This window comes from Nothobranchius furzeri, chromosome 14, assembly GCF_043380555.1.
Source record: "Nothobranchius furzeri strain GRZ-AD chromosome 14, NfurGRZ-RIMD1, whole genome shotgun sequence".
In the NCBI taxonomy this organism is placed as follows: Eukaryota; Metazoa; Chordata; class Actinopteri; order Cyprinodontiformes; family Nothobranchiidae; genus Nothobranchius; species Nothobranchius furzeri.
Genome location: NC_091754.1, coordinates 58,558,200 through 58,630,288, shown reverse-complemented (window position 1 = coordinate 58,630,288; position 72,089 = coordinate 58,558,200). Strand labels below are relative to the sequence as shown.

General features: G+C 42.3%; 3 protein-coding genes across 7 annotated transcripts in view; 1 reads left to right on the top strand and 2 right to left on the bottom strand.

Moving 5' to 3' along the window:
* LOC107372915 (cysteine/serine-rich nuclear protein 3) overlaps positions 1–16,445 on the bottom strand; it is a 16,482-nt gene extending 37 nt beyond the window's left edge. Inside the window, exons 1-6 of one of the 3 annotated variants that reach the window (XM_070543878.1) lie at positions 16,075–16,445; positions 15,303–15,376; positions 12,112–12,285; positions 5,722–5,978; positions 5,319–5,630; positions 1–1,118 (exon numbers count right to left, since the gene is read on the bottom strand). The exon at positions 1–1,118 is cut by the window's left edge and continues 37 nt beyond it. In XM_070543878.1, the coding sequence (XP_070399979.1) occupies positions 162–1,118; positions 5,319–5,630; positions 5,722–5,978; positions 12,112–12,262 (1,677 nt within the window). In that variant the 5' untranslated portion in view covers positions 12,263–12,285; positions 15,303–15,376; positions 16,075–16,445 and the 3' untranslated portion in view covers positions 1–161. The remainder of the gene's footprint in view (positions 1,119–5,318; positions 5,631–5,721; positions 5,979–12,111; positions 12,286–15,302; positions 15,377–16,074) is intronic. The other 2 variants (XM_015941109.3, XM_015941110.3) reach the window with 2 other exon arrangements.
* A 14,895-nt stretch (positions 16,446–31,340) lies between these two features.
* Positions 31,341–44,195, bottom strand: LOC139061479 (gastrula zinc finger protein XlCGF26.1-like). 2 transcript variants are annotated; one of them, XM_054735156.2, is made up of 3 exons: positions 43,238–44,195; positions 36,941–37,053; positions 31,341–35,911 (listed from the first exon to the last, which is right to left on the bottom strand). In XM_054735156.2, exons 2-3 carry the CDS (start codon positions 36,948–36,950, stop codon positions 34,584–34,586), a joined length of 1,338 nt encoding a protein of 445 aa, XP_054591131.2. In that variant the 5' UTR covers positions 36,951–37,053; positions 43,238–44,195; the 3' UTR covers positions 31,341–34,583. The 2 variants fall into 2 exon arrangements, with proteins under 2 accessions (XP_054591131.2, XP_054591129.2); XM_054735154.2 differs by having other exon boundaries at positions 44,040–44,195.
* Positions 44,196–44,429: 234 nt separating this feature from the next.
* Positions 44,430–69,497, top strand: LOC107396893 (gastrula zinc finger protein XlCGF57.1). Of its 2 annotated transcripts, XM_070544250.1 has the most exons (4): positions 44,430–44,524; positions 47,524–47,647; positions 50,393–51,660; positions 66,036–69,497. In XM_070544250.1, exons 2-4 carry the CDS (start codon positions 47,623–47,625, stop codon positions 66,816–66,818), a joined length of 2,076 nt encoding a protein of 691 aa, XP_070400351.1. In that variant the 5' UTR covers positions 44,430–44,524; positions 47,524–47,622; the 3' UTR covers positions 66,819–69,497. The 2 variants fall into 2 exon arrangements, with proteins under 2 accessions (XP_070400351.1, XP_054591128.1); XM_054735153.2 differs by lacking the exons at positions 44,430–44,524; positions 47,524–47,647; positions 50,393–51,660 and adding exons at positions 58,676–58,785; positions 59,088–59,207 and having other exon boundaries at positions 65,488–69,497.
* Positions 69,498–72,089: the final 2,592 nt, after the last annotated feature.

The following is a 72,089-nucleotide window of genomic DNA, read 5'->3' as shown; positions in this document are numbered from 1 at the left end:
TTACACCAGGACTTAAATCTTAGTTTCTAGTTTTGAAATGTTTTGTCCCAAACGACAATCCCACCGCAGTTCGGTAAACTCTCTCTTATTTCCAAGTGCACTTTAACAGTTGTTTTCTGGACTAAAGACTTCTAGGTATCAACTACTCTGTTTTTCGACCATCAGACGCTTCCCGTCGATGTCGTTGGATTAGTATCTTCCTGTTGCCCTTCTCTCGTCTTTTCCCTCTGTGTGTCGTTTTGGTTTGGGAACTTGTCGGAAACACCATCAGGGGCGGTGTTAAACTCACGAGCGCCGACGTGTGAGCGGAGTGGCGTGGACTCAGAGAAGTGGCTTGGAACAGTCTGGAGCTGGAGTTCTTTACTGATTTCAGACTCCAGAGCGGACTCTACTGAGGGGAGCATGGGGGTGAGGTTAGGGGTGAGGTTTGGGTTTTCACTGAGGAAGGCGGGGGTGTCGCCCACAGGGCCTTCTGTCTGATAGTGCTGCATGGGGGGGTTGTTGTGGAAGGAGCCGCTGAGGCTCACCAGTGTGCTGTTAGAGTAACTCATGACAGACGGGAGTGGGACTGGGTAAGGCGGCGGACTCTGCCCGTGCAGTGAACAGTCCCAATCTTCCTCTTCTTCATCATCTTCCTCATCCTCCTCCTCATCCTCTTCCTCGTCTTCTTCCTCCTCCTCTGGGTTGAGGGTTTCCAGGCTGTGTGTGCTACAGTCCGACAGCCCGCTGCAAATGCTGCTGCCATCTTCGTCATAAGCTTCGTCCTCCTCATCCTCTTCTTCTTCTTCATCGTCTTCCTCATCCTCTTCCTCCTCTTCCTTCATTTCCATGTCATTCTGGAGGTGCATGGTGGGTTCTTGCAGCAGGGTTTGAGGGTTCAGCGGCTGCTGCTGTTGGAGGAAGGTGGAGTTGCTATGGTAACCGTTGCCGTTGGTAACGAGCTGCTGCTGCTCGGTCTGCTGATGCTGAAACTGCTCCTCACGGCCCTTCTCCAGCTCCAGCTTCATGATGGTGTGCAGGAAGTGGGTGCGCACTCGGACCGGATTGAACTCCAGCCTCCCTGAGCCGTTGCTGCAGCCTTCCTTGGTGCAGCCGCAGGGGAAGGACATGCGGTCCACCTGAGACATCAGGTACACACACAAGTTCAGAACAGGAGTCAAATATGAAAAAAAGCTGTTCTGCCAACTAAAGCTGGCTATGTGTGATAAAAACCTGCAGAATCATCTGTAGGTAGTAATAATGTATTAATTAGCTAACAACCACAGGTAGCCTAATGCAGGGGCGGATTTAGCAATTTGGGGGCCCAAGGCGAACACAGACATGGGCCCCCTACACTAAATTTTCGACAATCTTACCTTTAACTGGATTTGCGAAACTCTCCCCTCTTCTGACATGAGTTATTTTCCCTTTTTATTAGTCCTCCTCTTTTTTCCTGTACTTCCCTCCCTTTGAGTGCCTTCAACATTTGCTCTGCTTTCTTCTTGTCAGCGCTCCTGTGCTTTAGCCTTAGTTTTTTTTTTTTCTATTTTCCATTTTGGTCTAGGTTTTCCTCCCTTTAAACATTTTCCATTGTCTTTCCTCTTCTGCTTCCTTTTGATGTTTACATTGAAAAACGACGTCACTTTCAGAAGTGAAAATAAAAGCTTTTATGAAGCATGCTGCTTCTTTCTCTTATTGGAGCCACTAGGATAACTCCATTTCATGCTTAATGGTTTGACAATCGCTTTGCGTTTGTTACGAACGCTCCCGCCTCTCTTCTTATTCTTATTTGTGGTCTTATGGCACTTGGCAAACAACAATTTGGTGCATTACCGCCACCAACTGGATTGGAGTGGAATGACTACCAATCACTTCCTGTTTGTGCATCGCCGTCTTAATAACCCTCTTATGACCATAATTATAACAGGGCCGCCTGGTATTTTTTTAATCTTATGGCTGTAAAATTGTAATAAAAAGTGCAAAGTGTGTGTAACTCTTCTCCTTTTTTCAGAACAACCTCATCTTTCAGTGTATGGTTTGTATTTCCAAACCACTTCAACATTTCACGAAAAGAAACTCCTCCAGCTTCACTGGCTGCCAGTCAACTTCAGGGTTCATTTCTTAATCCTGGTTCTGGTCTATAGGGCCTTACATGGACAAGCACCATCTTACATTGGTGATCTTCTCAGTCCCTACACCCCCAGTAGGTCCCTGAGGTCCAGTGATCAAAGCCTACTGGTTGTGCAGCACCAGGCTAAAGACCAAAGGTGACAGATCATCTGCTGCTGTGGCCCCCAGACTCTGGAACTCTCTCCCCCTGAGCCTGAGATCAGTGGACTCAGTGGTCTCCTTTAAAAAGCAGCTGAAGACTCACTTGTTCAAGCTGGCTTTTGTATGACCTTCTTCACCCCTCTCTCTTTATTCTGCTCTCCCACCTATTCCACCTTCCTCAGGATCCACTGATTTCCCTCCTTCCTGTTCACTCGCTCTCTTTTTTAACATTTTTTCTTTTAAATCACAATTGCCTATTTTTTGCTCATTTTAAATATATTTTTAAACATTTTCTAAATGCTTTTTTAAATACATTTTTTTGTTTATGTGAAGCACCTCGTGATTTTTATCTTGAGGCGCTATAGAAATGATAGTTTCTTCTTCTATTTAGAATTTATTTCTATTACAGCCTTTAAAAAATCAGCTTAAAAGTGAAAAAAGCAAAAAACGGATTTGAATTTTTTACATTTATTACTGAACAGGAACTTCAAAATGATTGGGCAAACAATTTAAACTTTGAACTGAAATGCATCTATTCTTAAAAAAGTTTGAACCGGTATCTTTTTTAGCTGTTTTTAAGACCATTTAGTTTTGTAAACTTTCAGACGTTTTTATTTGACGGTAGACCTTGAAGCAGCTTCTCTCCAGCTGCAGGCAGAGCGCGCCTCACACTGCCATGGGGTGCTTCTCTGGCACACCATGCACTGCTATACCAAAAACTTTTGTTTTAGCAAAAATAATTATTTATAGTAAAAAGATAAATAATACTGGAATGAAGCTGAATCTTACAATTAGCAAATAGTTGAGGGTTGTTCAGATTAAAAAAAAATAAAAAATAAAGACTGAACAAACATTCATATCCTGGTTCACCGGAGATCTGTCTTTCTTCATGGTCACTGTCTTCAGATATAAGCCTTCTGGGACGCCTAACAGATCGTGTTTATTTTCTTTGAGACATTTCCATAATTTCATGCTGGTTTTTATGCTAATTAGCTTCCCTGTTCTGTTATCCGCTTTCACCGCAGCGCTGCGCTCCGTTTCAATCAGGCTGTACAGCAGAATTTCCCCTATTAGCGATATTTTCCCTAACTGATTGCTTCATGCTATAGATCGTTGGAAAGCTGCTTTTATGTACTTTTAGGAACCGTTGGAATTTCTTGGATTAGATCAGCCATTCAAAAGTTATAAACGTGAGCATTTTGGATGACTAACTCAGCACGTCTCTGAATCTGTGTTGTGATTCGTTGCGCTCAAGACAGGGAATCCCGGTGGCTACTGTAATGTATTGTATATGCACGAAAAGCCCCATTTTTAATCTTTTCAGCACTTTTGGAATTTTAATGATATCTTTAACGGTTCAGGAATTATGGTAATGAGAAGTGCGCATGTCCAATCCCGTCTGCTTCCACAGGTTGGTAATAATGTGGTGGCATTAACAGAGGGGTGCCGGTGGTCAGGGCTAGGGGGCCCCCCAACACATGGGGGCCCCAGGCGGCCGCCTACCTATGCCTAATGGTAAAACCGCCTCTGGCCTAATGACTAATAGCACACACAACATGTTTATAGACACAAAAATAAAACTGTTTGGTCATTTTGGTTGGTAGATAGTCAAAATTACACAAAAATACATCTTAAAACTTTACTTTTCAGATGGATTTGTAAAACGAGAAGTGACACTTTCCACAAGACATTCTTAGGTGATGATGAGTCATAAAGTGATTTTCCAGCCTTTTTCTATGGCGCGGTATGGGGGCCAAAATTAAGACTACTGCCCAGCAGCAGGAGGCTGTATATATTTTGAAGCAAACTACTGATCTGATCAATGATAAGCTGGCGCCAGAAACTGAGAGGCTGTTGCTGCTTACTGAGGAATAGCACCTTTACCGGCGTTACTACTAGATACGCTAGGGACTAGCAGCCCTCGGCTGGTCATTGACTGGTTCAAACACTCCTTCTGCTGTCTTTTAGCATGGATAGGCTAGCGTTAGCCAGGACGGGTTGGTGTTAGCATTGGAGAGGCTAGCCATTAGCGTGCCTAGGCTGGCCACTAGCTGGATTTCCTACCTCCTCAACGGACCATTAGCATGGATAGGCTGGCATTAGCATCGGAGAGGCTAGCCATTAGCGTGCCTAGGCATGCCACTAGCTGGATTTCCTACCCCCTTGACGGACCTTAAGCATGGATAGGCTGGCATTAGCATCGGAGAGGCTAGCCATTAGCATGTCTCAGAGAGTCACTAGTCAGCTAGTGGCCAGCCTAGTCCTATTTCCTGATATTTGGACATTTCACCTCTTATTGGATAATAACACCTATCTACCACTGACTATGTTTGCTTTGCGATGTTGATGTTTTACCTCCATGAATATCATAAACCTGAAGGAGTTCTGCTGTGTGGTAGAGTTGCTAATGCTAATGGTTAGCTTCTACCTTCCGGGCGCTAAACCAACAACAGCTTTTCCCGTTGTGAGTCAAGATAGGGGAATCCATGACTATTAAGTGACAGAGTGATGTAGATCTGTCAGGCTTCTCTAATCCTAGAGTTGGGAGATCAGGGGTTCAATTCCTGGTCGGGTCATACCAAAGACTTAGAAAAAAATGGGACCCAATGCCTCCCTGCTTGACACTCAGCATTAAGGGGTTGGATTGGGGGGGTTAAACCACCAAATGGTTCCCGAGCGCGGCTGTGTCTGCAGCTCACCGCTCCCCCAGGGGATGGGTCAAATGCGGAGAACAAATTTTGCTCACACATCAGTGTGTGTGACAACTAATGGGACTTTAACTTTAATTTTAAAGCAAGAGATAGGGGTAGACTATTATTTTCATGTTCATCATGCTTGTTAAAATCAGACTGACTGGTCATTTAATAAATAATCAATAGAAATGCTTTCGTGGCGAACCTGCTCTTTAAAATAAAAACAGCTCCACTCCCTCACTGCACATGCACTACTCACCACCTCTGCTGTGACTACCTTTGTTTTGCTTTCTCAGAAGTGATGTGATGGTTGTTCTAACTTCTTATTTCTGCACAGACAGACATTAACACTTTAGTATTACAGATGGGCCTCACCACTGTTCCATTTACCTGGCACTTAATGCCGGCCAGGCTGCAAGCACAACTCTCTGGGTCACAAATCCCCCGGCAGCGACACCCACACTCCTCTCTAGACATCCTCAGGATGCGCAGCTCATGCTTCTCATCTACATCTATGCGACGGACCCCTGAGGCACGTAGAAGTGCGCGACGCCTCCTGGTTGTCAAAGGCTGGAGGAAGAAGTAATCGTCCACCTCTGTGTTGTCCACGTCCAGATCGTCTTCTGAGATGTCGTCAAGTGTGAGAGTGTCCGCCTCCAAGGACGACATGGTGCCATTTTTAGTCAACTGGAAGAAAATAGAAAACAGAGCATTAAAAAAATCAAATTGCACTAGGAAGCCTTGTAATGGTTGCGTTTCATATTTCCGTCCCACTGACTTTGAGTCTTATAGCATTGAGTTTCTCCTCTTTGAGATGATCCCGCAGCATGTTCCGATGGCTCAGTTTCTGCTCCATGGCGAACTCCCTCAGAGTGAAGCGCCTGACGCCACTGTGACGAGGTGACATCCCCAGGGTGCTGCCACCTTGTGTGGGCACCGTGGTGAAGCCCTGCCTCCGGGTGAAGTAGTACACTGTCACGCTCTCGAAGTGCACGTTACGGCCACGGAGTCGCTTTGATGGCTGCTGGGGAGAAGCTGGGATCAAGACAGAGGTGGGGAAATGTTATCATATTTGTTTAAATTTACATATGTTTGTTAGCATTAGCATGTAGCTCTAAGCTGTGAGGAGCAGAATTTTATCATTATATTCAATCCAGACTTTTTTTAGTTTGATGGTTTTAAAACGTACCCGTTTGCTACATTAGTGCTAGCGCAATGTTAGCTATCTCTAAATTTGTTTTTATTATTTTTCTCTTAACCCTTTCTAACAGATTAGAAAATGAGATCTTAAATTTAAATCATCCCCTAATTTTTATAGTCATAGTTCCAACAACTCATCACAAAGCAACCTAAGTTCAACAATAAAATTAAATAGTTTTTTCCAGCAAAAATGTGAAAATTATACACCACAGAAAACAGTGAGTGGTGAACAACATATAAAGGGGTCATTAGAATAACTATCTCCCCTGTAAGTTGCCCTAGGCCCCCCGTGGTAGACTACAATAATAAGCTTGTTACATGGAACTCATCATACAGAGTAATGTAATTACTGTGTAACTGAGTAAATAGATAAACACAACAACAAAAAATTGTGTTATTAATAATATCAATAATAACAACAATAATGTTAATAATAATGGTATTAATAATAATAATAATAATAATGTCGTATTAATAATAATATTGTCTTAATAATAATAATAACAATAATAATGTCTTAATAATAATAATAATTATTATTATTATTATTAAGACATTATTATTGTTATTATTAGTATAACAATAATAATAAACAAAGATGGTTGGAACATACAGTTCTGCTGCTGGCTCTACTGTAAAGTGTTTTCGCATGATTCCAACTCAATTTTTTTAAATATTGGGAAATCATTAACCATGGATCAATTGTCATGATAATCATAACATTTTAATTCTCATAGTCATATAATTAGAATTTTATTTAAAAAAGAATTTCATAGAAACATACTAAAAAAGAAACAAACAATTAAAAGATTTGATGAAAATGACAAAGAAATATTGATTCAAAAGTGTAAGGAAAGGCAGAGAGAAAATGAAGAAGTAGATAATCAGTGGATCCTGCTAAAGGCAGGGTTGGTAGATAGAGCAGAACAAGGACAGGGTGATGAAGGTCATACAAAACCAGCTTGAACAGGTGAGACTTCAGCTGCTTTTTAAAGGAGACCACTGAGTCCACTGATCTCAGGCTCAGGGGAGAGAGTTCCAGAGTCTGGGGGCCACAGCAGCAGATGATCTGTCACCTTTGGTCTTTAGCCTGGTGCTGCACAACCAGTAGGCTTTGAACACTGGACCTCAGGGACCTGCTGGTGGTGTAGGGACTGAGAAGATCACCAATGTAAGATGGTGCTTGTCCATGTAAGGCCCTATAGACCAGAACCAGGATCTTGAAATGAACCCTGAAGTTGACTGGCAGCCAGTGAAGCTGGAGGAGAAGCGGGGTGATGTGGGTGTGTTTGGAGGACTTGGTCAGAAGCCGAGCACAGGCCTTCTGAACCACCTGTAGACGGTTCAGGGAGGTTCTGCTCAGACACGTGAAAAGAGAGTTACAGTAGTCTAACGCCGGGGACACACTGGCCGCGGAAGCGCCGAGAAGCGAATCGCTCACGAAATTCGGCCGCTGCTCGCCGCTCCTCAGTTCAGATCAGACACGCCCCAGTCGAGGCGCGCCTCGGCTCAGCTGTAGTTTTTCTTTTAAACACTTGGTGTCCTCCATTTCCTCTCTGCCTTTTCTCAGCTCTTTTCCTCTACGCGCGTGTGTGTGTGTGTGTGTGTGTGTGTGTGTGTGTACGTATGGTATGAGTTGTTTCTGCCAGTTGAATCTCTTGGAACCCGCTCCAGTTCTGCAGCTGTATCCTAGCAGTTGCTTCCTAAATGGGTACGTAAATAAACATGTTTTTCGGGGGTCGTACAGCTCCTTGTGTTTCTCAACTTCCATAATTAATTTAAAGTCATCCATCCTAACTGCTTGCCTCAGACTTTCTGCCTCTCTGTCCTGTTTGCTCCGGTGAAAAGACACCCAAAACCACACCCCCCTTCACGTGGTCACACACGCACACAAGTTCGATGTGTGTGTATGTGTGTGTGTGTTCATGTGGTTTTTCTGCAGTGTCTGTTTGCGAACACATTTGACTATTGCGGAATTTTATTTTGAAATGCTTTATTTTGTTAACTTTACCGGCCTGCCTCTTATGTCTACGTTTGACTTCCTGCCAGAATTGACGCGATTCACCCGCGGCTCACGAAAAAAATAGAGCCAACGCCGAAATGATCGCTGCACGGCGCGGGCTGGAGCGCCGGCGCGAGGCGATTCGCGGCGCTTCGGCGGCCCATGTGGTCTATAGAATAGCTTAATAAGGGCGCCGAATGAAGGCGGTCCCATTTTCGCGGCGCTTCGCAGCGCTTCCGCGGCCAGTGTGTCCCCGGCGCGTAAGCGTGAGGAGATGAAGGTGTGGATAACTGTCTCAAGTTCAGAGCGGGACAGAATGGGACTCAGCTTGGCAACGTTCCTGAGATGGAAGAAGGAAGAGCGAACAAGAGAACTAACATGAGAGTCCAGGGTGAGAGCTGGGTCAAAGGTCACGCCAAGATTCCTGACAGGTTTGGTGTGAGAAGCAAGCTGAGCAAGAGAGTCTCTGACTTTGGGAACCAGCTTGTCTGGGGCACAGATGAAGATCTCATTCTTATCTTCATTCACACACACACACACACACACACACAGCAAATCAGGATTTTAAATCAGAGTCAGAAAGTCTCCAAAAGCAAGACTGCTGAGGCCGCTTTTGTTTCATAATGAAGACATCGCAAACTTCTTCGCACTCTGAACAAACACACCCAGGCTGGGAGGGCAGAGCAGAGGGTAGTAGAGTGGAGCCAATGCAAGTGTGTAAGTGGCATAAGCAGGTGTGTAACAGCTGCAGTTCAGACATCTCATGGGTCTTAAAGGAGATGTACAGTTGGATGTCATCTGCATAACGATGGTAGGAAATTCCTTTAAAGGAGTTTAGGATGTGCTGATGAGGAAGCAGATAAAGGAGGAAGAGTAGAGGCCCCAGCACAGAACAGCCTAAGAGAAGGAACGCTCATCCCGGTATCATACTGGAGGCACTGGCGGCGCAAAACGGCAGCGGAATGGTTTACTCGCGAACTTCAAAGCCATCCTTTTCACACCGGGAGAGTGTTGGCAGCAGCACGGGTTCCTCTTCGCTGGACTCGCGAGATCCCAAGATCACTCGACACTTCAGGTCAAGGTTAGTTTATGCAATCCACCATTAAAACAAAATAAAGGAAATCACGTTTGATATTGCTGTTTGATGTCATTTACAACATTTTTCCTCTCTGCCAGGATTATGGCCATATAAACACACCGCTGCACTTCTGAAACAATACTGCGAGTAAATGAGCCATGGGGTCACACGTAAGTAGGGCTGGGCGATATGACGATTTTAGACCGTTTTATGATCTACACATCTGACGGTCTGTCATTTTTGAGAGACCTTTTTATCACGATTCACAGCTCTGCTGTTGAAATTCTGCCTCTGAATGAAAAGGGAACTTACCCCAGGAGAATGACACACCTTTGTTTGACCCTTAACCAATCAGAGTGAGTCATAGTAATATATTAGTGCCCCGCTTGTTTTCACCTGTGTGTGAACAAACATGGCTTCAGCCGCGGCTGAGAGCGACAACGAGGTTTTCGTTCCGAAGAGGAACGCCTCGTCCGTTATATGGAACTGGTTCGGTTTTTCACCAGATGACAAAGAGCAGCGAAACGTAATTTGCAAGCAGAGCGTCAAGGCAAGTGATGGCAACACCACAAACTTGTTTAATCACTTAAAAAGAAGGCATCCCAAACAATACAATGAGAGCTAGCTGGCAGCTAAAGCTAAAAAGCCTGCGGCTACAGCGGCTAGTGCTTCTTCCAGGCAGCAAACGCTAACAGAAACACACAAAACTCACTCCCTACGACAGAGACAGCAGACGATGGAACAGCGTGACAGATGCAGTGACGTACCACTTGGTTAAAGATTTGTGTCCCGTGCGAACAGTAGGAGTGGGATTTAAGAAAATGATAAAAACATTGGATCCGCGCTACGAGTTTTCCAGCTGCAAGTATTTTTCGAACACCGCCATTCCACGCATGTACGCTGAATGCAAAGTGAGAGTTGCAGAAAATATTCAGAATGCGCAGTTATTTGCTACCACAAGCGATCTCTGGTCCAGCCGCACATCAGAGCCGTGTTTGAGCTTAACTATCCACTACATGAGCAACTGGGAGCTACATAGTATTTTGAACAAGTTAATGTTTGCACAATACGTTTGCAATTGACATGTTTGCACTTTAAATATGTTTACAATTTTAATTTATGTTAAGTTACTTGAAAAATGAGAAAAACTGATTTTTGTAATTGTTTCTCTCAGGGCTTTTATCACCTCTGGTGTGAGTTTAAAATATAAGTGCGTTAGCACTGTGTTGATTATCCCTAATATAAATAAATGTTTATTTATTCAATGTTTCTCTTCTTTAATATGCAATTGAAGTTATGCTATTCATGGATAAAAAATCGTGATAAAATTGAAATCGTGATAAAATATTGGAAAAATCGTGATATTCTATTTTTGCCATATCGCCCAGTCCTACACGTAAGCTTCATTTATATGAAGTTGCATCGCTGCAGTAATTTTATTTAGAAAATTACTGGGGATTTTACCCTGAAACAGTGTGATTTCCTGTCTAGCCCTATGTTAGCTGCAGAAATTGACACGTCCCAGAAGCGGCTCACGGCAAAAATAGAACCCAATCCTATCTTTAGCAGCGCGGCGCAGCACGGCGTGCCGCTTCTGGGACACGCCTGAAAATCGTGGCGTCACTGCTGGTTTGAAGCTGTCCATAGACTGCAACGGATTCCATCTGAAGCAGTGACGTTCTGCTGCTGTTCCGCACCGCTGATGCTTTCAGCGTGAAACCGGAGGCAGACAGATAAGAGGAGAACCACTCCAGAGCAGATCCTGATAGGCCTACCCAGTCTCTCAGCTTCTCCAGTAGCAGCTGATGGTCAACAGTGTCAAAGGCTGCAGTCAGGTCCAGCAGGACCAAAACAGAACAGTCCCCTATATCACTGTGGGTCAGAAGGTCACTAGAGACCCTAAGAAGAGAGGTTTCAGTAAGGAATGGGTACGTGACCAATCAAGCCTTGTGGAGGATTTCAGACTAAAATAAACACACCAATAGTGTCACGTTCAAAATCCAAAATGCAACATCACTAAAGAAGCCCATGTATCTTATATTACAAGTGGGTATGGCCCCCTTGAGGACACCGCTTAGCACTGCCCCTGGTCAGGACTAAAACCATTGAATACAGTTCAAATAAAGTTATGCCAACTACAACACTGCCTTTGAATGCTTTTTACACCGAAGAGCAAATGTTTATGAGACCTAAACTCTGAGAATAATGACTTCAATATAAACACATTTTAGAAACTCGGTGACCCCGTGTGGCAGGAAAATTATCCAGTGCAGAGAAAAGAGTCATTTTAAAGAATATGATGACATTAGTTGTGTCAGTAGGCCTTAGGCAACTAGTCAGTATTCAGCCACAGTAATCAGAGTAGTGCTAATATTATCATCTGTGAGACTGTTGGTTATTGACCGGCTGAGTAGCAAAAGCTGGCCCAGATCAGATTAGATGAGGGTTAAGTGATGCGTCTTAAAAGTAAATACTCCATTATCTGTGTCCTAAATGATTTTCTGTCAAGCCTGTGTTAAAAAGGGTGATAAGTGTCAAAACGCAGCTTCGGAAACTGTAATAGCTCATTATTCTAAACAAATGACCTTTAAGGAATCAAATGGAGACCAGTTTTATTGGTTAATTGTAAAATTGACTAGATTTAAAATCAAACATGCCAAAAGAAAAAGCTATTATTTTCTAATTATGATCTTTACGGTCCTGAAATCAAGCGTTCTTTAAAAACCTTTCACAATAAGAGTCCTAGGCCAAAACCTTTTATTAAATTTGAAGTTCATAATGCACAGCCTCCAACCGGCTTAGTGATGGCTGAATAATGTCTTGGTCTGCAGACTATAATCAAATCTTTAGGTGTGTTATAGAAGAGAGGCTGAGTCGTGAGATCTTACGCTCCAGAATTCCCGAGGGGGCGGAATGATTCAGACTGTCGCTGCTGTTGCCGCTATCGCTGCAGGAAACCTCATCATCATCCGACCCCTGCAGCGACAAGCAGGAGGAGGGGCCCTCTTCAAGTTTCCTCTTTAGAATTCCACTCATCATGTAGCTCCGCCCACTGGCCACACCTGTTCAGCACAGACCAATTAAAACTCACAGGTGACCACAGAATTCAGCTAACACTTAACTTGGCACACAGCAGCTCACAGATCAGATTTTGCATTTGTATCAGACAAAAAACAGCTAAACATGTTAAAATTTAAATACATCTAATTAAAACACACATTTTTATTTGAGATTGTAAAACAACATGTTAGCATTTCAATCCTCTCAAACTTCTTATTTTTATTTTAAACACACAACTGTAACTATTGAACAACAACGCTGATAATTTAATTCCTACTTTATTAAACCCTAAATTAGTGCAACAACTTCTGAATGCCAGGGTCGAGCAGCTAAATCCAAAAGCTTGTGCGCTAGCTTTTAACGCGCTACCTAGCTAAATTGAGGAACTGTTAAAATCAACGACTGAATTTTAACATAATAATGGCATAAACAATTATTTATAAAGTATAAATTTCAATCTAAATATGTATAATCAAAATTACATAAGTGATTTTCATCTAAATATAAATTTTATTCTGAGTGTTTGAAATCTAAATGGAGCATTTAAAGAGCAAGTCACCCCCAAATCAACATTTTTGTTCTGATAAACTATATAAATGTGTGTCTAATCGTGCTGCAGACACGTGTAGTCAATAGTTTTGCACTTTAGTGCATTTTAGTTAAAACTTTAATTTTCTGCCTGAAACTGTCAGTGTTGTGCCGTTGTCAGGTAAAAACTCTGCACTGCATTTGAATTTAAATCTGCCATCGCTATTGGCTAAGAGGTACCCTAGATGTCACAATGTCATTGTGAGCCTGTGTGTGTGTATTTGTTAGCGGCCCCGCCCTCTCGGTCTGCTAGGCAACAGCATTTGTTGCATTTTTCAAACAGGAAGTGGGAGTGGAGTAAGAATCTGGTAGGGGGTGACTTGCTCTTTAACCAGGGTGAGGAGATCTAAAGCCTCAAGAGTTCCTTTGGTCACATCATATGAGTCCTTTCACATTATTTTGAGTTGTGATTGAATGAACTCACACAACATTACAATTAAAAGCATGACGAGGCTTTATATGGGGGATTAGTTCGCCCCTGCTTTCACTTTGGTAGGCTACTTTTGTTTCCAGTAGTTAGAAGTTTTATTCGCAACTATGATGCTAGGCGTCAACAAAAAGTGATTTCCTGTTAGCCTAAAACAGGGATTCCCTAAGTGTGGTGCGCGCACTCCTGGAGGTGCGAGAGCTGCCGCTAGGGGGTGCGCGAGGTGAAAATTGTAATGGCTGCGGAGCTCAAAGAAGTCTATCATATGTCGCCATTAGCGTAGCCAGAAACTCATTTGTGGGTGGGCCTAAGAAAAAGTAAGTGGGCACAATAAATGTAATTGAAAACAAGTATATTGTGTGTGTGTGTGTGTGTGTGTGTGTGTGTGTGTGTGTGTGTGTGTGTGTGTGTGTGTGTGTGTGTGTGTGTGTGTGTGTGTGTGTGTGTGTGTCCTCCGCATGTGCCCATAGCTTCATAAGAATAATGCGCCGAGCTTCAGCGCTCTGGCCTGCGCACGCTGTCAATAGCAAGATATGTTCTGTATTTGATCATTTTTAACGATGTTGGAGAAATCTGAAGGTGGCGAGTCATTCTGGCAGATGTAACACCCTGTCTCATGCAGGTGTTCTGACATTGTAAACCTCACACACAGAACATTGTGGATGTAACTAAATAAATCAAGAAATGATTACCATCTGAGCATTTTAGCATTATTATATTATATTAGCACACTGACTGTGGAACAGCATTCTAAACGTGTCAGGCTATTAACAGCGCGCTGAAGATCTGAAGTTCAGAGTGCGTCTGTCAGAGGTCAGACGCGTTCCAGCGGATCCACGGTTCACGGGTGCACATGTGAGCACATCTGGGCTGGGCAGAAGTAATTTTACAACATTGGTTTAAATAGCGCCAATAACAAGATGCAGTGACTGGAGCGGCTAATGGAGCTATGCTGCACATACACACACACACACACACACACACACATACATACACACACAGATTCAATAAGGGCAAGCTGCGCAAACGCCGCGCCGTCAGACTGAAGACAGAAATGAGCGCTGCCTCCTCCGTGATAAAAAACTTTTAAGAGGTTTTATAACAACATTTTTTATTCAAAGTCAAATTAAGATATTAGCTTCTATTTTGGGATGACGTATTAAAATCGGGTCCGCTCCAGCCAGTGACTCCGAACCTGACCACAACTCCTGTTACTGCAGCATTTGTTATTCCAGTCCGCGTGGCAGCGGATCGCAGATTCAGCCACACCATGAAACAGCAATAAGTCGGTCTGAGGTAAAAGTGAACCTCATGGCTATAGCTTTTCCATCTTTTCCCCTATAGACATGTGATTACGCACAAGTAGGTTAGCAGCTCAGGTTTACGCAGAGCAGAAGGAAGGAGAGCGCTCTGGCCGCACAGGTTAAACGTTCCTACTTTAAGAAAACCGTTAAATTGCATTGTTTATGTGCTACCTGGGCACTCTAAATATTTATTTAAAATAAATCAAAGGAAATTGTAATGGTATTGAATGTTTTTTAATTACTATTTTAAAAATGAAAGTGATGGGAAAAAGGTCGATCATATTTTTAACCCTGTCTGACGAGTGACTGTTTAGCTTGACGTCTGATATATATATATATAGCCATGCCCTGATGTGGGGCTGGGGGGTGCGTCGACATGGTCGGGACATAGAAGGGGGTGCGCGGCTAAATAAGTTTGGGAACCGCTAGCCTAAAACTTCATTAAGCAGTTGCTTTCAGTTACAGCAGAAGCTGATATTAGCTCTGATTAAATGCGGGTTTTATTAGAAAGAGCCGTGCATAGTGGCAAGGTTGGTAGCGTTAATGAAAGAAGGCTGCATGTTTGAACCCCGGCTGCACACGTTCTGCGCAGAGTTAGCATGCTATTCCCTAGCATGCTTGGGTTTCAAAAGCATGCTAGGCTGATTGGAAACTATATAGGAGGGACTAGTTGTTTGTCCCTGTCGCTGTACAGTTTTACCTGTTGGGTTTGATTCTGTAGTTTTGTTACTGCTTTTCTTTGGAAGCACTCCGCGAGCCCATCGAAGACAAAACCTGGTAAATGATCAGATTTCTTTGGTGTCAGAATCAACAGCTCATCAAAATGCATTCATGTGTGAGTTCACAAGCTTTATGGGGTATTAGAAATTAAAATAAAATCATGATATATTATGCGATTCGCTATGAACGATATCTTTTATTAGCTGCTTGAAAACACTGGAGGAGCCTGTTCTGTCAGCCAGGATCTCATCTAATGAGGCGAATCTTTAGGAGAACAAACTTCAGTATTAAGTCAACTTTAGGAATGAGAGGAACGAGCCGACTAGTTGGAGTGGTTGAGGATTACATCACATGCAGCAGAACTGAATGCCAGGCCAAGGTTTCTCTATCTGCACAGCTTTGTCCCTTTTTCTGCTCTGCTTCCAACTCCAACATTTCTGGCATGTTTAAAAGAAAATCTCCCTTTAAATTCCTCAGAAATCCTATTTAGATCATTGCCTACCAGTAAAAGAAGACAGTGAAGCCACCAGGACTGTATGAATGTTCTAATCCATATCACTAAAGACTGGTGCCAGCTGAGGGGTCTTCACATACATACATGCACAACCTCCCACTCCTATATTCATGTCTACATCCCAAACCCTGACATAGGACTTCTTCCTGACAGATGGAAGTCGGCGCCACCGCGTGACGTAATTAGACCTCTGAGAGCCTGTGATGCTAAACGCCTGTGAGCCGGTCTCATCACTGACCTGTTTCCTCGGCTTGCTCTTGGTTCCCAGTTCTGGACTCTCCCCTCTGCATCACGCGGTGTTCAGCAGCAGCAGCAGTTAAACATCCCTGTGTGTCGTGACGATGCAGCGAGCTCTGACATGATGTCCTCTCCTCCCAGCAGCTTCTGGCACTATTGTGCAGCCCTGAACACCTCTGCCTGTTTGAATGTCTTATGCCTGCTCCCTCTGCACCCTTATGCTGTCAGCTCTCTCGCTGTCTGATTTTCTCCTCCTCTGCAACCCCTCCTTCCTCTGCTCGTCTCCCCCTCGCCTCACAAAGGCTTGTTAGCTTGGTGCTGCTGCCGGCTGTAAGCGCTGGAGCTTGACAGAGGTGAAGCAAGCCCTACGAGATCATAGGAGGATGGAGCATGTATGGTGTGGTACTGAGGCTGAAGGGGGGGGATAATAGAAAAAATATCTAGAACGCAAATGTATTTTTTTTTTCATTTGTGATCACCCACTTTTGTTTCTGTGAAGATCATTAGAATTTTAAATTGAGATCAGACAAACAGGACTAATTATAGTGCTGTGCCATACCGATTGTAGAAAATAATGAGTACCTCTCTGTCTCTCTCTCGCTCTCCCTATATATATATATATATATATATATATATATATATATATATATATATATACATATTAGGACTGTGACTTTAACGTGTTAATTGATTAATTAGAAGAAAAAGACGCATTAAAAAATTTGCGCATTTAATCACAGCTCGCATTTGGAGCAAGGCGGAACCTTTCTCATTGCACGATTTCCTCGTAGACCGAATATCACTGACACACACAACAATGCACAGTGCTAATGGCTACTAAAACGGAATAAAAACTGAAAGAAGTTGCCTTGCTTGGACTGATGCAGGATTTAGGAAACACGTCCACCTCTTTTCTTAACTATGAAAAAATAAACTTCCAGACAACAACGAAGTCCGTATCGCGGGCATTTTTCAGAGATCGTCTGTGCTGCAGCTGCCCGGTGGCACCGGAAACTTTACAAAAGTTGCAGTAACCTAAATTTTCAACATTTACGTAACATCTGTGCAGCGCTTAAAGCACCAGACAGAATAATTCTTTGCCCTAACAGTAGTTTATGAAAGTAGTCAGACAAACGAGAGGCAAATGGCTGCAGATGGGAAAATGCTCCGTGTCCTCACTACTCTGATTTTAGTTGATTTGGGTCTTGTTTCATATCACACAGTGACATTTGAATAATTAAAATGCATTTTTTAATTTAAAAGCTTTAGCTGACAGTAATAACCATGTCTAATGTTTGATTCTCTGTCTCATACTTTTAATTAAAAGTTTTGCTTTGAGAGCACATTTTTTGAACGATTAAAATGCGATTAATTTATATTAATTAATTACAAAGCCTCTAATTAATTAGATTAAGAATTTTAATCGAGTCTCGGCGCTAATACACACACACACACACACACACACACACATATATATATATATATATATATATATATATATATATATATATATATATATATATATATATATATATATATATATACACACATATATATACCGTAAATCCTCTAATACAGGCCCGGGCCTGTATTTGACTCAAGCTCAGCAAGCTCCAGGCCTTTATTGGAAGGAGGGCCAGTATTAGAGGCAGGCCTCTATTTCTATTTGAGCAAAATGAACTATGGTTCGCTGGAGTTTTTGACAATTAAAAGTGCGCCCACATTTTCAAAGTTAAACACATTTCTTTTAACAACGGTAGTTCCTGCTTCAGCCCTCTCCCCCCTCCCCCTGCGCAGCGGCGCAAACTCACTGATGCGCCTGCAGCCTCTCGGAGTTCCTGCTGCTCTAAACATTAAAATAATTATTTCATTTTCTGTTCCTCACTTCTGATGACCTTCAATGGTGTCTGTTTGTTGCAACAGCAGGTACAAAAACTAACTTGTTTTTATTTGACTATTTTTCTGTCCTGTCTGTTTATTATCTTCCTGCATCTCCTCTCAATCCTAAAGAAAAACTGCTACCTGGGTTCATATTCACCTCATGAGTTACCTTTGAACTGCAGTTCTAAAAGATCTACCGACCGCAAAAACAGCGGAGCGCTTGCTGTTTGGCGGTTGTATCAGTGATCAGTGCGTCGGAGGACAAGGTGATGCGCGCAGCGTCCCGCTCCACAGCATGCAGCGAAACACATCAGGCGCAAATAAAAGACAGAAAAAATTAAAGGAAATGAACTGACATGAACGATCGCGTGTTAAATTAGTTTTTGAGGTGGCGACACCTGATTGTTACTGTGGCCGTGCTCAGGAGGCAGATCTACCGACCGCGAAAACAGCTGAGCGCTCCCTGCTGTGATCTGTGCGTCGGAGGACAAGTTGATGCGCCCCGCTCCACAGCAGCGATACACATCAGGCGCAAATAAAAGACAGAAAACATTAAAAATTAACCGACATGAACGATCGCGTGTCAGTACCTACGGTCTGGCACTTGAGTTTTACCCCCAAAAAGAGAATGTGATCATACGATAATTCAATAGGGAGCGTGGTTTCACAGACGCGGAAGTGAGAGCGTCGGTGAAACGCCGGCTGATCTAGGAAACCCCCGAGCGTTCGAGCGTCAACGAAGTGACACGGAAATGCCGGGCTTTCCAGAAGTAAGTAAGATAACTTACTATGAGCTGATAGTTCGTTGGATTGATCGGTAGGTTGGAAACTCTGATCGTGAATCTGAAGAAACGATGACTGAGTGGTGAGCTGGAAAGGCAACTTCCGTTTATAGCCGCGGTTTGTGACGTAGGTGCAACGTGAAGGGAATCCCCGCGAGGGGCATGCTGGGAGTCCCTACTTCGCGGATTTTCACCTATCGCGGCCAGGTCTGGAACGCATCTACCGCGATAAACGAGGGATTACTGTAGTTCATACACACCCTACTGCTGCTCTCCAGAGTGTTCTGCAGCATAATCAGCACGTTCTCTTTGAACTTGATAGTGTAATGACCTGGCTGGGGTTGTAAGCCAGGTGCATTCTGGGTATTGTGTTATATGTGTTTCCTATCGTTCTGCTAGTTCCTATGTGCTGATTTGCGTGTTGTGTGAGTGTTATGTAAGCCACACGGAAGGTGATGTGTGTTCTGTGGAGTGGGTTGAATTAGCATGGTTAACTGACACCATGACTCTGTGTGGTAGGAGCGTGATAGAGGATCTGTCTGTAGCGTTACAAAGCGTTGAAGAAAAGGCCTAATAAAGGTCTGCGTGAACCTTTACTGCCTCCTGCTGGTTGATTTGGGAACTATAACCCTGCCGCTGGGACGCTCGTACTTGCTTGTTACCACATGCCATCCGGCCACAATAAGAGACCGGCCATTATTTACCTCCGCTGACTCTGACACCGGCCAAGATTGGAGGCCCGGCCTTTAATTGAATACCGGCCTGTATTAGAGGATTTACGGTATGTATGTATATATATATATATATATATATATATATATATATATATACACACATATATATATATATATATATATGTATACATATATACAGGTGCTGGCCAGTAAATTAGAATATCATCAAAAGGTTGAAAATATTTCAGTAATTCCATTCAAAACGTGAAACTTGTACATTATATTCATGCAATGCACACAGACCAATGTATTTCCGATGTTTATTACGTTTAATTTTGATATTTATAGGTGACAACCAATGAAAACATCAAATCTGGTATCTCAGAAAATTAGAATATTCTAAAGGCCAATGAAAAAATGTTTGTTTCTCTAATGTTGGCCAACTGAAAAGAATGAACATGAAAAGAATGTGCATGTATAGCACTCAATACTTAGTCGGGGCTCCTTTTGCCTCAATAACTGCAGTAATGCGGCGTGGCATGGACTCGATCAGTCTGTGGCACTGCTCAGGTGTTATGAGAGCCCAGGTTGCTCTGATAGTCGTCTTCAGCTCCTCTGCATTGTTGGGTCTAGTGTATTGCATCCTCCGCTTCACAATACCCCATAGATTTTCTATGGGGTTAAGGTCAGGCGAGTTTGCTGGCCAATCAAGGACAGGGATACCATGGTCCTTGAACCAGGTGCTGGTGGTTTTGGCACTGTGTGCAGGTGCCAAGTCCTGTTGAAAGGTGAAGTCTGCATCCCCATAAAGTTGGTCAGCAGCAGGAAGCATGAAGTGCTCTAAAACTTCCTGGTAGACGGCTGCATTGACCCTGGACCTCAGGAAACAGAGTGGGCCAACACCGGCAGATGACATGGCACCCCACACCATCACTGACGGTGGAAACTTTACACTGGACCTCATGCAACGTGGATTCTGTGCTTCTCCGCTCTTCCTCCAGACTCTGGGTCCTTGATTTCCAAAGGAAATGCAGAACTTGCTTTCATCAGAAAACATAACTTTGGACCACTCAGCATCAGTCCAGTCCTTTTTGTCCTTGGCCCAGGCGAGACACTTCTTGCGCTGTTTCTTGTTCAAGAGTGGCTTGACACACGGAATGCGACACCTGAATCCCATGTCTTTCATGAGTCTCCTCGTGGTGGTTCTTGAAGCGCTGACTCCAGCTGCAGTCCACTCTTTGTGGATCTCCCCCACATTTTTGAATGGGTTTGTCGTCACAATTCTCTGCAGGGTGCGGTTATCCCTAGAGCTTGTACACTTTTTTCTACCACATTTTTTCCGTCCCTTCGCCTGTCTGTTAATGTGCTTGGACACAGAGCTCTGCGAACAGCCAGCTTCTTTAGCAATCACCTTTTGTGTCTTGCCCTCCTTGTGCAAGGTGTCAATGATTGTCTTTTGGACAGCTGTTAAGTCAGAAGTCTTCCCCATGATTGTGGTGCCTTCAAAACAAGACTGAGGGACCTTTTAAAGGCCTTTGCAGGTGTTTTGAGTAAATCAGCTGATTAGAGTGGCAGCAGGTGTCTTCTATATTCAGCCTTTTCAGAATATTCTAATTTTTTGAGATACCAAATTTGGAGTTTTCATTAGTTGTCACTTATGAATATCAAATTTAAATGTAATGAACATTGGAAATACATTGGTCTGTGTGCATTGCATGAATATAATGTACAAGTTTCACGTTTTGAATGGAATTACTGAAATATTTTCAACCTTTTGATGATATTCTAATTTACTGGCCAGCACCTGTATATATATGTATACTATATATATATATATATATATATATATATATATATATATATATATATATATATATATATATATATATATATACATATACATATATACATATGTACATATATATATATATATATATATATATATATATATATATATATATATATGTATATATACATAGAAGAAGAAGTAAGTATCATTTCTATAGCGCCTCAAGATAAAAATCACGAGGCGCTTCACAAAAACAAAAAATGTAAAATTATAAAAAAGTATTTAGAAAATATTTAAAAATATATTTAAAATGAGCAAAAATAGACAATTGTGATTAAAAAAATTTTAAGAAAGAGAGAGAGTGAACAGGAAAGAGGGAAATCAGTGGATCCTGAGGAAGGTGGAATAGGTGGGGAGAGCAGAATAAAGAGAGAGAGGTGAAGAAGGTCATACAAAAGCCAGCTTGAACAAGTGAGTCTTCCGCTGCTTTTTAAAGGAGACCACTGAGTCCACTGATCTCAGGCTCAGGGGGAGAGAGTTACAGAGTCTGGGGGCCACAGCATCAGATGATCTGTCACCTTTGGTCTTTAGCCTGGTGCTGCACAACCAGTAGGCTTTGGTCACTGGACCTCAGGGACCTGCTGGGGGTGTAGGGACTAAGAAGATCACCAATGTAAGATGGTGCTTGTCCATGTAAGGCCCTATAGACCAGAACCAGGATCTTGAAATGAACCCTGAAGTTGACTGGCAGCCAGTGAAGCTGGAGGAGAAGCGGGGTGATGTGGGTGTGTTTGGAGGACTTGGTCAGAAGCCGAGCACAGGCGTTCTGAACCACCTGTAGACGGTTCAGGGAGGTTCTGCTCAGACACGTGAAAAGAGAGTTACCGCAGTCTAAGCGTGGGGAGATGAAGGTGTGGAGAACTGTCTCAAGTTCAGAGCGGGACAGAATGGGACTCATCTTAGCAATGTTCCTGAGATGGAAGAAGGAAGAGCGAACAAGAGAAGTGACATGAGAATCCAGGGTGAGAGCTGGGTCAAAGGTCATGCCAAGATTCCTGACAGAAGGTTTGGTGTGAGAAGCAAGCTGACCAAGAGAGTCTCTGACTTTGGGAACCAGCTTGTCTGGGGCACTGATGAGGATCTCAGTCTTATCTTCATTCAGCTGAAGAAAGCTCCCACCATCCAGGTTCTGATAGAGTCTAAGCAGGTGTGTAAAAGCTGCAACTTAGACATCTCATGGGGCTTAAAGGTGATGTACAGTTGGATGTCATCTGCATAAATATACACACATATATACATATGTATTTCTATGAAATTCAGCTACATGTGGAGCAGATGTGACACATCTGGTTTTAAAGTGTTCAGATTAATTCCCTACATTTTAACTTTCAGTATTTGTCTAACAAAGCGCCATCTATAGACTCAATCTTGCAGGTGTGTGAGGTAATCACTCATCTTCGTAAGTAAAACTGAAATGTTTTTCATTAAAGGGTTAATCATTGAGTCTGATCGTTAATCTCACAGAAAACAACACGCATTGAAAGTGTCCGTTTCCTGTCATAACAAGACTTAACGCTAAGAACAAAAAGCAAGAGCAAGTAAGTGTACTTTGTTACATTAGAATATTGATGTTTGGTTTATCGCATTTCCTGCTGAATCTAGTATTTAGTGAAATCATGACCGCGTTTCAGTTTTACTGAAGAAAACATGCATTTCCAGATAAAAGGTGTGTTTTCTCACAAACATTTCAATACGTCTAATATTTGGGGTGACTAACATAAAATCAGTGTTATTAACTAGTATGTGATTACCCACCCCACCCCCACCCACAGGTTCCCCTCTGTAGTTGCTATAGCGATGGCAGACCCTGAATGTTCGGTCCGCTCATTATAGTCATGCAGCCTTGAGTTTGTATGATGGGAACGCAGAGTGTGTGTTAAAGTCTGCATTTTGTTTGTGTGTGATGGTTCTTTGGATCTAATTCTGCTGCGAGGAAAGGAAAACCGTCATGGATTCACTTTTAGTGCTGCTTCGTTGTTCCAGCCTCCTGCCTAGAATAAATGAGTGGTGCATTAAAACAGTGTTAAGTTAGATGTAACACGCTGTAAGAACCTCGGTGCATGTTTGTGTTTGACCGTTACGGTCAGAGAATGAAGGGTGATTTTTTTTCCCGTCTGCTCCAGATTCAGGATGGTTTTGGGTTTTAGAATCGGAATTCTCTGGTTTTCCTTTGGCTCAGATGGAGCATCAATGTGCAGGGGAGACAGAGCGAGCCATCCAATCAGCTTCCATGGCAACGAGCCGGGGAGGGATGGAGAGTGAGGGGATGAGGAGGAGGAGGAGGGAGGCGGCTCGAGGGGCTGTGGGGGCTGGGATGTGGCTGAAGCCTCTGGTTTTTCATAGTGAGGAGATCCTGGAGCTCAGGAATGTGGAGTCAGAGCCACTCGGCTTTATAACATCCCAGTTCAACAAAACGAAGAGACACGATGGTGAAGTCGCTGATGAGATTTAATGTAAAGTTAAAAATAGAAGGACCTGCAATGTTTGAGATTGTTGTTTCCATAATGACTCATTTTAATGAGCTCCACGAACATCTGCTGTATCTGGATGTTCCACAATATTTCATCAGCTCGCCTTATCTCCTGGTTTTAGATCTTATCTGTGGGTTTAAAACTTCTTCTAACTGATGAATATGTGACATGTGACTGGGACAGCATCGATGCAGGTCAACATAGCTCCAATATGCTAAATGGAACGGGACCTGTACATAGGTTGGAGCTAATGCCCCGATTTAATAACAATCAAAAACTAAAACAAAAGGTTTTTTCACGATAAGACATAATTACAAATACCGTAAATTCTGGACTATAGAGCACACCTCAATATAAGCCGCACCAACAAAAAAAAGGTTTTCTGCACACACACGCCACACTCGAATACAAGCCGCGGCGCAGCAGCCACATGCAGGTCTCCGGCGCACAGCGCATGTACGGCCATAACATACGATAATTAGACAGAAAGACGCTGCACGGAGGTTTTTCGTTGTTGTTTTAATTCAACTAAACGAATTTTAAACACGGGTGAACGTGCCTGCAAGTTTAGAAAATAAAACAGCGCTGATAGCATTCATATTTCTGGATGGTTATAAAATAAAAACAGAACTGACACGTTATTACCGGTAATTTGCATGTTTAGAAGAAAAGAACAGCGCTGACACAGCATTAATAAGCCCTGGATGATTAGAAAATAAAACCTGCACACAAAACATGCCTGGTTAGTAAATAAAACACACTTGCCTACCAGAAGAAGTCATTCGCTCTCATCTTCCTCCTGCGCACTAAAGCCATTAAAGTCCTCTTCCTCAGTGTCGGAGTTGAACAGTCTCAGAAGAGCTTCGTCACATACCTTTTCTGTGGCGATGTCAGTGTCGCTGTCCGTGTTGCTGTCATCATCCCCGGGTGAAGCGGGCTTGAATGAGTTCTTCCCGCTGCCGTCTCCAGCGCCGAACCATGGATTCATTCATGCCAAGCTTACGTGCGGCAGCACTGTTTCCATCCTTTACTGCCAGATCGATGGCCTTCAGCTTAAATGCGGCATCATATGAACTCATACGTGTAGTTACCATGATGAGGGGGTATGGACTTGAAAAAAAGTCTTCGTGGTGCAGACTGCTTGCATGTGCTAAATTAAAATGAGCACTTTTTTTCGATTTCCACTTTTGACTTCCACCTGTTTCACTTTCTGCTACAGCGCCCCCTGCAGGTGGAGGAAAATCTTCAGTAAAGCCGCACCTCATTATAAGCCACATGGTTCAAAGCGTGGGGAAAAAGTAGCGGCTTATAGTCCAGAAAATACGGTAACAGTTCAATCGAAACAGTAATCCTCCTAAAATAAACTTAACCCATAATAATAAACAGTGAAAAATAAGTGATTAAATATTATAGAAAAAGAACAATTTGGTTTAAATTATCTGATCTATCATCATGCAACACATTTATCTAAAGGAGCTCCACCTTAAGGGAACTGTGTGTGGAATAAAAATGTGAGGTGTTAAAACGACGTGGTTCTCTTTCTATATTTAAAGAGCAAGTCACCCCCAAATCAACTATTTTTTCTGATAAACTATATAAATGAGTGTCTAATCGTGCTGCAGACACGTGTAGTCAATAATTTTGCATTTTAGTGCATTTTAGTTCAAATTTACATTTTCTGCCTAAAACTGTCAGTGCTGTGCCGTTGTCAGGTAAAAACTCTGCCCTGCATTTGAATTTAAATCTGCCACCGTTGTTGGCTAAGAGGTACCCTAGAACGTTAGCTGGTAGCTGTGGCGGCTCCAGAAATGTTTTTCTGCAGGTGCTATGAAGGAGCTGGTCTTTTTATTGAGGGTGCTATGAAGGAAGTGGTCATGCGTACCTATTGTTCTGTAAAACACCTTCAACACTAGCAGATACACATGCGTGCACAACACCTCACCAACACCTGAAACAATCATTAATATACATCATAAACATATGAACAATCGCTACCTTTTCCTTGAAATCATAAACACATACAGCCACACAGAAAACCATCTATAGTGTTGCAAGGTTAGCTAACGTTAGCGTTAGCATTTCCAGCAGCAAAACCCTCGACTGCTGCGGCGGTTGAGGGTTGACTCTCTTCATCCAGATCCGTAGGTTTTTGTGGGTCTGAGATCACTTCCAAAGATTCATTAGTTTCTGACTGAACCCGTGGAAATGTGGGCAACAAACACCGATCCATCTTACCACTAGCTCTACCTTTCACTCGTTCACAGGTGGAAAATGAGGTCAAAGGTCAACATCAATTTCCTGTTTTGGTTTAAGTTTTTACTATCTATGTGATAATTTACTGATTATTTTTGTTTTGTATGTTAAATATTATCACATCCACATGTTAAATTAAAATTAAAGTGTAAAAAAAAAATCTAATATTTACTTGGAGGTGCTATGACTAATCCAGGGGTAGCTATAGCGCCCCCCCTGGCACCGCCACTGGCTGGTACCATATGATGTCACAATGTCGTCGTGAGCCTGTGTGTGTGTGTGTGTGTGTGTGTGTGTGTGTGTGTGTGTGTGTGTGTGTGTGTGTGTGTGTGTGTGTGTATTTGTTAGTGGCTCCGCCCTCTCGGTCTGCTAGGCAACAGCATTTGTTGCATTTTTCAAACAGGAAGTGGGAGTGGAGTAATACTCTGGTAGGGGGTGACTTGCTCTTTAATAAAAATACAAAAATCGTTTCCGATATTCCTCGACAGCTCGTTAATTTTCCGGTAAGCCGGGTAGCCTCCAAGGCCAATGAGCAGGAAACCTGACACCAACACCACGAATATCCACACGTCTTCAGAGTCCTCCACAGACAGCTGAGATAAACAAATCAAGTTCCACTGTTTCCAGCAGTCCATGATGTGTCCGACTGGGTCTGTCGTTCTCATCGTTGAAAAATTTTTTATCAATCGCATTGAGAGACCAACTGACGAGATCCATTTAAGTGAGTTTCAGTTTCCAGAAAAAATGCAGAAGCAGCCGTGCACCCAGCACACACAGACAGACAAAGGCCTTGAGGATAAGATATGGAGGAGAGGAGGAAAAAAAGCGTCTGCACCCTACAAGAGCCGCCATCTGTTTGCACTTGTTTTTAGAACCTTTTATAACCTTAATTATAACAATTAAACCCATTTTAACTCCACTGTCGCATTTCTTATGTTACCCCCTCCTTCACATTTTAACATCTCCTGTCGGGGACGTAAAAAGCACTTTGGCCAGTGTGGGCTGTCTTAAAGTGCTTTATAAATGAAGTTGGCTTGGCTTGAATCCCTGCTGCTCACAATTAACATGTTCTCGTCATGCATGTATGGGTTTACTCTGGTTTCCTCCCAGGAACGTACAAGTTACGCTAATTAGTGACTCTAAATTGTCTCCAAGCGTGAGTGAGCGTGTGATTGGATGTTTGACTCTGTGTGTCCCTGTGATGGATGGGAGACCTGTCCAGAGTGTTCCCCCACCTCTCACCTGATAACTTCTGGAGATTAACACCAGCTCCCTAAACAACAATGGAGGAAAATGCTGGTACGATAATGAGTCCTGGGTTAATGTACTTCCTGTTTTATTTTGGAATTGTTTCGTTCAGTTAAGGTCGGTTAGTGTTAGAGTGCAGAGTGTCCCTTCCACGTTCTACTTTTACTTTAATAATCACAAACTCATTGTGCCTGCTTCGGTTCACACGTGGTTTCTGTCCACCTGCTCCTGCAGCTCAGATTTTCGTATATTTATTTCTCTGAATGACTTTTGTTCTGTTTCTGGCTGATTTCTGTGTTTGGCTCATGACTTTAAAATCATACTGAATTCAGATTTAGTTCTCTTTCATCAAAAGGCATTTTCCACAACAACCTGACTTAAATTGGGGTAGTTTGAAGTCAAAGCTAAATAAAATTAGTAAAATGCCAATTACCTCACTTTTAGCCTAAAATGCAGCGGTTTCACCAACACATTCTCACACCCGAAGCGGCTAAAGCTGACGAAAGGTGGCCAAGCGTTTGTTTCCTACGTGCTTCAGCCGCTTCGGCTGTGACAGTGTGTTGGTTTCACACTTTAACCTCCTTCCCAATTTAAAGCATGCCTCATGTTGCCAGAACATTGTCTACAAACAAATCAGTGAATCAGTCACAAACCAGAGCAGCCTGGTGGAAAGTGGCGTTCCAAATGATAACAAAAGCTGCTCTAGGCCATCCATATGATCTGGTGGAAGGAGATCTTGTGTTGTGTTGTAGGTTAGAATTCCTCCTGGAAGCCTCCCTGGAAAGGATTTTGTGTTCTGGTCGACCCTGGACACACTGAAGAGATTGCATTTCCAGTATTCCTACTGGCCTGGGAACGCCATAAGGTCCCACCAGGGATTAGACAATTTGGACCTCTCTGCAAGCTTTGCTGCCCCAACATTTTGGGTAAGTGGAGGAAGACAAAAACGAGGGATCAGAGAAGGTGTTGGGAAGTTCACACCTGACCTATCGTTTTAAGAAATAACATGAGACTTCAAGATAAAGGAATTCATTCTGGCATTCGTTTCAAATACTTATTACTTCATTAAGTTGAAGTAGAATCTTCATTTTAATTAATAATAATATTAACAATAATAGTAATAATAATAATAGTGATTGTTTCCATGACAAAGTCTTACCAAGATAGAGCGCAGAAAACAAAACCCGTGGTAGAACCTGCTTCAGTTACGTTACACAGATCTTCCTGCTGAAGTTGGCTTCTAGATTTCACAGCTGATAACAGTTGGGTGATAAAAACAAAGGCTCAGACTTCAGATGAAACAAAGTGATACAATCTTTGCGAGATCGCCCTCTGCTGGTCAAAGGCATCATGACAAGCCTTTGGATCACTTACTAGTTTTTCTTAAACTACCAGATCTGCTAAACTACAAGCACAACTGCTGCTTCACACTCAAACTGCAGTTTTAAAACCAACTTTTCTCAAAACACTACACACAATTCTTTGCATTTGGCACAATTGTAAAGAAGAAAATCTGTTGTTTTCACAAGAAACACAGTGTCATTCAAAAGTGTAAAGTCAGTTGCTCTAATTTGCATACTAGCTCATCACGGGTTAACAGCTGTCATACGTAATTACAATTGCGAGATCAGAGCTGCATAAAAGGGGAACAGGTGAGCTTTTTTGTTTTGGAACAGTGGATGCCAATGCTGGAAACGGGCAGAGCCAAAAGGGTTAGAGTAAGAGGAGGAAGAGGAGGAGGACGGGGAGAGCCTTGGGACGTAATCCCTGATGAGATCAAAACCACAGTGGTGCAGTGGCCTTGCAGCAAGAAGATTCTGGGTTCAAATTCCAGTGGTGTCTCTGCATGGAGTTTGCACGTTCTCCTTTGTGATTGGTGTGTGTGATGTTTTTTGCTTTGCGTGTTTCCCCGGAATGGACTGGCAACCTAACAGCTGAAATGTCTCCCAGCATCCCCAAGTGTCTACAGGAGTGATTCATCACTAAATTAAACACTTCAGCTTTGTTCATGATCTAAAACATGCAGGAAACGTGCTGAAGCTGACAGCAGAGTCAGGTACCTCAGCTCAATTTTTACTAAGTCCCAGCAACTGTGATGTTACAAGTGCAATATTCTGGCCACAGGGGGTGATAGGGGCTGGGTGGCCTTTCTTTAACCCTGTAAGGATCAGTTTTGCACATACTGGCTTAAGAAAATGATTTAAATGTATGAAAAAGTGGCATAAAGTTTTGGATTTCTATTTGATTTAAGTGTTTTATTTTAGTGTGCTTTTTTTCCTTCGTTTATTTCATTCAAAATAAAAACAAATAAAACATGAACAATAAGAAATACATAAAAAAATCAAATTTGAACGAACAGGAGCAGAATGAAGAAAAACGTCTTATAATTTCTGCCCCCTTTTCCAGAAGAAATAATTTATTTATATACAATTTCCATTTGTCACACACACATACAGATTCATTTAAAACTTTTTCTGTTCTAAATTCCAGTGCGATCATGTTCATTGATTTAATTTACATTTTTATAATTATTTAGTGGACTCAGTTTGGTACATTTTTTGAATATATTAAATGACAGTTTTTTAATTTCCCTTTTAAGGTTTTTCCATAATTTAACACCATTTACAGATATATTCTACTCCTTAATTTTAGTTCTAAATCTAGGTTTTGTAAACACATCAGTTTCTTTCAGCATGTAATTACTAGTTCTCTTTTCAAATATCCTCTGAATGTTTGTTGGCCAATTTGTACCTAAATTGGCTTCATACATGGTTTGTATGATTTTCCAGTCTTTTAAATCATGAAATTTCATTAATTTATATTTAATAAATAAGGGTTGTGTATAATTTTTGCATGTTGCTCCCCAGATTTCTACTAATATGGGATTTCTATGACAAGTCTTCATCAATAAGAACTCCGAGAAATTTAGTTTCTTTTACTCTTTGAATTTCAATCCCATCTATTTCCAATGACACATCACTGTTCTTTTTATCATTAAACAGTATAACATTTTTTTATTAAGATTTAGTGTTAATCTATTTATATCAAAACAGTTTTTAATTTTAATCAGTTCATCATTTATCACTTTAGCCACCTCCTCAATATTTGATCCTGAGTAAAACAGTGTTGTATCATCTGCAAATAGAATGGTACCGAGTGCCTTAGATACATTGACCAAGTCGTTAATAAACAAAATGAACAGTTTTGGTCCGAGGACCGACCCTTGTGGCACTCCACAATTAATATCGCATAGTTTTGATTTATGGTCTTTTATCTGAACAAACTGTTTCCTTTTTTCTAAATAAGTTTTAACCCATTGATGAGCCACACCTCTTATTCCATACTGACTTAATTTTCGAAGTAACCTTGAGTGATCAATGAAGTCAAAAGCTTTTTTCAAATCAATGAAAACACTAACAAAGTCATTTTAATTTCAACTGCTGTTGATATTTTATCCATTAATTCCATTATTGCCATTGCTGTGGAATGTTTAGTTCTAAACCCATATTGTTCATTGTTTAAAATATTATTTTTTTTGATGAATTTATCCAACCTTGATACAAATACTTTTTCCAATATTTTAGAAAACTGTGGAAGCAGTGACACCGGCCTGTAATTATTGAAACTACGTTTATCACCACTCTTGTACAAAGGAATGACTTTCGCTGTTTTCATTGCGTCAGGAAAATTTCCAGTAGAAAGTGATAGATTACAAATGTAAGTGAAAGGTTCAATGACAGATTCTATGAAGGTTTTAACATTTATCATGTCCAGGACCTGATAATCGGTTGATCATTTGTTTCCACAGTTTTTTACAATGTTTCGTATTTCTTCTTTATCTACTTTGTCGAGGACAATACTATTGACAGTACTAACATTGTGGTCAATTTATCTTCTATTATTGGTTTGTTCGCTATCAAACTCCTACCTACATTTACAAAAAAATCCGTAAACTCATCAGTGATTTCTTTATCATCATAAATATCTTTTTTGTATCTTTTAACTTTATACTGTATTCTATTTTATTCTGTTTTATGTTTTTATGTTCAGCACTTTGGTCAGTGAGGGCTGTTTTTAAAGTGCTTTATAAATAAAGTCAGCTTGGCTTGGCAAATTGTGCCTTTAATTCTTTGTAACACAGAACAGCATGAAAACTGAAAATAAAAACGTTGCTTTTAATTTCAAATTGTCACAGAAGAAGAATTAAAAAAGTAACTTTAACAAAAGAAACAGAAAATATTGAACCTTGTGAATTTCTGCAGTAAAATGATTTCTAAGTCATGAATATAAATCAATACACAAATCTAATTTAGCACTCATATTACACGTCAAGACATTATTCACTTAATAAATTTTACATTAAAAACAAGAAAAATTATAACATTTAACTTAAATCAGGTTTAAATATCTCAAATGAGGGAAGGAGTTTTCTCTGAAGGGTGTCAGGGCTCTCCCTTAGAGGTAGGATGATTTCATCCGGGAGGGGCTCATAGTAGATCCGCAGCTCCTCCACATTGAGAGGAGCTAGTTTAGGTGGCTCGGGTATCTAGTTATGATGCCTCCTGGACACCTCGCTGGTGAGGTTTTCTGGCACGTCTAACCAAGAGAACACCTAAAGGATGACCCAGGACATGCTGGAGAGACTATGTTTCTCGGCTGGCCAGGGAACACCTTGGGATTCCCCTGGAGGAGCTGGCCCAAGGCTGGGAAGAGGGAAGTCTGGGCCTCTCTGCTTAGGCTGCTGCCCCATAATCTGACCCCGGCTAGGCGGACCATGATGAATGGATGGATGGTTGGTAGGAAGATACGTAAGTAAACAGGCAGTAGAATACAAAAATACGGTCATCTGTCATTATCTTTAATCATCCCACCAATGTTGGCTCTAGGTAAAGACCTGAGGGTCACATGACCAATGTGACCTTATCTTCTTAAAATGCACAACTTCTCAGCAGAAAACTGTGTCCTAAAGTCTCAAAACATACAGACCCAACGACCCAAACATGAAAACCAACATAGATGAGAAGCATCCAATATTCCAAACATCTAATAGACTTAAGGAACACCCAACATTCTGAATATCTGATTTTCCGAACATCCACCAGACAATCCCAACATCCGATATTAAGAACATCCCACATTCCGAATGTCAGACATTCCAAGCATCCATCGAACATTTCAATAATCCAACATACCATACAGCGCTTCATTTGTAAATCCAACCCTCCCGGAACGCAAATACTGATGTCAAACCAAAGTTCACTAAAGGTAAAACAGATGCCGGAACACGCACGGGAAGGGGGGGTTGGGGTTGTCATTAAATTTGTCCCCACATTTTCTAAATTAAGGCATCTCTTTCAACATCGGTAGTTTTTGCATCTTTACTGTTCCCCTGCTTGGCCACCCCCTCCCCCTGCACAGCGGCCGCAAACTCACTGATGCGTCTGCAGCCTCTCAGAGTTCCTGCTGCTCTAAACATTAAAATAATTATTTCATTTTCTGTTCCTCACTTCTCATTACCTTCAATGGTGTCTGCTTGTTGCAACCAGCAGGTACAAAAACTAACTTGTTTTTATTTGACTATTTTTCTGTCCTGTCTGTTTATTATCTTCCTGCATCTCCTCTCAATCCTAAAGAGAAACTGCTTCCTGGGTTCATATATATTCACCTTATGAGTTACCTTTGAACTGCAGTTCTAAAAGATCTACCGACCGCATAAACAGTGGAGTGCTCGCCGGCCGCACCGGTGCGGTGAAGTCACCGGTGGACAAAACAGGTGATGTGCTCCGCTCCACAGCAGCGAAACGCATCAGGCACAAATAAAAGACAGAAAACATAAAAGAAAATGAGCCGACATGAATGATCGCGTGGTAATTTTGTTTTTGAGGAGGCGACACTTTGATAATGTTACTGTGGCCGTGCTCAGGATGCATCTGTCTGGAGCGCGTCAACAATCAGAGCTCTGCGCCTCTCAGCTCTAAATAATCCCTGGAGAGTCCACCTAGATAATGTAATATAAGTAGAACCAGGATCGTTTCAAGCTCCCCCTGGGTCTGATGAGGGCTTTTAGGAGCTCCCTTTAGCTCACCTGTAATTCAAATCCTGCGTATAGCACAAGTTGGTCGCGTGAGTTGCCGGATCCTAGCAGACAGTTGCCGGAAAGGTCCTTTCAAAATAAAATAGTTCCCGGATCTTGTTCCGGCAAGATTCGGCTCAAATTAAGCCCTGATTCCATACCTCTGACATTCCGAATATCCATTCAACATTCTGAACATAAGACCTTCTGAAAATCCAACATCCCAAACACCATTTGACATTCCTAACATCTATGTGACTTAAAGAACATCCAACATTCCAAACATCTGATTTTCTGAACATGCATCTGGCAATCCCACCATCCTTCCATACAATAATCCAGCTATCCATATATCCAACATTCCGAACATCCATCTGACATCCAAAGTATCCAACATTCCAACTATTCTGCATGTCTGATATTACAAACATCCAACATTCCACATATCTATCCAATATTCCAAACATCCAGTGACATTATGAATCTAAGACTTTCTGAATATCCAACAATCTGAATATCCAACATTTTGACCAACCTTCCATTTGATATCCCAATCATCCATCCATCCAACATTCTGGGCATTCATCCAACAGTCCGAACATCTGATATGCTTAACATCAGACAATCCAAACATTTATTCAACTTTCAGAAGATCCAACATTCTGAACATACGATTTTCTGAACATCCAATATTCCAACCAACATTCCAGATATCAGACATTCCAAATATCCATCCAGCATTCAGAAAATCTGACATTCCGAACATCCGTCCGACACGATTCTAATTGTCGTAGATTTAAAATGTTGGGATTTTCATAAATTGTAAGCCATATAACCGACAAGTTTGAAATATCTTGCTTTGCGTTTAATGAGTCTCACTCATATGATAGTTTCACCCTTTAACGACTGAATATGGAACACAAACACCACAGCAAAATCTAGTGTGTGAAGGTTGTAGTTACAACCATAGAACAAAGTTTCCCGCTTTTGGGATGTCAGATTCGCTGCTGATACGTGAAGTGACCAGCCAGCAAGCACCATGTCCAGTGACGAACCGTACAGGCTAAGGACTAATTTCCACTTATAAGTGGGGATGCTTGATATTGTCTAACTCCAAATTTCTGATAGCGATATAAACCAATACTGATATATGCGGTTCCCCCCACTTTAAAAAATAAATACAAAATAAAGTCATTTAGGTTGCTAAAAAACACATATCTCCTATATTTTTTACATCTAGGATGTAAAAATGGCAAGAGTCCCTTTGGTACTTGTGTAATTAAATTAGTCCTTTGTGTCCTGTGTGGACTCTTGCATGAAGGTTTAAACTTATCTTATGTCTGAATCTGCCCCCACAGAGCTCACAAGCAAAAGGCTTTTGTCCTGTGTGGATACTCATGTGTTTGATTAAATGTGTCTTCTGGCTGAATTTTTGTTTACAGAGCTCACAAGTGAAAGGTTTCTGTCCTGTGTGGACACTCATGTGTCTGTTTAAAGTTGTCTTTTGGCTAAACGTGTGTCCACAGAGCTCACAAGCAAAAGGTTTCTGTCCTGTGTGGATCCGCATGTGTCGATTTAAAGTTGTCAGCTGGCTAAATCTTTGTCCACAGTGCTCACAAGCAAAAGGCTTCTGACCTGTGTGGACTGTCATGTGCCTGTTTAAAGTTGACCTATGTCTAAATAATTGTCCACAGTGCTCACAAGCAAAAGGCTTCTGTCCTGTGTGGACTCGTGTGTGACTGTTTAAAATTTTCCTATGGCTAAATCTTTGTCCACAGAGCTCACAAGAAAATGGCTTTTCTCCTGTGTGGACTCTCATGTGACTGTTTAAAGTGGACTTTTGGCTAAAGCTTTGTCCACAGAGCTCACAAATAAAAGGTTTCTGTCCTGTGTGGACTCTCACGTGGTTGTTCAAAAAGGCTTTTCTCCTAAACATTTTTCCACAGTAATCACAGCCAAATGGTTTTTGCTCTTTCTGAACTTTCGGAGCACATTTCTTAACAAAACACCCTGAAGACCGTATTGCTGAATGGCATGCCACTCTCACATGTTTCTGGAGAGTCCACTCGTGGGGAAACTGTTCACCACACTCAGGGCAGCTAAATGATTTAACAGTCTTAACATCTGACTCAGAAGGCCAGGTCTCATTCCAGTTATTTTCTTCTTTTCCAGTTTCAGACCCAAAGTCTGATAGCTCGGAGTCTCTATTCACATCTTCTTCCTCTTCTTTACTAACTTCAGTCTCTGAAGAATCGCATGTCTGTTCATGAGGGTTCAGATCTGTGTTCATGCTTGTTTCTGCTCCTCCTCCAGTTTTAGCGGTCATCTGGTCAGCTGAGCTACTGGACAGAACATCTCTGTCTTTGACTTGCTGCTGATGAACTTCTGAGAACAGAGGATTCTCTTCATCATCCTCACTCTTAATAGAAACTACGGTGAATGGAAACCTGGCGGTGTCGGTTTCCTCCTTCAGATGGAGCTGCTCTTCCTCCAGACTAGTCCAGAGTTCCTCCTGTTCCTCCTTTAGGTGGAAGAGATTTGCGTCCTGCTGGTCCACACTAGCACTCTGTTCTTCAGGAGCTTCTTCTTTAACCACCAGTTGAATGTCTGTAGGAAATACAGAAACACATGGTGTGAATTATCAACTGCTACAGCTTTAAAATCACACTTATAACAGTTGTGTTATTGCTTTAAGTTGGTGAGATCTGAACTGACTCAGAAAACAGGAAATGCATGTGCATTTGCAAATTTAGAAAAAAAATTAGCTTGAATAATTTTTTATGCCCCTTAACTCGTTCACTGCCAATGACGACAAAAGTCGTCATTGCATTTTTTTACTGTGTGGGCGTCGGGCGAGCTCCCGCACCGTGAGAAAAAACATCTCAGCTGTAAAGCCGATCTTCATCCACGTATGTTACACGTCGCGTGATCAGGAAGCAGAACATCCATGTGTTAGGAGATCGTTTTGGGCCGCTGCTGTAAAAAAAAAAAGTGAGGCGCGAACTGAAAAAGCTTCTGCCGATCACAATTCAACAACGGATTATGAAAGAACGGATAACGCTCGAAACGCGCGGATTCTTCCTGATGTAAGAGGTGAGTCTCCGCTTTGTTTTGGCGTCAACATCATCCTAGCGCGCAACGTTCTGTCACTCTTAAAAAAAATCTGTAAAAACGGTGAGAAACGCTGGCAGCGAAGGGCTTTACCGATCAGGAAACGGCTGGCAGCGAATGAGTTAACTACCCTCTAACATTATATAGCGATAAATATACTATGAAAATAAATAAAGTAAAAAAAATTAGTAGTTCTCTTGCATTTGTCTAAAACCATCTGCCAATAACGTTTCAGACCGAAAGCAACCATTAGACCATCCGGTTGCCGGTCTCGCCGAACCGCTGCACTTCCCTGGATCTTCCATTCATTATGCAGGGAGCCAGCAGGTTGGATTGGGATGGGCTCGGGTTCGGAACGCGAAGGAATGTGTTAACTGGTTCAATCGTGACAGAAATAAGAGATGGAGTTGATTTAGGGTTCCAGGATCCAATGTTAATATTTTTTGTGTTTGTGCATCACTGAAGTCTGTCTGCAGACAATCTAGACACACACACACACACACACACACACACACACACACACACCTGTATCCATGCTGTCCAGATCCAGATGGTGAAGTAAACACGATGAATCAGTCCCAGCTGATGGATGATCCTGAAGTGGGAGCAGGTCTTCTTTAGCCGTGTTTAGCTAACAGCTGCAATAGAAACAAAGCAGGAGAGCTGATTAAGATGCTGCTTCAGAAAAATCTATGCATCCAACAGTTTAGTTCTAATCAGCTGAGGACATTTCCAGCGACTGCCATTATGAAATCATAAAATTAGACTTGCTTTGAAATGTGCCACAGATATTATTTGAGTATTTACAGGTTATCTAGGAATCGTTTTCACACTAAAAGACTCAACTACCTGAATAGGCTGGTGTGAGTTTTTCACATTGTTTTCATTTACTACTTTCATTAAACGAGATGCTTTTCCTTTCATAGAAAACAATTCATTTTTGAGTTTCAGGCATAATTTGACTTATTCTTTCCTTTTCTGCCATTCCCGGTTGTCACAACTGGGTGCAAGGAACTCCCAACACACAGATTTCTTTTTGTTTGGTGCACAGATTGTCAAGGAGACACTTCGAAACACCGATTTGGAGAACCCCTCTCTGCCTGCAGCATCTTGTGCCAGCAACGGCTACATGAAGCAGTTGTCTGTTCCTCCCATCGTCCAGAATGAGCTCCATCAGACTCATTACGTTTTCTGCCAGCCTCTCCCCCTCCTGTCGACTAGGGACCTTCCCCAAGTAAGAGGACACATTGCAGACGTTTTAGGTCTTTAAATCTGTCGTCATCCAGAACTTTACCCTAAAGTTGTCCAGTTTGGATACAATGTACTGAGTGAATGGACGACGGACCTTGGTCGGGAACAGCATATATGATGTTGTTCCTCTCCACTGCCAGGATTAAAGCTATTAAAAAGTCACCGCTGCACTTCTGGAAGAATAATGTGAGTAAATAAGCCGTTAAGTCACACCTAAGCTTTATGTTTATGCTTATTCACTTAGCAGACACTTTTATCCAAAGCGACTTACAATTTCTAACCTATAGGGCATGTTGTGATCTGTAGGGGAAACCAAAGTACCCGGAGGAAACCCACGCACGCATGGGGAGAACACGCACTTCCACGCAGAAAGGCCACAGCCGAGTTTCGAACCTGCAACCTTCGTGCTAACCACTGCGCCACCATGCAGCCCATATATATATTGACCTGTATCATTGCAATACTTTTTAATTACTGGGGATTTTACACTGAAACCGTGTGTGATTTCCTGTCTAGCCCTATGCTAACTGCGGTAATTGACACATTCCAGAAGCAGCTCGCAGAAAAAATTTAAACCGATCCTATCGTTAGCCGCGCCGCGTCTGGGACATGTCTGAAAATCGGCTGGTTTGTTATAGCCTGGCGAGCTGGGAACTGCCCTATTCAAATAACCCCACCCCCTGAGAATTCAAACCGAGCCAATCAGCTCACTGCTGCTCTTTCCTCTGTTCTAAATTACTTGGACTTGTCTTTAAAACCACAACAAGGAGAACCGCTAAAAGCCTTTCTTCTAAAGAACGATGTTTGCTCTGTCTCCAGACGCCATTTTTGACTATAGCTAAAAAACTGCAGCACCTTGCGGTTCGGTTGACATTTCCACCTTTTTCTGATTGGTTATGCTTGAGCCATCTAGTCCCCCCCCCCCCCCCATGGTGCTCTGTGTTTGTGAGTAACCTAGTGATGTGACGTTCACGAGCGAATCGAATCTTTTGAACGGGTTTTCAAAGTGAACGATGAGAGCCGAGTCCCTGTAGAGAGCCGTTCATCTCGTCTTCCGGTAACAAACCTCCCCGGAAGTCGGTAAAGCGCACCCGCTCAAACCCCACCCACCACTGTGACGGACATAGCAGGAACACTAACCAACCCCATGCACCCTCATGGACACCGCAGGAGCACGTTGCTCTTAATACCTACCGCCCCAACCGGGCTAGGTTTCTGAAACTCCATAGACCATTAATTATTTTTGCTTGGGGGGGGGGGGTCACCGGTTTCAGATGCTACTCGCACACCGGGATGAGACAAGATATCTCTGAACGGTGACGCTTGTGCTAAATAAATAACGTCATTACAACACATGTAATCATACATTGGAGCAATAATATTGTAAATATTTATCTCGCATTTCACTTCAGTGGATGGTACAGTGCGTCCTCCGTGGTGAAACATCCATCCATACATTAGGATTATCAGTAGTATAAACCCATCAGGTTTATCCCCGTCCCTGTCTTCCTCATGAAATATATGAACCTTAATCGTGCCCAGTGTTGTAGCAAAGTAGTTACCCCGGTAGAATTTGTTTCCCCTTCGTTGGGAGCGGGTGCCGGTGTTCTGTTGATTTCTGTTCTCCCCTTGAGATCTGTTTCACCTCCACCCAGCCACAAGTTGGAACCATCCACTCCAAAAAAATGCGTGTCCTAACCTTTACCCTAACCAAAACCCTATAACAAGTATAAAAATCGTACCACACAGTCATTTTATAAATTATATTTGTGCTAAAGCGTTAAGGTGAGGGTTATTGGGGCGACGGTGGCACAGGAGTTAAGTGCTCGCCCCGTAATCGGAAGGTTGCAGGTCCGAGCCCCGCTCAGTCTGTCGCTGTCGTTGTGTCCTTGGGCAAGACACTTAACCCACGTTGCCTGTTGGTGGTGGTCGGAGGGACCGGTGGCGCCAGTGCTCGGCAGCCTCGCCTCTGTCAGTGCGCCCCAGGGCAGCTGTGGCTACATCGTAGCTCATCCCCACCAGTGTGTGAATGGGTGAATGACTGATTGTGCTGTAAAGCGCCTTGGGGGGTTCCAGGACTCTAGAAGGCGCTATATCAAATACAGGCCATTTACCATTCACCATTTATTTTTTTTGTGAGAGGGGGAAGTGAAAACAACATAACACCAGCACCTGACGCAAGGGAAACAAATTGTAGCTACATTGCTACAACATCTGTTAAAACATGTTCGCTGCAAATGCTAAGATACTTTGAGGCCTGCTAGTCTCTTTGAATGATCGCTGCGATTCATCTCCGTCCTCAGTCTCCAACAAAGTTATTAAAAAAAATAAGCGAGTTGACTGTACATCCTTGTCTGTTAGTAAAAAAACAAGGTCTTCAGGAGTGCCGGGGAAACTCCTGAAGACCTTTTTGACTCTGTGGTGTCATCAGCCATCTTCTAGTGGTTCCCAGACCTTTTTCCTTGAGGACCCATGTTCAAGACAAGCCAGGACCCCCAAACCCAACTCCTACGTGCATACACACATTAAGTGTTATCATTTACAATCTTTATACAGCTTGGACAATTTTTGGGCATGTGGTAAATTTTTCTTCATTTGTCTTACAATAATAGAAAATGCTACACAGCTGTAATTTTTTGGAATCTAAATATCAGTAGTATTTTATTTCTTTTGATGCTGTAAAATGTCCCTTACTGAGCTGTTTCTCAACATTATTTTCCATATTTTCATTTTCTTCAGTTTTTTTTTACTTTGTGTGAATCTGTATGCTTTGACATTTTTGCAGGTGTGTAGGATAATGTCATAGCTATAAGACTTGTAAAGGTTTCCATGTCACACACAGGTTTGTCTCACACTGATTTGAGCTAGTCTGATGCAAATGTGGCAGAGTACCAAGGTGTGTGCTAACGCAACAAAAGCAGGAGTCTGATGTCCGTGAATTTTAAATACACATTTTGATACCAAGAATGTGCTTATTTTCAAACGGGGGAAACGCTATTTTAGGCTTTGTGTGAAAATCCAGGACTACAAAGACGCATCACAAAAGTGACGTCATCAAACCAGTAGTGATGGGAATTCCGGCTCTTTTTAGAGAGCCGGTTGTTTTGGCTCAGCTCACCAAAAAGAGCCGGCTCTTTCGGCTCCCAAGTGGCTCCTCAGATTTTCTGTTGCGTAGAGTACATTTATAACCAAAATAATGCAGAACTATATGTAAAATAATTTACTAATGTAAAAAAAGCAATATATCAAATATTTATCATTCTATGGATTTAATAACTGAACACTTTAAGAAATCTCCACTTTCCGACTGCTGGCGCTCATTTTCTCACCGTCTTCGTCGCGCTCTCCTCCCTCTCGCTCGCCTTTTTCCTCCTCCTGATTCCCTCTCGTCTCCCTCCACCCCCATGTGCTCTGCTGTGTGTCTGTCTGAGTATGATCCTCCCTCTTCCCTGCCCCTACTGCTCTGTGTGTGGACAGTCTGGTCACACAGTTAAACATGTTGACCAATCGCCTGTAGCTTTCACCAAGGCAGGGGGGGGGGGGGAGGGGACGGCTCCCAATGACGAGCCGGCTCCCGTCGTGCACTTCAAAGAGCCGGCTCTTAGAGCCGGTTCGTTCGCGACCGACACATCACTACAAACCAGACACGGAGAAAAACTGAAGGAAATGGCTGTAAATTCAGCAAACTTAAAATCATTCCTTCAGGAGGAAAAAAACCCACCTTAAATCTGGCCATTTAGTAAGTAGCAGCTACGCTAGAGGAGAACAGATTTGTGTGGTGACGTCATATATGCGACGTGCTGATGTCCAATTTGTCTCGTCTCGTCTCGTCTTCCTCCGCTTATCCGGGTCCGGGTCGCGGGGGCAGCATCCCAACTAGGGAGCTTCAGGCCGTCCTCTCCCCGGCCTTGTCCACCAGCTCCTCCGGCAGGACCCCAAGGCGTTCCCGGACCAGATTGGAGATGTAACCTCTCCAACGTGTCCTGGGTCGACCCGGGGGCCTTCTGCCGGCAGGACATGCCCGAAACACCTCCCCGGGGAGGCGTCCAGGAGGCATCCTGACCAGATGCCCAAACCACCTCAACTGGCTCCTTTCGATCCGGAGGAGCAGCGGTTCTACTCCGAGTCCCTCCCGAATGTCCGAGCTCCTCACCCTATCTCTAAAGCCCCATTCCCACCTGTACCGGGTCGGCCCGGGCCGGGTAGCGTAGGTTGTTTACATATCTGGGTGGCCTGGAATTTTCCCGGGCCAACCAAGGCTCATTCTCGGCCCTCTTCCCGAGGGGTACTGCTTCAGGCCGACCAGGGCCAACACGCCCACTGCTGACAGCAAATTCACACCTTCCATTAGAGCAAGCCTCTGATTGGTGGGTAGAATCAGCCCATTCACACCTTCCATTAGAGCAAGCCTCTGATTGGTGGGTAGAATCAGCCCACATGGGCTTAAGACAAGGATGTGTGGAATCAACCGGGCCAGGCTGGGGCCGACTGGGGCTACCCGGCCCGGGCCGACCCGGTACAGATGGGAATGGCCCATTAGGCTGAGCCCGGCCACCCTACGGAGGAAACTCATTTCGGCCGCTTGTATCCGCGATCTCGTTCTTTCGGTCATTACCCAAAGCTCATGACCATAGGTGAGGATTGGGACGTAGATCGACCGGTAAATCGAGAGCCTGGCTTTCTGGCTCAGCTCCCTCTTCCCCACGACAATTTGTAGTCATGCTAATTACAAACTTTTACAAGCTGATGAATCTCAAACTATGTGACTGGCGTGGTCGAAACACCCATCATTAGGAAATATTTAGCAAATAGGTATTTTAGCCCCGTCGACTCGTTCTTCCGGGGACCCATGAGCCGACCGGAAAGTGCTAAATTACGCAGGGTTAGAGTATTCATCATCGACATATAAATATTGGACAATGGGTTTCCATAGGCTCCAATAACAAGTTTTTGTGCTAAAATGGGAGGTGGCCACCACCGCCATTTTGACCGTGTCACAGGTTCCATCAAGCCCAGACAATTCAACAAAAGGGAAGAGAGGTGGAGCTGAGGGTGGGGCTGTAAGGCTGTGATCAACTGACGACACCCGGTCGAACTAGCTACAAGCTAACCTGAAGCTAACCCAAAGCTAACGCGGAGGTGGGAGCTAAGCTAACTTAGGTGGCAACCTAGCTACAACCGGAGTTAACTGTGCACAACACCAGAGCTTCTGAGTCAGAGATACGCCGGGCTGACCGCTGGGTAAAACCTGGTGGAACACAGAGGTCTCCGAGAGCTCCACAAGCCGGCAGCCGAGCAGCAAACAAGCGCCGCTGTGATCTGAGATGTGCAGAGCTGCCGCTGGGGAGAACCGGGTGGAAAACATCGGTCTCCCGAGAGCTCCACAAGCCGATAGTCGGAACCCAGCTCCGCCAACATGTTATATTTCAACCCATTTTCTAAAGTGCAGCATTATGTTAAATGCACTGGGTTTTACCCTATTACATTTAAATTTCATGGTTAAACAGTACATGTTAAAATCTAAGCTCAGCTCGGCAGTGACCTGAAATACATAAATATAAGTTCACTTACCGAAAAAAATGAAGTGGAGACTCCTTGGACGCTCTATTAGTGCAATTAATGCCACAGCAAGTCATTTTGTCCAACAATTGCATAAAAAATATCCAAAAAAGAATACACAAACACAGAGACTCAAAATCTCGGAGCAGGAGGCTCTACTGAGGCCTCTCTGTGGTCACGTGGGTCTGATGCTCAGTAATTATACAGAATTTTAGGCTTTTAATACACTTAAACAGAAGAGTGAGAAAAACATTCACCCCCTCAGAGTTGTCATGAGTGTAAACTAGATCATTTAAACAAAAAACATGTTTTGGTACCAGGCTGTAAACATGTTTATTTCTGCTGTGAAATTGGTATTTTTAACATGGGAGTCAATGAGGATTTGCTCGCTTCTGACACCAGCCCCTAGTGGATGAGGGTGGAACTGCAATTTTTGGTACTTCCGGGTTGGACTCAATTTTTGAGCTGCATTGTGGGGGCTTGTTATTCATAGGTAATTTGCGCTAATTTGCTTAGGTTTTGTGTAATTGAGCGTATCTAATCTCCATCTCAGCTATAAAAACAGCAATCATGACAACCCACGCCATAAAAGATGGCTGACGCCACCACAGAGTCAAACTGTCAACATTTAGGGAGCTCTGTTATGAGAGATGAGAGAAGCCAGTGCGGTAATGTGGAGATGGGATTCCCAACGCGTTGGTACGCTGTCGGACCAAGCGTCCATAGGAGGAGCAGGGAGTCGTCAGAGAGGTCAAAGGAAGAGCAGCAGATCCAGAGGGCTAGGGCAAGTTTACAGAAATGCTTTTCTGCTCACCCTATTTTGGAGCAACGATCGTCACGATGACCACAGCATATATTATCTGATTCTGAAGAAATAAAGTTTCCACAGGGCGCTGCGTCGGCTCTCGCATTTTCTTTCTTCTCTTCTCGGTTTAATGGAGACTGTAACTCGTACCCACCCCCAATCCTGCGCTCCTCCCAGGCCCCGGATCAGATGGACATAAAGCTCCCTGAATCCAGTGAGGGAGGGAGGTCGTCTTTGTGTATTAAGAATATTTTATAGGGTTTATTTTTCAGTAAGTAAATATCTCTAAGGGAATCACTCAGTTGTTTATTGGGTCTTCTGTGAGCATTGTTCTACATAATAAATAGTACTGTCACTTTAAGAGAACGCCTTTTTCTGACGACAGCTCCGCGCATGCGTGTTTCTCATTCTGCACATCGCTGCGAGGAAGGAAGGTCTGGTACTTTTTTCTGGTTGGATTTAAGTTCCTTTTTTATTTTTTGTGTACAGACGATGTGAGTTCTGTAATATGCAGTTTTTATTCTGAGGTTGGGACTCAGAAAGTCTCACTTTGAACTGATGTTTGCTGATCCTAGAGCGGGGTCGTGTTTACTAGACGTGTTGTTATTTTCACCGGGGTGATTTTAGGTCTGTGTTGGATATTCGACGGGCAGTCACTCCGTGGTTTACGGTCAGCGATGGGTTTTCATACGGTGAGCTGTCACAAAGACTGGCGTTAGCTCTGCTCCGCGCACTCTTTCCTGAAAACAGTGGTCGGCTTACGCCGGGGACCGGGGACACACCGGTGTTGTGCCCAAAAGCGACTGGCTGCCAAAAACGGATTAGCCACCGCGGGATCGCGCACGGTTAGGGTAATTGCATTTCTAGACGAAATTCCCCAGGATTTCGCCTTAAAACTCGGCATATCTAGCAATATGGACATTCAGAAAGCAGAGATAACCTCTTCCGGTACTTAAACAGATGTTTAACGCGGATATTAGTTTTGTCCAGTTCGGAAGTTGTTTTAAGTGTTGCTATTTGTCTTAAACGTTCACAATGAGGATATATTAATCCTTTTTGCAATATTTGCGATTGAAAGGTGGTTTGTGGTAAGAACTGGCTTTCTTTATGTTACAGCCTTGATACTAAAAAATAAATAAACAATGTAAAATGGCGCCCTGTATGGAATGTAAAGTCAAACGTTGTATAAATAAACAATTCTCCAGCGATTTGATTTTTTTCCCCTTCCTTTCTTTAGTCCATTTGACATGGAGCCACAGTTAGCTAGTTTGGGGCACATTTTTACTTGAAAAATAGTTTTAAACTGACCAAGCTTTGGCTTTAATGACACTGTGTAGGTTACTATCTATACAATACTTTGCTCTATTTAAAAGTAACAAGATTAAAGCACTTCAGCACGTAAAATTAAGATTGTCACTTGCCAAATAGTGACTATACGGCTCCTGTTTACCTATAAGAAACGCCTCAAAATATCTTTCAATTTTTTATTGATGATTTAATTGTAGACAACTAAATTGGCATTTTACTTGCAAAATAGTGATTGAATCGCTCAGATTTTCACGGAGGCTAAAATTGACCAAAAAGGGTGTTATGTATTATCTGTTGATGTTACTGTACTCATACTGTCTACTGTGTATCATCATAAACACCCCAAAAATGGCACACAAAAAAAGATCATTTCCCTTGCCAAAAATTGATTACAAGGTCATGGTCACCTGTAAAGGGTTAAATTTACCTAAATATTACTTTATTTATTATCTCTTGATGTTATTAGTCCCATCACAGGATGCTGGCCTCCCGGCGCTTCGGCGGCCGGTGTGTCCCCGGCCTTTAGGGACCATCAACAAATTTCTAGTCAATAGAAAACTCACACGCACGCACCCACAATAGTTCCAAGATCATTTGACCACATGACTCAAAATCTATATCTAGTTGTGTTAGTAAACTAAATCAATGAGACTCAACAGTTTTAACATATTTATAGAATCTCATATTTTAATAACAAGTGTGTAGCTTCTATGTTATGTGACCACATTACTTCTATGTTATGTGACCACATTACTTCTATGTTATGTGACCACATTACTTCTATGTTATGTGACCACATTACTCAAAATCAGTCCTGGTGTGTTAAATGAACGAGTTTGATTTGAACTGCAAATGAAAATGAGCAATGTTGCATAAGAAACATGGAAAAGCTATCTGGAGGACAAATTATTCATTCGATGTATGAGTCACAACGGGTAGTTGTATTTGGAAAATGAGAAAGTTTTTCTGCTCATGCAGTTTAATCAAAATACTGTATGTGGTGCAGTACAGTTGGAAATTGGACAGTCTCTCTTCTTAGAACAATGTATTAAACCCACAAAACTGATTGTAAAAATAATTGGTAATGCATCTTTTACAGTTCCCTAATTACTAAGTACTTACATAGTAATTACGTAGTTAGTTTATTATTGTTTAATTAAAGTGTATGATTGTAATAAAGTGCAATAATTGTGTAAAGCTGTATAAACTGGGAATTAAGAAAAATAAAAACTAGATTTGAACCTGAGTTACATGAAAATAACTGTTTAAGAACTCTGAAACAATATTACACTTTAACTTACTATGTAATTACCATGTAAGTACTTATTAATTAGGGGACTGTAAAAGGAAGCATTACCAAATAATTGGAAAATTATTAGCCATCATCAAATATTAGGAATGATCAAGCGGCACAGGAAAACATTTGAAAATATTCCTAAACATTGTAATAATCGGTAAAGTGTTATGTAATTACATGTTTAGAGTTTATGGGAGTTGGAGGGAGCAATGCAGCGTTGACCCTGCTGTTTGTTGGACTACTTTAATAAAGAACAAGATGTCCTTCTATTTGGTGCTTAAGTGTTACAGTATTACGAAGTTATCATACCTTGCATTTTAACCATGGCATCCTTAAATCCTCCGGTGCCCACATCCATCTAAATGCTCCAAAGGAGTCCCATTTCTTTTCTTTTTATCCGTTCTGGACTGTAATCCTACTGGGCAGGTGTCAAACAGAAACGTTGATTCCTGAAAGGATTAGTCTCTTTCCTGGATTACAAGATATTACAAAAAAATGTGTGTTTGCTTCGTGTAATCTGGACTTGATGGAAGAATAAAGTGCAACACAGCTGAATAACATCTTCTAATGTGGTAGTACTAAATAAAAAACACCCATCATTTAGATGTCTGATTGTGAGAAAATGACTCCTAGATAAACGTAAATGCTCAAATAACATCTGTAGCAGCCCTGCGATGGACTGGCTCTCTGTTCAGGGTGCACCCGCCTGATTGCCCGCTGGAGATAGGCACCAGCAAATGGATGGAACATCTGTAGCATCTATTGTAAAGGAAGTCTCATTTTGTGATGCAACGGCTGGATATGTCCTCATCTGATTAGAACCACACCGTTAATCTTATGACTTCTTCTGCGTTCCTAATCACCTCTCCTGATCTGTCGCTATTGCAGGTGTTAGCCAAACATGACTTAAAAAAATACTTCAGGATCATCGATCAGCTGTGACTGATTCATCGTGTGTTCTTCACGTGAACCACACGTCTGTTCCATATGGACCTGGGCAGCATGAATAAAGGTACTGCTACGCTAGTGTGTGTGTGCGTTTGTCTGTTTGTGTTTGTATGAACGTGTGTGTGTGTGTGTGCGTGCACAGACCTTACATTTTTTTTCTTTTACAATGTAGCTTGCTTGAACAACAAATTTCAAGTCTGAATATTTAAAGGGGCTTCATCATGGAAAATCCACTTTTTGCAGCTTTTTACCGTATGATATTATCATTTTCTCATGAGAAATACTCCCAAGCCCCATTTTGGCTTGTGATAAATAAACAGCATGAGGGGATTAGTAAACTGTGGAACCTGGTTATACACTGAAAGCATCAGCAGTGCGTAGCGGCAGCGTAACGTCAGTGCTTCAGTCTATGGACTGTTTCAAACCAGCAGCGGCACGGCGATTTCTGGGTGCGTCCCAGAAGCAGCACGCCGATCGGGTTCTATTTTTGCCGCGAGCCGCTTCTGGGATGCATCAATTTCCGCATTTAACATAGGGCTAGATGGGAAATCGCACACAGTTTCAGTGTAAAATCCCCGGTAAATTTCTAAATAAAAGTACTGCAGCGATGCTGTTTCATATACACTCACCTAAAGGATTATTAGGAACACCATACTAATACGGTGTTTGACCCCCTTTCACCTTCAGAACTACCTTAATTCTACGTGGCGTTGATTCAACAAGGTGCTGAAAGCATTCTTTAGAAATGGTGGCCCGTATTGATAGGATGGCATCTTGCAGTTCAGGGTTTCGTCCCGCAGCGCTCCTCTGTGAGAGCGGGGGTGGGGGTGGTTGCACACGTTCTGCTGCTGTTTCTCGCCAGTATCAGCTGATGGATGGCTCTAGTTTCGCAGCGTCGTTCGTGTTAGCGGACATGGTAGGGTCGGGGAGGGGGGGCGGGGCATGACGCTTAGTCTGGCGGGTGGGCTTATAAAGCGTTGGGGGAAACCCTGCAGTTGATGGAGATGTGTGGGATGCACATCCAGGGCACGAAGCTCCCGTTCCACCACATCCCAAAGATGCTCTATCGCAGGGGTGCCCAATCCTGGTCCTGGAGGGCCGGTATCCAGCAGGTTTTGTGGTTTTTCTGCTCCAACTCACTTGATTAACTGGTTGAATCACCTGTGCAGCATCTCATCAGGCTCTGCAGACGCCTGTTAATCACCTGCTGATTGAAATCAGGTGTGTTGAAGCGGAGTTAAAACTAAAACATGCTGGAGACTGGCCCTCGAGGACCAGGATTGGGCACCCCTGCCCTATCGGGTTGAGATCTGGTGACTGTGGGGGCCGCTGTAGTACAGTGTCATGAACATTGTCATGTTCAAGAAACCAATTTGAAATGATTGGAGTTTTATGACATGGTGCATTATCCTGCTGGAAGTAGCCATCAGAGGTAGGGATGGGTACCGAATTCGGTACTTTTTAAGGTACCGACCGAATTCTACAGTACCGACCGAGCACCGATTCACTTTATTTGAAACGGTGCCTCGTTTCGGTACCCGTCCTTCATAACGAGAACTTGCCTAGACAGCTGCGCATGCGCAACAGCGTGGTAGAAAAACGAAGGCTAAAGCTTGGGTCCACTTCACTAAATGTGATGGGTAACTGGGTGATGATGAAACCAGCGACAACGATCTAAGTGAGACATCCTCATCTTAATCTGCTCCGGTAGGTAAATAAAATGTTTAAGATAACGTTAGCTTGATTTGTTAGCTTCCGTTTCACTAATGGTGCGTTCGCTTTCTCCTCGGAACTCCGACTAGAAGAACATGAACGCGCTCTAAAGCTTGGCTTCACTTTACTAAATGCGACGGGTGATTGGGTGAAGATGAAACCAGCGACAACGATCTAAGTGTGAGGCATCATCGTTTTAATCTGCTCCAGCAGCTAAATAAACTGTTTAAGATAACGTTTTTTAGTAAATTTTATATTTGGTAAGAGATAAACATCATTGTCTTTATCTTAATGAATCTATAATTAACTCAACGGGTAAACTAGTAGTAGCACATTCCATGTCAGTAAAGTAAAACGTTATTATCAGGAGAAGGAGAATGTTTAAGTGGCTAGCAGCAGTGTTCGAGCCGATGGCCCCCTCCATGAGGCCACCACAGCTCAGCAGAACACCATTGTAACTTCTTCTGGGGAGAAAAACTTAGAGAAAAAATAAAGTTAACAGCTGAAATACAGTTAAAGAGCAGACTGTAGAAGAAAGTAGTAGAGTGTGGAAAGTGGTCAGTGTGTCCTTCAGCAGTCTAAGCCTATAGCAGCATAACTACAGAGATAACTCTGGATAACCTAGCCTTTTAGATGGAGGCATGTTGGAGGCAGGGCAAGGGAGAGACGACACTACCGACTGTATTCCCTACTGTACATGTACAAATTGAAGTAGTTGCAATTTTGCTCGGATAATGTTTAAAGCATTCATGAAAGGCAACATGTGATGTTAGCAACCTAAAAAATGATTGTTTTTCTCCTTTTTTATTGTGTGTGTGTGTGTTTGGGGGGGGGGGGGGGGGGGCTGCATGTATCGCTTTTGGTTTATATGGGAATTGCAAATGAAGAGTTAGACAATATTGGTTACAAAGCCAATATTGAGCATCCCTAGAAATTACTGTATTCCACTTACTGGTTAGCCTGAGACAGAAATGATATCTGCTATAACATTACGAATCAAATTAGCTCATTTCTGCCCTTTAATACAAGTGTTATATTTTTATGTAAAGTTAGAACGGCCAGTAATTCACATTGTGTGTTTTGGTGTTTTCTGCAGATGTTCAACAAATCGTGCTGGTTAAAGAAGAGGCTCCTGATGTGGACCAGCAGGACCCAGAGCACCTCCACATAAAGAAGGAACAGGAGGTACTGTGGACAAGTCTGGAGGATATGCAGCTCCATTTGAAGGAGGAGATTGATGCTCCCTGGTTTCCATACACTGCATTTTCTATAAAGAGTGAGGATGATGAAGAGAAACCTGTGTACTCTCAGCTTCATCAGCGGCAAACAGAAGACAGAGATGTTCCAACCAGCAGCTCAGCAGAAACTGGTGGAGGAGCAGAAACTAACAGGAACACACATCTGAACCCTCATGAATGGGCGTCTGATTCTTCAGAGACTGAAGTTAGTGGTGATGCTGAAGAGGATGATCATGTGAATTTAGGCTCTGATCTATCAAACTCTGGGCTTGAAACTGGAGATGGAGACGATGACTGGAATGAGAGCAGCTCTGCTGAGTCAGATGTTGAGAGTGTCAACAAATCATTTGATTGTCCTGAGTGTGGTAAACAATTTCTCAATATGTGGTCACTCCAGAAACATGCCAGAGTGACGAGTCATTCAGTTGGCGTGAATCAACATGAAGACTCACGCAGGAACATCCAGGTAGAACTAAAATCATTTAGTTGTGAGGAATGTGGAAAATTGTTTAATAGAAAATCAACTTTAAATCAACACATGAGAATCCACACAGGACAGAAACTTTTTGCATGTGAGCAATGTGGACAAAGATTTAGTCGAAAGACACATTTAAACAGACACAATAGAATCCACACAGGACATAAACCTTTTGCTTGTGAGCTCTGTGAACAAAGATTTAGTGATAAGACAACTTTAAACCGACACATGACGGTCCACACAGGAGAGAAGCCTTTTTCCTGTGAGCTTTGTGGACAAAGATTTAGCCAAAAGCCACATTTAAACAGTCACATGAGAATCCACACAGGACAGAAACCCTTTGCTTGTGAACTCTGCACACAAAGATTTAGTCATAAGACAAGTTTAAGCAGACACATGAGATTCCACACAGGACAGAAGCCTTTCACCTGTGAGCTCTGCGGAAAAGGATTTAGTCAAAAGACATATTTAAAGACGCATATTAGAGTCCACACAGGACACAAACCGTTTGCCTGTGAGCTTTGTGGACAAAGATTTAGTCAGAAGAGAATATTAAACAAACATATGAGCGTCCACACAGGACACAAACCTTTCTCCTGTGAGCTATGTGGACAAATATTTTGTCAGAAGACAGCTTTGAACAAACACATGAAAGTCCACAGAGGACAGAAGCCTTTTGCTTGTGAACTCTGTGGACAACAATTTAGTCGTAAGACAAATTTAAATAGTCACATGACCGTCCACACAGGACAGAAACCTTTTGCTTGTGAGTTCTGTGGACAAAGATTTAGCCGAAAAACAAATTTAAACAGACACATCAGAGTTCACACAGGACACAAAGAACTCAAAGATATAGCAGATTATACAACAGTTCCGACCGAGTGATTTGATTGGTCAAGAGACTTTCCAAGAGTGCTGATATTGGACTATAACAGCACTGGGACTGTTTACAAACAGTATCACTCCGCTGTGCACAGGCGTTCTAACCGTTATTGTAGAAAATGTTTGTGTTGCCTAGCAACAGCCTTGTCTGAGTCTGTTTCGTGTTGGGACTATTTGTGTTGGCGGAGCCTGATAAATGATTAAATAAATGAACAAATCATAATATGTTGTTGCTTATTGTTCTCATAAAAATAAAAAATGAGCAAGTAGAACTTGTATAAAAGCAATATCACACTTGAGGTCGTGCGTTGTTGCTGAATAAAAGAACCCTTCTAGTTATTATATCCTAGGTGTCACTTGTATACCTGGTAACAGTTTTTTTACCCTAGATCAAGGCCACCTCCGGCCCACATGCCACCTCTTTCTGGTGTGTGAGCCTCATATTGTAGATCCCAAGCTGTAAGATTTTCACTAAATCCCAATTTCCATTGAGAGGCAAAGCAATATAATATGCAACGCGCATTGTTAAACAATAAGCTGCAGTCTTTAGGTTCCCCTTTTAGAGTTTTGCAGCAGAGAGAGTTTTGCATAGCGTGGTGTTGCCAAGAATAATCAATTACTCACAACTGCGCTGATTATCAAATCAGACTTTATAAAGGGTGTAAGGTGATAAAGGAACCATTTCTCCCCTCTAACAGCTGTTCTGTTTGACAGTGCCAGAGTGCATGAAACAGCCCAAGGTCATGCATTCACATCTAATGTTTACATTCCAGCAGTGAAGACAGAAGAACGAAGAATGAACTCTTTTCTTTTAATTAATCAAAGAACTCTATTTTAATAAAGCTAATCAAAACAATTGTTAGTCAATAATAACTACGTGACTGATCTGTGAAATCACAATGTTATGATTAATGTTTAATGAGGAAATGATGTAGCCACTAGTCAGCTGATTCACAAGATAAACAATCATGACACATTCCGGTCGCAAAATCCAATCAGAACCTTCACATCTGAAGCGTGGCAGAGTCTCTCTGGTGTTTATTTAATCTGTCAGCTGTGATCCGTCCAGAATCGAAAACATCAAAGATTAATGTCAGAACAACGCCATTTTGAGTTCAGTATTCAGCCAGCTCTCAAAATCCTCTGATGTTCATCATTGCTAAGTGGAGTACGGATCGGCCATCTGTACTTTTTACTTTTAAGCTGAGAACTGCCAAGCTGGGAAAATCCTGTCGTTATCAACAAAACAACGGTTCCTTCAGAATAAAAGCTGAACTCGCTGACCCAAAGGGAGGTCCCTTTTGACGCTGTGAAACACCTGCCGTTTTTACCTGGAGACGATCCAAGACTGGTTTGTCGTGCTGAGGACGCTGCTTCGTCGGCTCCAGTACCGTAGGAAGGTCGTGGACCTGGCAGCCTGATCTGTACCGGAGTCTCCCTGACGGGTAAAGTAGAACGGCACAGATAGCATCTCATGTGTTTTCTGACCAGGGTTCAATCGGTGATCAGTTAGGAGCAAAACAACATCTCCCACTCAGACTCGCTTCTCCAGAACGGAGGTTCTGAACTGACATCGCACCAACACACACTCCACCCCACAGTCTTTCCTTCGCATCCATCACTAGAGAGTTAGTCCTGTAAACTGTTTAAAATAATTTAGATAATAAATTTCGCTTAAACGTTGGAGGTCTCTCTCTATTCTCTTGTCTCTCAGTTCATGCAAAGTGTATTAAATTTCCCTGTAATAAAAAGGACTCTCTTCTGATTTTAAAAGCCCTGGTCCAGAGATGGGGTCCATGCCAGGTATGGATCATTAATATCTCTGGTCATTAATTAAATTGTAATACTCTTCATTTCCATTGCAAGGGCTTTTCCTACAAGGAGTGCTACTCAAAGTGCTTTACAGATTAACATGACCCTAAATAACCTTTGTTCCCAACCTTCCCATAACAATTTAAAAGCATTGGCACAGTCATGCCATAAGTATCTCAGCGTCTTGTTCATGAGTGAGGGAAAGATGGCGGATTGGTGCTATGTCTCTGTTGTACTGAACTGTTGTGGTGAAGAGAGCGCTGAGCCAGAAGGCGAAGCTCTCAATCTACCGGTCGATTTACATTTCAACCCTCACCTATGGTCATGAGCTTTGGGTAGTGACCAAAAGAATGAGTTCGCAGATGCAAGCTGCAGAAATGAGTTTTCTCTGCAGGGTGGTTGGGCTCTCCCTCAGGATGAGAAGCTCGGTCATCCGGGAGGGGATCGGAGTAAACTCACTGCTCAAGGAGCAAAATGTGGATTATTTTATCTCATATGTCTCTAAACAGCCGTGGTATTTCCATATGGCACATGGATGGTCAACCACACGTTAATATATAAATGTAAAATTTCAAGCTAATAGTGTGGCGTAATGGAGTAATACAAGGTGTGGCCAGGCGGGGGAGCAAGAGAGCGGGAGGAGAAAACAACCAGGGAGTTAGCATGTTGGAAGCTAAATAAAGGAGTTGAACTCGGCAGCAAAGTGTTCTCATTCGGCACCCTACATCAACATACACGACAAATAGGAGTATTTAGAATCAACGCTGGTGGGAAATATTAATGAAAACGGACAAGTTTGTGAAAGGGATGCATAGAATTTGATAGTAAACAAGGAGAAATAACACATGATGTGCCTTTAAGGAAGGAACAGTAAACACAAAAGTCACAAAAAAATAAAGATTTGATTTGTTTTCAAAAGCCTTTTAAGTTCTTTGTTGCTGTAACATTGTGTTTTTCTAAATTCTTTTTAGTAATTTATTTATTTATTATTTTATAATTATTATTTTTTTGACAATTACGTCATATTCGTGTGCTTTTTTTCGTTGTTGTATCTTGGTGAATAATGCTCAAACTGACGGGAAAAATCAATAGTACTGTTATTCTTCCACCACACGCCAACATAATGCATACTGGAAACTCAACAGCTTCATCTTGTGTCGTGACATAGTAAAAACCAAGGTTAAGGAATTAATACAAGCTTTTTGGAATGAGGCCCAGGCTGAAAAAGTATATGGGAGTAAATGGGAACTTCTAAAGTCTGAAGCTGGAAAATTTTTAAGAAAATACTGCAGTGAGCTAGCAAAATGCAAACGTTATGAAGAAGAAAAGGTGATTTCTAAAATAACACAGATGTCATCTATTTGTCCAGATAAGTTATCCCCTGAAGAACAAGAAACTCTATTGGAATTTCAAAATAAACTGGATAAACTCTATCAATCTAGAGCTGTAGGGGCTTTTGTAAGGTCCAGGAAGCAATGGCTGGAAGAAGGAGAGCAGAATTCAGCATACTTTTTTAGGCTAGAAAAATCCCAATCCAAAAATAATACCATTCATCAACTAAAAATAGACAATGTATTGTGTGACGATGCTAATCGAATGGCACACTTCTGTTCCAATTTTTATAAGGAGCTATATAGCTCTCGTTATTGTAATGACAGTGCTGGCTGTTTTTTGGACTCTTTAACGAATATTGCTCCAATTAGTACGGCGGATCAAATGTTCTGCAATAGTCCAATCACCTTAAAAGAAATACTAGAGTCAATTAAAAGTTTAAAGAACAACAAATCTCCTGGGGTGGATGGACTCACTTCTGAATTTTACGTATCCTTCTCTGAAGAGCTAGCTCCGTTTTTGTTAGAGATCTTTAATGAGAGGATTTCCAAAGGTTTTCTCCCTCCAACTCTAACACAGGGCCTCATAACCCTGATCCCTAAACCTAAGAAGGATATCTCACTTATTGACAGTTGGCGGCCAATTAGTCTCCTCAATAACGACTATAAAATTTTAGCTATTATATTTGCTAAGCGCCTAAAAAACGTGTTAGATAATAGATGAGACGCAGTCTGGGTTTTTGAGGAACAGGCACATTTCTAACAACATTCGACTCGTACTTGACATAATAGATTACCCTGAACTAAATTCCAATGAAAGTTTTATCCTCTTTTTGGACTTTTACAAGGCATTTGACTCCATCAAACACTATTTTATCTTCAAAACACTAGAGAAATTTGGATTTGGGGATTTTTTTAGCAGAGCAATTAAAACCTTATACGCTAAGGGGAACAGTTCAATTAAACTAAAGAATGGCACATCTCCTAGGTTTCAATTAAATCGTGGGATACGTCAGGGATGTCCCATCAGTCATATTTTATTTATCCTGGCCACTCAATTATTGGCCTCTCATATCAAAATGAGCGACCTAAAAGGCATATCGATTGCAGATAGAGAAGTCATTATTAGTCAACTGGCTGATGACACAACCCTTTTCTTACGTGACTCATCTCAAATCTCCCTCGCTCTTGATGTTATTCAGGTTTTTTCCAAAGCTTCGGGCCTTTCTCTAAATATAAATAAATGCGAACTAATGGCAGTCAAGAACTGTGAGCTACCCTCCATCTGCAATATTCCAGTTAAAGAAGAAGTGACGTACCTAGGAATAGTTGTAACAAAAAAAACAAAAAGACAGAGGTGACCTGAACTTCACCCCAATATTAGCCCCAGTGAGTCGTGGAGGATGGCTGCTTATACTGAGCCAGGATCCTCTGGAGGTTTCTTCCTGTTAAAAGGGAGTTTTCCTCTCCACTGTCGCTGCATGCTTGCTTAGTATGAGGATTGCTGTATAGTCACTGACACTCGTCAGTGACTTGATGCAATTTGCTGGGTTCCTTATATAGGAAAAATTATTTCTGATTGGCTTAATGAACTGTGAATTGGAATGTTTATTATGTGAAGTGCCTTGAGACGACTCTTGTCGTGATTTGGCGCTATATAAATAAACTTGAATTGAATTGAATTATTAGAAAGAACCAAAAAAAAAATTTAACCAGTGGCTCCAAAGGGACCTTTCATTAAAAGGTAGAATACTACTCGCTAAGGCGGAAGGAATCTCCAGACTTGCATATGCTGCCATTTCTTTGGACGTTAATAAAACAGTTACAAAAGAAATTGATCAGATGCTTTATAAATTTATTTGGAAGAACAAAACTCATTATATTAAAAAATCAGTACTAATGAATAATTACAAAAATGGTGGACTCAATTTTTTTTATTTTAATATTTTAAACAACACATTCAAAATTAATTGGATTAAAATATTATTTAAAAGACCCTATGTCTATGTGGAATATCATTTCCCATCAAATCTTTTCTAAGCTGGGTGGACCAAAATTTCTCTTAATGTGCAGCTACAATATTGAACGTATACCTGTTTCTCTCTCAAATTTTCATAAACAAATGTTATTGGCTTGGTCTCTAATTTATAAGCAAAACTTTTCTCCTAATAATTACCTTATATGGAACAATAAAGATGTCTGTTACAAAAGGAAATCCTTATTCTTTGACAATTGGTTTAGGAATGGCATTATAAAGATCAATCAGCTCTTTAATAAAGGAAGGAAATGTATTTACTTATCAAGAATTTCTTTCTCATTATAAAACTCCTGTAACCACTAAAGAATTTGCTATTGTTTTCGACGCTATTCCATCTGGTGTTATTATGCTTTTCAAAAGTTATACCACCCCACCATCTAACATGACCCCTTTGCCTGATCCAAGTGACACATTTATAGGGAAACTTTGTTTTCTATCGAGATTACGGCCAAATAAGCAGATTCGCTCCCTCTTTCTAGCTGACTGTGTTTCTGTACCACATGTTCTCCCTAAATGGAATTCACTTGTTCAAGATGTGTCGTGGGAAAAAGTATGGACTCTTCCTGACAGATACTTGCTTACAAACAAAGTCAAAGAAGTCACAATCAAACTCCTTAATCGCTATTATCCTGTTAAAACATTCCTGAGGAGATTCATTAAGGACTTTGATGTATCCTGTACTTTCTGCAAGGAGCACCCAGAAACTATCAACCACTTGTTCTGGACTTGTGAACACACTCGGAAACTATGGCAAGGCGTCTGTAGATTTATATTGAGGGGCAATATAAGGTTGCAGGTTCGATCCCGGCTCCGGACAGAGAATTCTGCTGTTGTGTCCTTGGGCAAGACACTTAACCCACCGTGCCTGCTGGTGGTGGTCGGAGGGACCGGTGGTGCCTGTGCTCGGCAGCCTCGCCCCCGTCAGTGCGCCCCAGGGCAGCTGTGGCTACATTGTAGCTCATCACCATCAGTGTGTGAATGGATGAATGATACACTGTAGTGTAAAGCGCTTTGGAGTCCTTACTCTGAGAGGTGCTACACAAGTGCGGGTCATTTATATTGGACCATATCCATGAGACCTCTGTATTACATTTTCACAATGTTCTGTTTGGATTTCTAGACTATCAGAGGGATTTGGAAAATGAACTGTTCATATCTAATCTTATCATATTGCTGACCAAGTTTTACATCCATAAATGTAAAGTGTTAAAAATAAGACCTTCCTTTTGTGTCTTGAAAAAAGAGCTTAAGCTTTATTTGAAAACAATCTCCACCTCGAACAATAACAAAGCCATTAAGACACTAAGTCTCTGCTCGAAATTTCAAATCTTTCCATAATTCATACTCTGTTGCATGTCTCGTATTGTTTCCTGTTTCGATCATCATTCTCATATGTTTCATAATTTGTATGCAGTAACCCCTGGCGTTGAATTAGTTGCTATGTTTTTGTTATGTTTATACTGTTCCCATGTACCTCATAGTGGACATTGAGTCAATTGTGTATCTTGACTGTATTGTTAACGAACCAATATCCTAAAAATAAATAAATAAAAAAAATAAAAAAATAAATAAATAAATAGTACTGTTATTTTAAGAGATCGCCTTTTTCTGACGACAGCACGGCGCATGCGCCGTTCTCATTCTGCGTCGCGTTGGTTGAGAAAGGGCCTGCTTTGTGTTTCTGGTTGGATTATTGCTCGTACAGATGATGTGAGTGTAACAAAGTGCAGCTCTGCGTGTTATTCTGAGGTTGGGGCACATTTAGACCTTGAGTGTAGGTTTTAACCTAGATGTGCTGTTTGTCACCGCGGTTTGGTTCATTCACTCCGTTCAGCGGTGGGGTTTTGCGCCATGCACCGTTAGCTCGACTCTGTGGAGTCAGTGATCAAAAGTTCTGTTTTTCAGACTGGATCTGTCCTCAGCTAATCGGAACAAAACCGGTGGATCTTAAATATCGCGCCTTATTCTGAAGCAGCATCGTAATCAGCTCGGCTGCTTTGTTTCTGTTGCAGCTGACCACGACCCAATACAACCACTTCAGGATCATCAGCTATCAGTCAGCTGTGCTTGATTCGTCGTGTGTTCTTCACCTGATCATCTGGTCAATATGGATCTGGATAGCACGGATACAGGTACTGCTACACAACTGTGTGTGTGTGTGTGTGTGTGTGTGTGTGTGTGTGTGTGTGTGTGTGTGTGTGTGTGTGTGTGTGTGTGTGTGTGTGTGAACGTGAGTGGAAAGTTTTCCTCCAGTATTTCTCAGCCAGTGTTGGGAAGGTTACTTTTAAGAAGTGTACAGAAATCATGCCTGAAATATATCAGTTAAGTGTGGGTGAAGGACTGGTTGAGTTGTAAAGTGCCTTGGGGGGTTATAGAACCCTAGAAGGTCAGTGCAGCAGAACAACTGGTGCACAAAGAGTTGTCTGTGGGAGAACTTCCCAGAAAGGAAGTGCCTTCTGGATCTGGACACCCTTCATTCAGAGAGTTGCCGACTTCTGCTTTTTTAATTTGGAGAAATGTTTCTGATCTTAAAACTAGGGATGCACCGATCAGGTTTTTTGCTGCCGATCACCGATACCGATATCAAAGAATGCTGATCACCGATACCGATCACGTGGATTGGCCAGAAATTTTCTACAACATTATAATGAGTGCTACAAACTACATAATCTGGGGATAACGGAAATGTAACCTAATCTAAAATGGTCTGTATTAGGGTTGTCACGGTGTGAAAATTGTACCTCACGGTTATGGTGACCAAAATTACCACGGTTTTCGGTATTATCGCAGTATTTTTTTTAAACGTGCTACATTTTCACACAATTAAATAAACCCTGTGTGTCAGGAAATGTTGTCCTCAGTTTATGTCTAAATTTTGCCTAAAATGTGTTATTTTGTAATTATGTTGTTTATTTGTTTACATTTTTTCCCTTTAGTCTTTAAAATACCAATATTTGCCCATAACTTCTTATTTTTTGTCTGTTTGATGTCATCATTTAAAAAATATTAGACCAGATGGTACTCAGTACTCAAGTAGCCTTCTAATCAGATACTTTTTTACCCTTACTTGAGTAATAAACCCTATAGAGCTCCGGACCCCACGTGACTCAGTTAGTGGACGCCATTTTGGCATGCAAAAAAGGTAAACAAACACGGATGTAACCATGAACATGAACGGGATCCGCTTGGATTTTACTTCGTCGGAGTTTACTTCACACTTTAAAACAGAAGAAATCGTTTTATATAGTCAGAAATTAAATAGACTAAACGTCTCCGACCCTTACCGTGCCCCTGGGATACTTTTTAAAAACGCCAGAAGCTGTCGGAGCGGACTTCTTATCGGCACAACACCGGACCTGACCGGGGAACCCCTTGGGATTCCCCCGGCCGGAGGAGCTGGGGAGAGGTCTGGGACTCTCGACTCTACTGCCCGCTCCGACGCCAGAAGCTGTCGGAGCGGATTTCTTACCGGCACAACACCGGACCTGACCGGGGAACCCCTTGGGATTTACCCGGAGGAGCTGGCTCCGGCGGCTGGGGAGAGGGAAGTCACGCTACTGCCCCCGCAACCCGACTCCGGATACGCGGATGAAAATGGATGGATGGACGGACAAATAACAGATTTACACGTAAGTAGTCTCGGTGAGACAGATAATCGCAATCCAAAGTGCTTTTTATGTGTGATCTGACAATTGATCAACCATTGCTTATAAATTAAATACAGCTTAGCCGGTTAATTGCTGTCATCATAAAACACGGAAACGGCAGCACGCAGAACTCACGAGGCAACGTTTTACGTGATGTTTACTTGTTGCTATGAGTAATAAGACAGAAAAAGCCACGCCAAAATAAGTTTAGGAAGCCCACTAAGCATCTTAATAAAAGCATTTAAAATAAATACCATACACAGTTGAGGAAACGTTGGTTTAAGTACCTGATATGAAGTGGTCGCTGCATAAGCGAAAACCTTTACTCTCGGGGTCCCACAGCTTCATTTTAGCCCGGTCACTAGCGCGTTTTATTACAATGATCCAACGTTTGCGGCGCTCCGGATCTTGGGGAATCCTGTAGATGGCTCATTCCTTATGTCGTCCGCGTCTGTTCTGCATCCTGGGGCACAACAGGAATCTACCATATTTCTCGTTTGATTGAGTTTTCTGACAATAACAAATAGTCCAGCTGCCGGCTTCTGCATGCCAATATGGCGCCGTTTCGATTTGAACTGTTGCATGCCGGGAGAAGTGACGTCAACTCCCGGAGCTCTATATCAGGAAAATATCGTCCTCGGTTTGTGTCCTTCCAGTGAGCTTTGCAGATGTGGGAAAATGTCATCAGGCAGTAATCATTGTTAAATTCATAATTATTCTCGGAGAGAGACCAACTCTTATCTGCCCCTGGGAGCCCCGTAATGCATAGCGTCATTTCAACATGGCGGTGTCCGCGACACGGTTTATATGCAGGTAGCGGCGCTGCGGCTGCTTTATATAGTGACTCGTTGCATTCTCCCTCAACCCAAATCCTCGAATCACGCATTTTAGCTAAAGCGCTAACGTTAGCTTGCCTTGTGTTGACTGTAGAGTTGTGGGTGATGGTCACGCAGATGTGTCATGAGATTTGAAGCGTTGCTGCCTTTCACAGACTCTTTTTCTGCACGTGTTGCAAACAGGATAGCCGTCTTCTATCAGCTGTCCCTCGGCATTCTTCAGATATCCAAAAGATGCCCGTACTTCCCACTTTGTTTTCTTTGAGGGATAAAAAATGTCCTTCTGAGTGCTGCCGTCTCCTCCTTTGGCCATTGTTTCAGCTTTAGCGTCAAGAAAGTTTAGGTTGTAAACAACAAAGTGCGCATGTGCCGCCGGCAACTTCAGCAGATGATACGGTGGCTGGTAAGGGTCACCGCTCCTACACCACAGCCACGGCAAACCCACCGAGATAATATAGTTTTTTTTAAAACAAGATGGTTATTATTATTGTCAACTTTTTTTTACCGGGGTTTACCGCTACACCGGTTACCGTGACCACCCTACCTGATCGGTCTGCTTTGATCAATTTTGAAAACTCCGATCAAAACCGATAGGGGCGCTATCGGCCGATTGGGATCAAATGCCGATCCATCGGTGCATCCCTAATTACCAGTCAAACGTTTGGACACACTGAAATCACAATCATATTTTATGCCATGGAAGTGAGAGTCTCGCAGTAATAGGAGTTTGCTTTGGTGGAATGGTGCAAACATACAAGATAAAGTCAGATTTCATAACATCAAATTGATCAGAATCAATGTGTAGAAATTGCTCTTATTGTTTTTGACTATTTTAGGTCTAAACTGTATTTTTTAAGGAATATGTACATAAACATACTAAGGCATAAATACATTAGTGCTGTATTTCAAAAGCATGTTAAGTTTGCAGATGTAATTTTTTAAAATAATTTTTAAAGACCTGGAGGGTGCATGGGACTTAGCCCAACCAATCTACATGTGTTTCGTGGATTTGGAGAAGGCGTTTGACCGCGTCCCTCGGGGGGCCCTGTGGGGGGTACTCCGGGAGTATGGGGTACCAGGCTCTCTGATACGGGCTGTTAGGTCCCTGTATGACCGGTGTCAGAGCTTGGTCCGCATTGCCGGCAGTAAGTCGGGCTCGTTCCCAGTGAGAGTTGGACTCTGCCAAGGCTGCCCATTGTCACAGATTCTGTTCATAACCTTTATGGACAGGATTTCCAGGTGCAGCCAAGGTGCGGAGGGCATCCGTTTTGGTGACCTGAGGATCAGGTCTCTGCTTTTTGCAGATGATGTGGTCCTGTTGGCTTCATCAGAACGTGATCTTCAGCTTTCGCTGGAGCGGTTCACAGCCGAGTGTGAAGCAGCTGGGATGAGAATCAGCTCCTCTAAATCTGAGACCATGGTCTTGATTCAGGAAAGGGTAGAAAGCCTTCTCCGGGTCAGGGATGAGGTCCTGCCCCAAGTGAAGGAGTTTAAGTATCTTGGGGTCTTGTTCATGAGTGAGGGAAAACTGGAGCGTGAGATCGATAGGCGGATTGGTGCTGCGTCTGCAGTGATGCGGGTGTTGTACCGGTCTGTCGTGGTGAAGAGAGAGAGGAGTCAGAAGGCGAAGCTCTCAATTTACCGGTCGATCTATGTTCCTACCCTCACCTATGGTCACGAGCTTTGGGTAGTGACCGAAAGAACGAGATCACGGATACAAGCGGCCGAAATGAGTTTTCTCCGAAGAGTGGCTGGGCTCTCCCTTAGAGATAGGGTGAGATGCTCGGTCATTCGGGAGGGACTCGGAGTAGACCCGCTGCTCCTCCACATCGAGAGGAGCCAGTTGAGGTGGCTCGGGCATCTGGTCAGGATGCCTCCTGGACGCCTCCCTGGTGAGGTTTTCCGGGCACGTCCAACTGGGAGGAGACCTAAAGGTAGACCCAGGACACGGTGGAGGGACTATGTCTCTCACCTGGCCAGGGAACGCCTTGGGATTCCCCCGGAGGAGCTGGCCCAAGTAGCTGGGGAGAGGGAAGTCTGGGCCTCTCGCCTTAGGCTACTGGCCCCGCAACCCGACTCCGGATAAGCGGATGAAGATGGATGGATGGAATTTCTAAAGACAACTGATCATAATAAAACCATGTGCAGTGATGATGGCATAAATAAAAATGTGTACCTTTTCTCAAATAACATAGTAATTCCTATGCTGATTGGAGTGTTCAATGCATAACAGTTTATCTCTTTAATCAATGTATTATATTTTCTCATTACATATGTTTTACATGAAGACATTTATTCGATGAAGATACTCTTAAATCAACCCTGGAACCAGGTTTCCAGAAATCTGCCTCCTCCGTACAGCAGTGGCTGAATATCAGAGAAATCTAAACGATGGAACAAATTACCTTCATACTCAGACTAAAAGAAGATATCGTTGTAACGAAAAGGGAAAGACGGACATTGTGTGACACCGAACAAGGGATGCAAGGAAATTTGACACCTTAATTTAGGAGCTGTTCGATCATAGACACTTGCTGCTATGATGTGGTTCTCCTGTTTTTCTTTTTCCATTTATCTGTTGATTCCATAATATCAGGAGACCTAAATAGGTTAACAACCACTGGGTATAGAAAATATTCAGACTTCTGTCCGTTTTTTACTCTTTGTTATATTGCAGCCATTTGCTAAAATAAATTAAATTGATTTTTTTCCTCATTCATGTACAGACAGTGCCTCATTAACAGAAAAATGCATAATTTGAGATTAATGCAGAATTATTAAAAAAGAAAACTGAAATATCACATGATCCTAATCCTAAGTTTTCAGACCCTTTGCTCAGTATTTAGTAGAAGCACCTTTTGAGCTAATGCAGCCGTGAGTCTTCATGGTAAAGATGCAACAAGTTTCTTACACCTGGATTTGGGATCTTCTGCCATTCCTCCTTGCAGATCCTCTCCAGTTCTGTCAGGTTGGATGGTGAACAGTGGTGGACGGCCATTTTTAGGTCTCTCCAGAGATGCTCAGTTGGGTTTAAGTCAGAGCTCTGGCTGGGCCATTCAAGAACAGTCACAGAGTTGCCATGAAGCCACTCCTTTGTTATTTTAGCTGTGTGCTTAGGGTCATTGTCATGGTGGAAGGTAAACCTTCGGCCCAGTCTGAGGTCCTGAGCTCTCTGGAGAAGGTTCTTGTCCAGGATATCCCTGTACTTGTCCGCATTCATCATTCTCTCAATATTCAGTTTGTCTGTTTTTGTGTCTATGGGGTGCTGTGTGTACATTAATGAGGAAAAAAAATCATTTTAGCAAATTGCTGCAAAATAACCGAGTGAAAAATCAATGGTGGGTCTGAAAACTTTCCATTCTCTCTGTATACTTGAAGAAATGTTGATATAACAGGGATGTGTTTTTGTTCACTGAAAACATGTTAATAAAAGCCGGGGGGGGGGGGGGGGGGGGGATAGTTCAGCAGCCAGGCCACCAAGAAATGTCCCAGTCCAGGAGCTCCCAGTAGACAGTTCACTATGGCTGGCATGTTGAGCAATCTGCTTTGTTGGATTACATTATGAAATGGGTGGAATTCACATACTAGGTGAATGTGGGATTTCATCAGATCCAAGTGTCTTATTTCCCAGTTGAAAGAATGGCTCTAAAAATAGCATATTTAGGAAATAAATGACATCTCAATAGCAACTACAGTAATATTGTATCATATACTGTGCCTACTGTGCATCTGGATTTTGTAAAAATGTACGATACAGCCGTTTTGAATCAATGTTTCAGGTTCTCAACAATTTGGAAAATAACTAATTATTTCTACGAAACCTATATTTTTAAAAAATGTATTTTCATCTCATGGAAAAAGTCACTATGTCTGAAAATAAAGTGACAGTGGTTGGTAATTCATATCATGTTTTTCTGTGTTTCTTACAGATATTCAACTTTTGATGCTGGTTAAAGAAGAAGATCCGGAAGAACAGAGTTCTGCTCTGGACCAGCAGGACCCAGAACACCTCCACATAAAGCAGGAACAAGATGAACTCTGGACCAGTCTGGAGGAAGAGAAGGAGACTGGTGCCTCCAGGTTTCCATTCACTGTAGTTACTATTAAAAGTGAGGATGATGAAGAGGATGAAGATGTGAATCTAGACTCTGCAGGTTCAGACGGTGTTCCTAAAACTGGAGACAGATGCAATGAGCTGAATGAGAGCAGGTCTTCTGAGTCAGATGTTGAGACTGTCCACAAATCATTTAGCTGCACAGAATGTGGTAAACAATTTCTCCACAAGCAGTCTCTGCGGAAACATTTGAGAGTGAAAGGTCATACAACAATAAGGTCTTCAGGCAGTTTGGTTAATAAGAAATGTGCTCGAGTGAAACAACACGTAGACTCGTGCAAGAAAGTCCAGAAAGAAAAAAAGTCGTTTAGTTGTGATGACTGTGAGAAGAAATTTAGTAAAATCTCTAGTTTAAACAATCACAGGACTGTCCACACAGGACAGAAGCCTTTTGCTTGTGAGACCTGTGGACAAAGATTTAGCCGAAAGACGAGTTTGAACATTCACATGAGAATCCACACAGGACAGAAGCCTTTTGCTTGTGAGACCTGTGGACAAAGATTTAGCCGAAAGACATCATTAAGCAGTCACATGACAGTGCACACAGGACAGAAGCCTTTTGCTTGTGAGTTTTGTGGAAAAAGATTTGGCAGAAAGACTAATTTAAACAGACACACCAGAGTCCACACAGGACAAAAGCCATTTGTCTGTGAGACCTGTGGACAAAGATTTAACCAAAAGATAACTTTAAACATTCATATGACAGTCCATACTGGACAGAAGCCTTTTACTTGTGAGCTTTGTGGACAAAAGTTTAGCCAAAAGACAAGTTTAAATAGTCACATGACCGTCCACTCAGGAAAGAAACCTTTTGCCTGTGAGCACTGTGGACATAAATTCAGCCAAAAGACAACTTTAAACAGCCACATGAAAATCCACACAGGACAGAAACCTTTTACTTGTGAGCTCTGTGGACAAAAATTTAGCCGAAAGACACATCTAAACAGACACATGAGAGTCCACACAGGACAGAAACCTTTTTCCTGTGAGCGCTGTGGACAACAATTTAGCAGAAAGACAAATTTAAGCAGACACATGAGTGTCCACACTGGAGATAAACCATTTGCTTGTGAGCTCTGTGAACAAAGATTTAGCCGAAAGGAGCATTTAAACAGTCACGCGTTAGTCCACAAGGCAAACAAATAACTCATTTTACTACAAGAGTATCAAGAAGAGACCCTTGTAGTTTTCACATCCTATGTCAGTATTTTTTTCCCTGGCGCCTGGTAGCAGATCAGGGCTGCATCCAGTTCACAGGGCACTTCTTTCTGGCCTGCATACCACATATCCTGGCTCCCAAGCTGTTTATGTTTGTAAATCCCTGTTTTCATATATAGGCGGTGCCTCATTGTATGCATGGCTCATTATTTTACAGTGATGTTCTGCAGCCTGAGCTGTGGTCCTTAAATTTCACATTTGGAGTGTTGCAACAGAGAGAGTTAAGCACGACATATATACTTAGCTGTTAAACTGTTTTTGTAGTATAGAAGTAGTGGTCTTTTACCAATAGTTTGTACTTTTTGAGTTGTATAAATATAACTACAGATCTCTTCAGTTTTTTAGCCAGTGGTTCCAGGATTGGACCCTAGCTAGGGTAACCAGATGTTCCTCCTTTTGCAGGATACTCCCACATTTCCATTCATTTTCACTCGTCCCACAAATTTACACAGTGTGTTAGTATTAACCAATGCCTGATTAGTGCTTAACCCTCCATTGTCTTTATGGGTGACCCCGCGAGGAAAGTTGACCATTGAGCAGGATTGATGGTTTATCCCTTGAGGTCCTCGTAGCAGGGGTGAGGTGGTCCTCACTCCTCACCCCTGCCACGTGGACCCAAGGGATAAATCATCAACCCTGCTCAATGGTCAACTTTCCTCGCGGGGTCACGCCCATTAGGACAGTAGGAGAGTTATAGCTGGCATTTAGAAAGTGATTTTGTTGCAAAAGCAGTGAGGGCTGTCAATCCTACTAGGACGTGGTACCTTGACAGAAAGAGGGATTTTCCGATAATTTTCTCTGCTTAAAGTTGACTGACAGCCTGGAGTCCCATGTCCCTCTGTGGATAAAATAAGTTTCTGACCAAGGGTGCCTCAAGGGTGAAATCATTTCGAGGCTCCAGTGTTTTGTGGATTATAAAACTGAGGTGAGCTAGTGCAAGATTCTGTAACCTTTCTAATTAAAGGTTGCCATGGGGAAGATGGCTTGTATTTGAAATGGTGCCTTCTAGAGTTGTAGAACCACCCCACCCAAGGCACTTTACAACACAATCAGCCATTCACCCAACAATAACAGGGACAGACTGAGCGGGGATCAAGCCTGCAACCATCCGATTACGGGGCGGACACTCCTCTGCCACCGTCGCCCAAACATACATGTACAAACTAGACTAATAATTGTGAAAATAAAAATGAAGTTTTCCTATCACATTTAGGTGTTTTATTTTAGCCAATGGAAATAACTCAGATTATCTTTTTTCCCCACAAATTAGAGCTGGGCGATATGGCCTAAAATCAATATCACAATATATTGAGGATTTCACCTTGATAAGGATAACTACAGGTAAGTGCAGAAACAAAAGTTGTCCACTAGATGGGGCTGTCACATGTATTACATTGAGTCACATTTTTACACAACTCAAGGCGGTACAGCTTCTTAAAGGGACATGAGCGTTGCCAACCTACACACACCTCTTCATTTTGTTATTATCAAATTTATTGACATGGCAAAAATTATCACGATAAAAGTCAGAAATTTCTATAACAATAAATGTTCCATTTGTTGCCCAGCCCTACCACAAATTATAAAATAGGAAAAAAAATGATGCTTAGTGATAATCTCATGGTGTACTGTACTGATTTGTAAACTGTTGATCTAGATTTTCTCTCAAAATCTCTTCTTTGATTTCCTTTTGAAGGTATTTAGTTTTATTTTCTATTTGTATTCTGTTGGGTTTTCAATTCCTGGAGAATTCCGATTGTTTACGTGAAGACTGTTTTTATAGATATTTACCTGTAAGTGTGTCATGGACATAGAGGGTAATTTACTGACTGCAGTCGGTTTATATTCACATAAACAAAGAAAATAAATTCTGAAGTAGCTGTAAAAGTGGAAGAGATGGAATTGTGTGTTTAGATTAGGGTTAGGGTTAGAGAATAAATGACAGGGTTCAGAGTGGTTCCAGTTCAGTGAGCAATAGAAGGACTAACTATGAACAAAATGAGCCTCACAAACTGTCCGTTGATGCAGGAATCAAGGCTTTCTATGGAGAGTTCCGGTCACCCACAATCAAATCTTTAGTATTTTGCTATACCTTCGCGTTGGAAATTCCAATAAAACTTTGTTCGGCCCGTGGGAGGCTTGATCTAATCAACCACACATCAAGAATGATGCATCTGCTTCGCTAAATCCTCCAGATGTGCAAAACAATTGAATTGTAGGCTAAATACACCACTTCTTGCCACACAATCAAGTAATGCGATGTGAGAAATGTAACATTGGCGTCAAAAAAGATCCTCCACGGGACATGATGGTCTTATTAGAAGGGTTATGTGCATTTCATTTTCTGTGCAATGAAACATTCTGAACTGTTAGTGTAATTCATCATGAATGTGTTATGAGTGTGCTCTACTGTCCTTTTAGATAAATTCAGCTGTTACAGCTTGTTGGAGATACCTGATATTTTAGTTTTCTATTTTTAGTTTCTCTGAGAAATCTGTTTCACTTCTGATTAACCATGACGTTGCTACCAGGTGTGTAGCAGGGGTCTTTATGCTTCATGGTTTGTTTCTTCTCATTGCAATAAGATTAAAAACATTTTTGATTTAATCCAGGGCTATTTTTTTTATTGTGTGATAAGTCTCTAATAAATTCCCACAACACTACACCTGCTGTCTCCCACTGCACACTCACCTACTCAGCTCGGTGACTACCTCTGTTGGCTCTCAGGTGGATTAGTGGATGATCAGGTAACCCTAATCCATTCCACGTCTGGACTTGCACAACACCAACAAAAGCACGTCGGGAGCTGCCTGGCGACGTATGAAAAGTGAAAAAACAATGCAACATGGGTTTTACTTTATGTGACAGGGTAAGCATCCCGTCACTGTATCCCAATTCGTGCGCCCTGGCTACTTGGCCACAGAGACGTTCCCTTTGGCTGACTGGTTAGCTCGCATGACTCTCACCCGGGAGCCTGGGGATCAAATCCCAACTGGGCCCTCGTTACTCCTCCTTGCCACGTTTCCAATATACTGGCTCTAGCCGGCTAAAGCACATCTCCCTTCCTGTCTGGCTCATGTCATTTCTTTGACTCAACGACAATTTGCTAACCTTGTCTGGAAAAATACTTAATGCAGAAACTTTCTAGAGCTCCACAGCTGGATTCGTGTCACACCTGGTGTGTATGCTGATTGGACTAAATGGCATTTGGTTTATTCAGAAGCCGTTCAGGAAATCTGCTAAGGAGCTCATTTTGAGACCTTCAGAGTCACAATGAGAACCAACAGCTGTTCTCCCTCTGCTGCAAAACATGGATGACACCCAATCTAATTCAATTCAATTCAAATTCAAAAATACTTTATTAATCCCAGACGGAAATTGATTGCTGTAGTAGCTCAGAATAATAATAATAATCAAGTCATCAAAGAGTTGTATATTACAATGGCTGTTGGCAGGAAGGATCTCCAGTAGCGGTCAGTGTTGCAGTGAAACTGAAGAAGCCTCTGACTGAAGACACTCTTCCGTTGTCGGACAGTCTTGTGAAGAGAATGCTCAGGGTTGTCCATAATTCTCTTGATTCTCTGGAGAATCCGTTGCATTATCTCTTCCAGTGGTTCCACAGTCGTCCCCAGAACAGAACCAGCCTTTTTTATTATTAGGCTTATTAGGCTGTTGAGCCTTTTCAGGTCCCTGCTTCTGATGCTACTACCGCAACAGACGATGGCTGAAGAGATTACACTCTCAACAAAAGACTTGTAGAAGATCTGCTGCATCTTGCTACAGACATTGAAGGACCTAAGCGTCCTCAAGAAGTGCAGTCTGCTGTGTCCCTTCTTGTAAACGGCTTTGCTGTTCTTTCTCCAGTCCAGTCTGTTGTCCAGGTGAACTCCAAGGTATTTGTATTCCTCAACCACCTCCACTTCTTCTCCCATGATGGAAACAGTGTTTGACTCCACCCTGTTTCTTCTGAAGTCTAAAATCATCTCCTTTGTTTTGTTCACGTTCAAGGTCAGATGATTGTTTCCACACCATGCCACAAAGCGCTCCACCAGCTCTCTGTACTCAGCTTCCTGTCCATCTCTGATACACCCGACAACTGCAGAGTCATCTAAGTATTTCTGTAGATGACAGGTCTCTGGTTTGTACTGGAAGTCTGAGGTGTACAGGGTGAAAAGGCACCTCTCTTACCCTTGGTGTCCCACAAGGTTCTGTGCTGGGGCATCTGCTCTTCCTCCTCAATCTGCTTCCTCTTCAGCACATCCTGAGCTCCTTCAAAGGAATCTCCTACCATCTTTATGCAGATGACATCCAACTGTACATCTCCTTCAAGCCCCATGAGATGTCTAAGCCGCAGCTGTTACACACCTGCTTAGACTCTTATCAAAACCTGGATGGCTGGGAGCTTTCTTCAGCTGAATGAAGTTTTTTCACCTACAGTCTGACCTCTTCAGTATCTGGCCATTTGGAGACATAAGTCTTAACTGGTGCTTTCAATCTGCAAGAAAGATACTGTTGCTTGGCCAAGGTCCCTCGCAAGCTCACTCTTATCTAAGACTGTTTTTTATTCACAGAACAAGACGGGTGAACAATATGAGTAACTAATCATATAATCATATAATGAAATGGACAATATGGTTAAATGAAATGTTTTGATTAATCTGTGCTTAAATTACTGAAGTTGAAATGAATATTATATTACATTGAAAAATTAACAAGGATGCAATGAAATATATGACCCTTATATTTAATCAGCGCACTGACTGGACAAGACACACACACCATATCTCAATGACGCAAGTTAGAATCAACGCCACTGCTCATATTTTCTTATCCACAAAATCAGCATCTTTATATCTGAGGGAGGTGTGTATCTGAGTTTGTTGGCAAAACCCCTTTACAGGGCAAGTTCTGATTTATCAGTAAACCAAAATATGGCCGTTATTTAAACAACTGAATTCCTCAGGAAGTGATGCTGAGCCTAACTCTGACTGGCCATCGGAGGGAAACTCTGCTCCCATCGCATCTTTGACAAGCTGTCAAAACCTGTTGCATGCTAAAGCTGATACTGCAAACGGTTCCTTCAGAACAAAGCTGAACCAGCTTAGACTCCTTAACCCCCAAATTCCACTACCTTCGCTCCGCTCCGCTCCGACACGAACGCCGGAGCAAAATCGGTCCCGTAATAGTCAATCAGAGCAA

Bases quoted from the DNA above. Each gene is read 5' to 3' on its own strand.
- LOC107396893 (XM_070544250.1), top strand. From the start codon at position 47,623: ATGGACCTGGGCAGCATGAATAAAG. The intron at 47,648-50,392 runs GTACTGCTACGC...TGTTTTCTGCAG, and splicing joins CCTGGGCAGCATGAATAAAG to ATGTTCAACAAATCGTGCTG. The intron at 51,661-66,035 runs ATGAAAGTCCAC...TTAAACAATCAC, and splicing joins AGACAGCTTTGAACAAACAC to AGGACTGTCCACACAGGACA.